General features: G+C 41.6%; 1 protein-coding gene and 2 long non-coding RNA genes across 5 annotated transcripts in view; 2 read left to right on the top strand and 1 right to left on the bottom strand.

Annotated features, from left to right (window-relative positions):
- The window catches only part of LOC115398951 (uncharacterized), a 16,618-nt gene extending 9,640 nt beyond the window's left edge, over nt 1–6,978 (top strand). Inside the window, exon 3 of the long non-coding RNA XR_003932621.1 lies at nt 6,847–6,978. This is a non-coding gene — a long non-coding RNA (uncharacterized LOC115398951). The remainder of the gene's footprint in view (nt 1–6,846) is intronic.
- Nucleotides 6,979–14,116: 7,138 nt separating this feature from the next.
- Nucleotides 14,117–62,384, bottom strand: ccser2a (coiled-coil serine-rich protein 2a). 3 transcript variants are annotated; one of them, XM_030106061.1, is made up of 11 exons: nt 61,815–62,384; nt 47,402–48,879; nt 47,115–47,314; nt 36,612–36,705; nt 33,802–33,910; nt 32,470–32,650; nt 30,801–30,866; nt 30,524–30,646; nt 27,269–27,415; nt 21,382–21,466; nt 16,949–17,178 (listed from the first exon to the last, which is right to left on the bottom strand). In XM_030106061.1, the coding sequence occupies exons 2-11, from the start codon at nt 48,834–48,836 to the stop codon at nt 17,087–17,089; spliced, it is 2,532 nt and encodes an 843-aa protein (XP_029961921.1). In that variant the 5' UTR covers nt 48,837–48,879; nt 61,815–62,384; the 3' UTR covers nt 16,949–17,086. The 3 variants fall into 3 exon arrangements, with proteins under 3 accessions (XP_029961919.1, XP_029961920.1, XP_029961921.1); XM_030106059.1 differs by lacking the exon at nt 21,382–21,466 and having other exon boundaries at nt 14,117–17,178; nt 61,815–62,383; XM_030106060.1 differs by lacking the exons at nt 21,382–21,466; nt 61,815–62,384 and adding an exon at nt 61,101–61,720 and having other exon boundaries at nt 14,117–17,178.
- Nucleotides 62,385–64,696: 2,312 nt separating this feature from the next.
- On the top strand, nt 64,697–65,933 carry LOC115399718 (uncharacterized). The gene is made up of 2 exons (XR_003932712.1): nt 64,697–64,883; nt 65,559–65,933. It is a non-coding gene; the product is annotated as an uncharacterized LOC115399718 (long non-coding RNA).
- Nucleotides 65,934–72,089: the final 6,156 nt, after the last annotated feature.

The following is a 72,089-nucleotide window of genomic DNA, read 5'->3' as shown; positions in this document are numbered from 1 at the left end:
TATGCAGTGAATGTCCAACGAAACTCTTCCTCTGCATGTAACCCATCCTTCGAATAGCGGCTTTGAAAACATTATCTAAGCTTCTACATATAACTTGGAGATTAGTTTTGTTTAGTGAAGTCAGGTTCATGCCCTCTTCATAAAAAAGTAGCCACATTTGCTTTGGACGCAACTCGGCGCCCTTTAAAACTTGCATCAAAAACGAGGAGACGGAGAGGTTCAGGCTGTGTCCCTGACTGCTTTGTTCAGCTGCGTTTTGTCTCTGTGTCCTTCCCAGTAGCAAAAGTCTAATACACGGTAGAATACACCACAAGCCTATTTCTGTGTCCTTCATCTCACCACCAAGAACCAGACACTAGACATGATTGCTGTACAATCAGCAAAATGAATTACAGACATAATCCTGATTTTTAAAAAGGGAAAAAAAAAACTAATATAATAAGAAAATTATCGTGCTCAGAAAGTAAAGCTCCACACTCTCAACTAAAGGCCAGACAGTGGCACTCCAGATAAGAAGGAAAAAAGGTTCTCTATGCAAAGCTTTTGTTAAGGATGAATGATTGAGTCCTTGAGTCCAACCATGTGAGCTAAGCTGTTTAATGAGCAGTCTGTTTATACATATTCTGTTATTGTGGCAATAACAAGACACACTGGGAGGAAGATAACCAAAAAAACTTCAAGGGAAAGGACTGTAAGTACTATCTGCTGAAATCAATATTTTTCCTCTGAGTAATTAAGGAGGAAAAACCAGAAACATCATGACTTTGAGTCCTCTCAGTTCCATCTTATACAGTTTCCACCTGGCATCTTTACATTGCAGACTTGCAGAAATAAAATAAAGAATAAAAAAAAAATACAGAAAGAAAAGATCATTTGGCATGAATGTAATAAGTAGTAGTGTTGTGAATACTACTGCTCTGCAAGATTTGAGCAGGTGTCAGGTCCTTCTGGAAGATTATATTAGCATCTCCAAAAAGCCTGTGAGCAGACAGAATCATTGAGTGCTGGAAAATAAACCAGAGTGGACCAACAGCACTGGAGAACTCTAAATCACCACTGACTGTGGACACTTCACACCATAAGCAGCTCGGACAGCAAGCCGCTTCGTTCTCCCTCCACATTCAGAGACCTCCAAATCTCACATGAAAGCTGGACTCTCGACCACTTCAACAGTGGTGCCGTTCTTTTCTCCTCGGCCTTGGTGAGATGTCCAGTCATCTCCTCCAGCTCAGGACTGGTTTGACACATGTGACACTAGCTGTCTAATTCGTGTTTACAGTATACGTGGTGGATTTTCATGCGTTGACCCAGTCATGATCTTGAAATGAGCCACGACCAATGCTATTGCTTGGACCCTCTTCCTTTTCCACTTTGGCTTTCAGTTGAAAAATCATTAGGTACAGTCACAACACTTTCTAAGTATTATTTTATCTATCACAATTCACAACAGTTATCTTAAAAGTCATAGGAGCATAGACCTCCAGAGACTCTCGGTGAGGAGAGACTTCCAGGAGCGCCCCGCAGCCCGCATGCAGTGCGCCTCCGCTGGGCATGCGCGCGGCCGCGGCGCGGCTGACGGGAGAGGCTCCAGCATCCGAGCTAATTGTGGCTAAGTTGGCACGGTTAGCACAGTGCGCCTCCGCTGGGCACCGGAGCTACACAGCCTCCCGGCGAGTCAGACGCCCGGGCGCCGTGACAGCCGAGGCCGACTCAGAGTGCCTTTCTGCTGGGGAGAGGAGCTCCGCGACTTTCCCGTCTGAGCTAATTGTGGCTAAGTTAGCGAAAACTGTCAGCTGACCCACCTGAAGACGGTAGACGAGCTGACTTTATGATAACACTGGCGATGGATGAAGAAATATAGCCGAAATGAGCGATTTTGCGGAGATTATGTCCCGCGCTGAAGCTCCCTTGCCGTGGCCCCCGCTAAATCGGTTGGATCTAAATAACTTCTGGAGGACTCCGAGCTGCACCATGTTTGTCTGAGTGACTATATGAGCATGCACACACCTATAAATAAGGTCCAGGTGTCAAAAAAAACGGAGTTGCCCTTTAAGTTATAATCACAAGAACATGACAAATGCTGCTATATATCCAAAACATGTGACCATATATTACTATTGCAACAAATACAGCACTGCAGCTGTCCTCTTGAGTATACCAAGTGTAAAAACACTGCTTCCTAAAGCCTTGCCACTGAGCACTTTGATTGGTTTTTGTCCTGTATAGGCTTCTGTTGTTAGGGCAGACCAGGTTGACCAAAGTAAGAATTTGATTCACGGCAGTTTGTACGGCTCACATTCAGATTTGCTCTCGCACCACTGACTACCGGGCATCTGAAGAGCGCCACGTTACCGAGGTTATTCCCAGCCGTGATTCTCCTCAGTAGTTAGTGCAGCTCATCCGACCACAGCAATATGTGCCCTCAACCATATCTCACCATTTTATTAAGTGCACACTTTGATATATTCATCACAAGATTTTGGGATTCCAGAGCAACTGAAGTTCTTTTTTAAAAGTCAGCACATGCATCAGTGTTTTATTGAGCTTTGATGGATTTTTGTGTGAATATTTTTTTTTAATGCTTTTTTTTTTTTTTTTTTGCTACTTCACATGGATAATCTATAGGTCATTTAAAGGGAATCTTCCAGTATATTTCTATCTCATGAATACAGCCTATCAATATCTACAAGTGTGTACGAGTGAATTGACGCATCAGATGGAGAGGGTCGTGTCCTAAAGGAGGTGGAAGTCAAACAACTGTCAGGGGATCCAATTATGGTCATGTTCATCTGCCATCCCACCATGTATACTAAAATGCTGCCCCACCCCCGTCCTCCGCCGCCACCACCACCACCAACAAACCTTTGCGTTACACCCAAGTTAAGCCCCCTCGCCTGCAGCATTTTTGAATATTTGAAAGTTTTGCCGGAGGAAAAGAACGAGGCTGGCATTTCTCCTTCAAGAGAAGTGGTGTGTGCCCGGGTGGGAGGAAGTGGCTGCCTGAAAAACATAATAAAAGTCAAATACAAAAAGGTCCTCTGTGCCTTTGTCACTGCTAGAGCGTTTAGGAAAGTCTGCGGCAGGTTGTCACACGATGATGAGCAACTGTGACGGAGACTGAGTGGGAAGAAGGAACCAAAAATACAAACACATCTTTAATTTGAAGATCAGCCGGTAAAGACATATGCTGTGTGTGTGTGTGTGTGTGTGTGTGTGTTTTTACTGACCCCGAAATCAAAACACATTAATCACCAGAGACAGCTCGGTGAAGCGGATGTCGACTCGTGACTTAATATTTTGCAGTGTGAAGACCAAGTCCAAAACAAAGGAGAGATAGTTACTTTGTGACATAACTATATTTATACAAGCAGTGAACTTTACTTTCTCACAAAAGCTGCCTCCCACACATCAGTCATCGCGGGAAGAATCTGCACCCAACATGTCAAGGCACTGATAATCAAATGTAACGGCTATTTGTCTTTAATAAATGGTTTAAATTAAAACTTCCCTGGCTTCTGAGCACTTCCTCTCTTCCACTTTGCCTTGCAATGCATTTCATAATCACTATAATCTAAATCAGCTCTATCATTACGACTTGATATGAAGGCAGTATACTGCATTATCATAACAGCCCCTTAAAAATGAGACCGAGATGCAAAACACCAGCTGTCAACGTCGGCCTCAGGAAAGACTTCCTGTAAAACAGTCATCTACACGGTGAAACCAGTCACCGAGCCGAGCCTCGTCCCTACATTAACACTGCTAAAACACACCAGTGACTGAAATCACACACTGTACTGTTACCGTTAACAGTGTCCTGCCAACACTCACAGCATTGCGTGCCGTAATAGATGCAAGTAAGAACACTTTATTCAGTACAGCAGCATCTGATGATTCTAATTAACTGCATTACAACCTGTAGACATTGTCACAATGAAATGTATTTAAAATGCATCAGTCGTCGAAGTTTTTATTGACTAGTTTTGCAGATTACTCCTCGTAGAAATCTGTTCTGCACCATGTAAGTGGCTGTTTATCAGCCTTCAGGCTGCACAGATTACCTGCTGGACAGGTCTACCTGTCAGAAGGAGATAGGGGACTTGTTTGTCCCAAAGCAAATCACCTATGATTTATCTGCTGTTGTACTCGAGCATCGTCTGGACGTTTAACATGTGTGTTTGTATATATCGTTATAAAGACTGCTTCACTATGCTCGCTCACAGCATGACAATCACTTTGTGAAATCTTTATAACGAGAGTTAAAAGCAGAAAGAGAATAAGAAAGGGAACAAGTATCAGTGACAAACAGCACTGATCACATCAGAGATTCATTACAATGGGGGGAAAAAAATGTGTTTCTCATGTTTTGAACTGAGGTCTGTCAGTTTCACATGATGGCATCAACCCTGTTTTTCATGACTCACATGTGGGATCATCACCCAGCGTGATCCCTCCATCCCTTTCTCTACCCCGATGCTTATCTGTTGCCAGGCAACCTAAGCCCAGAGAAGAAACGGGCAGATGAACCACGATTCTTCGCTGAAGTCGAAGTGCAGGTAACTCACAGAAAGAGGAAATACTGATTCAAATCCTCCCCGAGTAAAAAAAAAAAAAAAAAAAAAAAATCAGACCTTGACATGTAGTCAGAAATAATCATTTTGTCCTGTTCTTTGACTGGCCTCAATTTAAAAGTTTCAAGCTTTCAGTACATCTACCTGTTTTTTTTTTGTTGTTTTTTTTTTTTTAAATCTTAATTCTCAGTTGTATTGTCTTTTGTAAGTGTTCAAACTTTTTTTTTTTATCCACCATAAAGGTCATTCTCTTTGCCTACAAAAAGGAACAAATCCTCATTCTAAATGCAGACAAAACAAGGGAGATCATCACTGACCAGAGGAAGAAGGCCCCACCGATCCGTCCCCTTTCCATCAAAGGGACGGAACGGAGAAAGGTGGGCCGTGGCTCACATCACCCGGGTCACTCTCTTCTCAATGTGAGGAAAAAGAGAGCAGACAGCAGCAGAATCACACACAGGACACGTTTCCACAACAGCTTCCTCCGAGCCACAGTCCGCCTGACAGCAGATACAAGATAAGGAACTGAACTCAAACACAATTCTGCAGGACCTGTGGTTCTCATAGTACGTGTTTAATTATCATTTTAACTTTTTTATTGATTCACCTACTCTACTTATGCTACCTGTAACATTCATATTATTTATTAAGGTCTCAACCAAACTCACATCTATTCAGCTTAGCATGAGTCTTCTTGTTGTTCAGGTGACCAAAGAAAGAAAGAAAGAAAGACGGCATTTTTTTCTTGAAATAATGCTAAGAAAAAAAGTTATTGTTTGTAGAATTCACAGACAAAAAAACAAGTACTGCAATGTGAAAAATGTTCAGTCATGAGGTATTTGCTCAACTTCTGGCACAAAAAAAAAAGGTCTTGACAAGTAATCATGCAACTGGTCATGATGAAATGTGTTTTTTATACCTTTTATCAGTCAGGAAAATATTACCTATGAACCACCAACCTACATACATCAGAAAAATCCCTGTGAACTGTTGCCATGACACTCAAAGTCTTTTAATGTCGTAAGATCTATTAATTTGGAACTAAAGAAAATTCATTTAGCAGACCGGCGTGGCAGTTTTAAGCTGTACAGTGCCGCAAACAGACGGGGCCCGAGGGAACGGCGGCAGCAGCAGTAAACACTAATCAACTGAGGAAATTATATGAGGAACATCAAAGGAAGCTGGGACTGTGAACCTGTTGACATGAGCAGAAATATTGTGTCAGCCCTCTGAAGTATGTCTATCAAAGGCAAACGTGATCTGCTCTTCACACCATGGGCGTCATAAACAAAGTGTTCAGCCCACGACGGCGAGGAGACTGCAGGAGGAGACTCGGAGGGATGACACCAAGAGCGCAATTTGTGATAAAAGCAGAAGAAATGGTTTTGATGATGATGGTGAAGAAGCCAGATTGGGGCGGGGACACACATCAGATCAAAGAGTATCAGACATAAAGCTTTCCAACTTCCTGTTTCAGTAAAAACCAATATGATAAATGTTCTGCTACAATGCAGACAGAATGAAATGGAAACAACAATAAAAGTTACAGGTGCATTACATTTCACTTTCAGTAAAAGTCACGAAATACCACTTTTTATTGCCCGTGGCGCAGCAGGCTGCAACTATATAAATGTTCAATTTTGAAGACGCCGCAGAATCAGCCAAAATATATGAGTCAAATCAAAAGTCACAGCAAAAAAACACGCAGCTCAATAGTTTTTGCGTAGTTGCTCCAACTGGGAGACTGTATATAAAGCTGCATGTACAAACACAGCCAACATAAACACTCCTTACCCAACTTGGCAAAAAAAGAAAAACTACGATGGGCATGCAGTGTTACAGAACAGCACAGTACATCCAGTGCAACCAGTGATCACACAAACAGCAGGAACTCACCTTGAAGAAGAGAACCTGTGATTAAAGTCAATCCAACAGAGAGCTGCATTACGAGAGCCCTCCTTTCTCCAAAATCCCAGCAGACATTTAGGCATCAGTGGCAATGTAAACTGTTTCATCGGCACATAAAATGGAGCGGGTTTTTATATTTTGGTTGCTGAAAAAAAATGTAAATAGGATGAAACGATGGTCTAACTACTCATTGAACTTAATTAGTGAAACAAGTGATGTTCAAGGACCCACAGTGGTAAGAGGATCATCACATCATCCCTATGAACAGCGCCTTGGATTTATCAGTCAACAGCAACCTAATGTTAATCTGCACCACAACAGTCAATTGGCTATTTCAGCACCATGGACAGCGCTGTGGATTTATCAGTAAAGGTCCCATATTATGCATTTTTCACTTTGTGAAGAGTTTCTTACAGTAGTATGTGCTTCAGTAGCCTCATTATGAGATTCAAATTTGAAAACTGTCTGTTTGCTCCCTGTCTTGCCACACCTCATTTTGAAAATGCCTGCTCAAACGGTCCAGTTTGAGTTGGGTCCGCTTATCCTGAAATAAACAAATTCAACTCCTCCCCCTGAACAGTCAGATGACCCATAGCTTACGAGCCATAGCTTCACAGTCACCATCAGCGCGTAGTACCTCTAGCGAAAGACGTGTCCTCTCCCGGAGGGGGGAGGGGGAGTGGGCGTGGACAGACGCGTTCATCTGCATCCCTGGCAGCAGGCTCAGAAACGGCCTGTTCTGAGGGGGGCTTGTCAGAGCAACTTTTTGGACCGCTGAAACTCCGAACAAAGGATGAACTTGGGGCAAACTTAAATACTGTGTTGTTGGGCTTCTGAGACCTATATGACGTGACTGAAAAATAACATAGTATGGGAATTTTAAACAGCGGTCTACTGTTAATCTGCATCACAATGGTCGATTGTCTATTTCAGCACCATGGACAGCGCCTTGGATTTATCAGTTAACAGCAGCAACCTAATGTTAATCTGCATCACAACTGTCAATTAGCAGTTTCAGCACAGTGGACAGCGCTTTGGATTTATCAGTAACCGGCGACCTACTGATAATCTGCATCACAACTGTCAAATGGCTATTTCAGCACCATGGACAGCGCCTTGGATGTATCATTGTCCAGTAGGGCAACAACAACAAATGAAACAGTCCAACTCCATCCAGGCAAGTAATCAACCACTCCCAGTTCACTGTGGGTGGAGGCAGGCTAAAACCTGGACAGGTGGCTAGAAAGACATGAACTCACTCCCATTTACAGCTTCTGGCAATTTAGAATCACCAGTTACCCTCAAATGATTTGGATGGTTTGGAAAAAATGTTTTGTTCTCATTTTATGGGACAAAAGTTTTAGGTATTTGGGCACAAGATATGCACAACATGGCAGTCTAGTGTAAAGTTAGGCTTAGTATACAAACACATCACTTTGCAAAGCAAATATTGTAAGCTCTAGTGTTTTTTTTTACACTTTAATAATGTGAAAGCAAAAAATCCGTCCACAGAAAGTCCCTCAAAAAAATGTTTTGACTTGCTCCATCAAGAGCATGTAAAAGCATTAATTTCATTAGAGCAGTCTGCCCTTCAGTGAGCCTGCAGCAGAGTTTTCACCGTGCATGTGTTCTGGGCTTTATTCAGCAATGACCACTTCACTCGTAAATCCAGTCAGGGCTTGTCTAAAGCCAGCTGTGTGGAACAGATTAACATCTGTGTCGCACATCTGTAGAGTCGTGTTTGAAAAACCAGCAAGATTGTAGCTGAGTGCAACATGCTTCAGAAAAACAAAGACCAAAATCACTGTTCATCTACACGAGGGAAAGTATTGGGGACAAACAATCCACTAGCATACAGCACAATGAAATCTACATTATTTTAAGGTAATAAAGTAAAACAGATCAAAGATAATTAGCAGTCCTGCCAGATCAGTTCCTTGTCAAGTTGTCACCTTGTTTTTTCCATAGCTGTTGAATTTATCCGTTGCACATTTTGGATTGTTTACTAATTTTTTGTCATATGTACATTTTATCCCCTTTACGCATATGATGACCAACACATGAAGCAGGAAGGTGACGCCATTCACCTCACTTCCTTATTAAGTTACAGCCACGCCCCAAACATTTCACTTCACACAACACAAGATATTTTCTTTTGAGTTCATTTATTTTTTAGTCTTCCACTGTTCCAACGGAGTGCACTCATTCATACACTGAAAGACACCTACTATTACATTTTCTGTCTGTATTAATTGTGTTTTCTTTTGATTTACCTGCTGGTGGGAGGTTTCATCTTGGAGTGGTGAAAGGTGTGGCAGAGGACTGAAGACTCTTTATACCAGAGACCCTGATGAGCTGAATCACGTCAGAGGGGGGTTTGACTGGACTTGGTTTCGGCCACCAGTAGCCACGGACTCGGTTATTTCTTGTTTCCCTCTCTTCTTTTGCTTGGTTTAGCCCAGCCCGATATTCTGTTAGGACAGTTTGTTCCGTTAATGCTTCTGTTTTGTGAGTTATTTTTTAGTTATTTTTTTAGTTTGTTCTGTTGACCTCTTTTATTACTTGAGAACTGTTTGAATTTTGTTCTAGTTTTCTTGTAAATAAAACAAAAAGTTTTTTTTTTTTTTTTTTTTTTTTTTTTTTCAGCAAACTTTAGTTTTTCCTGTTTGTCCCCATTTCTGGACTGTTTGGCTCATGCCACCCTGTAACAGCAATTCTGGATTATTTACCAAAATCCTGCAGAAGGTTGTTAAAAGCAGGCCAATTTTTTTCTCAAAGCCCCCAATGTGACTTTTTTTTTTTTCTTTTTCCCAGCCCAACATGTTCCAAACAAGCCGGATTGGCTGAAATCCAATCTGGCAGCGCTGGCTGACACACCAGACCTGTTCAAGGGGTCAAACATAAGGTCCACTTCAGGGGTGCCTGGGAGTTAAAGAATAGATTATTTCTGGTGTCAGTACCTGAATATTGAAATACATAATCCAAATAAGAAATACAAATTTTTCCCAATATGGGAACATAAACATGGGATTAGATAAATTAATTGCCATTAATATTTCATTAAATCGAGACAGTGTACAATTTTTTTAAGCACCCTGTCATCCTTTTTGTTTTTGTTTTCAGATATGCAAAGTTAAAATGCTTTCTTTGAAAAAGGGTTATTATGTTGTTGGAAACCTGGTTGGGAAATGAACAGGGTTTATGCAATTTGTTATTTTCCTCATATTTTTATCCAGTTATTCTCTTTGTTTTTCTCAAGCCAGGTAACTAAAATGTGCTCCGTAATCTATTTAACTTTTCATAGATTAACCTCAGAGTGCAGTCTGTGCGGATTCGTTTTGCTTTCTGGGAAAAAAAAAGAGGTTTTCTTGGTAAACATTAACTTGTTTGGATCGACCATGTTATAAACTGCAGCAGCATCTTAATGCGGACTTAAACACATTTCTGTGTGAGCAGTTTGAAAAGAAAAAGAAGGGGAAAAAAAATCATCCTCTATACCAAAGGACCGCCGTTTATTGTGCTTTGTGGGTGATGTAAGTTCCAGACATTGAGAGTGAAGAACAATCAGTGACATAAATGAAATTTTCTTCTCCCTGGGCATTGATTTGATTTTATTTTTTTATCATTGCTGTCTGCAGTGACCACTGTGACTGCAGAAATGTATCGCTAATTCACTGACGCGCTTGTTTAAATCCATTTTCACCTTGAGTCATTCATTATTTAAACCCAAAACTCGGTACAATGAGCTTCTGGGGCCCTTTTTTTCTGCCTTTAATCCGAGATCACGTGGCAAATAACGGGGGCTGAGAGATGGGAAAAGATGGCAACAAAAACTCGGCGGCCTCTGGCTGACCTCAGCGCTCAGACACACTCCTAAATTCACAGTTGAAGGTTGAATTGCATAAGATTGTAAATATGTCAGGCTACATTTGGAGCAAATCTGGATAAAACTAAAAAATTGTCAGCATTATAACATTCCATTCAGTGTTGCAGAAAAAGAATCTTGTAGATTTGTGCTTAACTGCTCGATGCCGGGCTGTAACGTGTAGATGTGCTTAAGGAGACTTAAATGTGTTTTCACTGAATATTCTCCTTGTACATTTCCCCCTTTTTGAATGTTATTCTTAAAAATCTCTTCACTGAGCTCTGCAGCAACCTGCAGCACTCTGGAAATTACAGCGGGCGGCGTCTTCAACACGTGACAGTCCATGATGAAAGAGCTCGGCTTCCTTTCAGAAGGAAACCTTTTGCACTCCATCTTCCACTTTTCCCAAGTTCGAGAGTTTCCCAAGAGTCGCACTCCTCCCCGCGCACGGCTCACCTGTCGTCTCTGAAGCGCGTCACCTCATTATTAAGCGGACTGTATGCAGGGTGTGCAGAGGCTGCACGCTTTGCAGGGGCTAAAGACGAGTTATTTCTACTTAGTTTAATTTCACAAAGACGCCGTTCCTGTCAAGGATAGCGACAATAATGTTACATCCCGGTGAGTATGCCTCTCACTATTTCTTTTTTTATTTCCAAATGAATGTGTCTGTATTTATAGAGGACACCTCCAACCTTGGTTTCTATTATACTCGGGTTCCTTGAAGTCCGTAATAATAGATGTTGAATAATTCCTGCATTTTGAAATGTTGCCTCATGACTTTTTTTTTTTCAAATTGAAAGTATGCACAGCAACCCAAGTATTTTAAAGGAAAAAGCGCCAAAAAAAAAAGAAAAAACCTCCAAACGTGGCAAAAAATTTGTCACAAATATACTTTATTTCCACAGTAACACAACCAACAGACAGTGAAAAGAAGTGGAACATGAGAAGGAGGCTTCTCGTTCATCTTGCACTGGCACCAGCAGCATTAACTTCTCACTCTCACCTCGTCTCCTCAACATTTCTTTGCATTCCACCTCCGGTTTAAGGTGAACACTGGAACAAATTTGATTCACATGAAATTAACCCCAACGAAAAGTCGCTATTAAACAAACCGGATGTGAAAAACCTGCAACAGAAAATTTGCCTAAACACTTCTTTTTTTTGGTTCAACCTTTATTGCTGTCTCACATCGCCGCCTAGAAAAATACCATTTCTCAAACAAAGACGAGCAGAGCGATAAAAGCACCCATAAAAATCTGAATAGTTACTGTAACAACCAAATCAAATTCAAAGTAGCTTCTAAATCCAGTTTAAAGTCAGTTTAGCTTCAACAACTATTGTCATTTAAAGTGCTTCAGATTAGAATCCCTAAAAAGCTCTATTTGCTTTTTTTCTCATTTGCATAACAGGTTGCTGAAAACATAGCATGTAGCACTCCCTCGATATTGCACAGTATACTTGAGACGGCGCCGAACAGCTGATGGAAGAGATTATTCCGTGATAAATACGTTGATCCCGCGCGTTATGGAAAGCAGGAGCAGCTACACTGACGCTTTTATGTGCGAACGCTGTAAATTCCTCGGCGGTAAATCAGAGCTGATGAGCATGATGAGATAACACTTGGGTGATTAATTTGACGCGGCTGTAAAACCGAAATGACAGACAGTACGGCGCCGTGCCCCGTGGACAAACAGGTACACAAATCCACAAGATGAGCAGAACAATTGAGTCACTCAAGGAAAAGACAGGCGGCGTTTCTTCGTCTTCAAGCTTTAGGTTGTACTTTTACAACCATCATAAGGAAGCAGGAAACAGTGTTTTCTATCCTTCATTAGCTGAATTTTTAAGACAATAACTTGGCAAGAAAAACAATAAAACAGCTCGAGTAAAACAGGAACTTACACGATTTCGGGACCAAGTTAATGTCAGGTTTTTAAATCCAAAATGATTTCATTTAAGCCCAGTTTTTCTTTCGCACCAGGCTTCATGTTAATATTAATATTAATGCAGGAGTGTCAAACACATTTCAGATCAGGGGCCACATCCAGTCCAATTTCACCCGGAGTAGGCTGGAACGGTAACACGGTGCAAAATAACCTTTAAATTTAAACTTTAATGTCTATATTTTCGCAAAAACCAGTTACTTCAGAAAATGACTACAATCGCAGCATAAAGCCAGTTTGAATAAGTTCTAGTGCAAAATACAGAGAAAGGTACAAAAAGATCTTTTCCCTATTGCTGTTGCATTGTGTGTTTTTACAAAACTCAGCTGGACAGTTTGAATTTACGGAAAAAGTTTGCTCGCATTCAGGTTTATAACTGAGTGTTCCTTTGAGTCTGCTGCTATTGAGAAATTTGTTTGAAAAAAAAAAAAAAAGGTTTTCTCTCAAATTTTCACAATTTGTTGGTGGTTTGATCTGAGCCTCTTGTGGGCCACGGGCCTTATGTTTGATACCTCTACTGTAGAGTGTAGAAACTGATAATAGCTGCTTCATTCAGCTATCTCTATTTTGACTTTGTCCCTTATGGGTGGCCGTGTTTGAGATGATGCATTCAAACTGAAGCCAGGATGTCATAAGACTGTTTTGTGAGGGGAAACTGCATTAGGATGAAATCCCCACTGTGAGGGCCAGGCCGTGAAGAAATGCACATTCCTCTGTCCCGTAGCAAAAGAGATCTGAAATCAGACTCTCTCAAAAGAAATGTCTGGTATCTTAGATTTCACGAAAAGAGTCATTTTATCAACCCTTTTAATAATTGGGCCCCCGGACACCCCTGCATTAAGCAGTGTTTTTCTTCTTCTTCTTTCACTTCTGAAGGAAATTGGACATGAGCGGTCTGCGTTAACCAAAAGAGTGAAATCACAAACTGAAACCACAACAACGTACCGAACTCGTGCCGACGTGGCGGATGCAGCAGAGGCAGCGGTGGAAGTTAATTTTCAGTGGGTTCGTCGTTACAACTGACTGCTTTTCCATACACAGCCTTTTGATCCAGCATCAATACACTTATATTGATCACAGTGTAAAGCAGGGACTCAGTGAGACCAAATGCAGGAAAATGGGAAAAACGCCTTTGCTTTCCTCTCTAGTTTTGGCTGTCAGTGGGTTAGCTGTTTCCTCTAACACAGGTAAACATCTGCTTAAATAAAATGTACCAGGTGCGGTCTTCCGTCAGTCAGCGGTAGTAATGAAGAACAGACTTTATCGTTCCTGTCCTGTTGTGCAATTCAGCTCAATAATTTGTGGATTCTTCTCGCAAAATAACGGGAACCAAGTTCCTGCAATAGAATTGATCCAAGTTTTGCTGCAGAGTTTTCAGCTCAGTTGTGGTTTTGCTATAGCATCATGAGCAAGACGGATTGGCTTCACTGTTGAACCGAGCAGGGACATTGATTTGGAGAGGGGGGAACGCGGCGCGGCCAGAGAGGGATGGCAGTGCCCCGTTTTCCCTGGCAGAGGCTCCGCCGGGCAGACCCATCACTCTCTCTCCCACTCACACACACTCAAATACACACAGTGGGCAACATTGATTTCCTGTTTGGCATTACTTTGCATTGAGTGACACCACTGAGGAGAGTGGGCCATTCTCTGGACGACGCTGCAGACAAACATTCGGCGCATTCTTGTCTTTCTCATTCTCTCTCTCTCTCTCTCCTCCCGCATACACAGCCATCACACCACCTTCACAAACATTCCCGAACACTGAAGTCCGACTGAAGCAGCTTATCTTAATCACTCCTCCCCCTCCTGCACCTTTCCCCCTGCTTCGCTCCGTCGGCACATGTCTTGGTTTCATTAAAAGAAATGGGCTTTTCTTTCTTTTATTTTTTTTGGCTCCGGAGAGCGGCGTTGACTGCGCTGCTGGTTTGGCACCGTGTTTGAGCCTTCCACCAGGTAAACACGCTTTTTATCAGCCACGTGGATCCTGACGAACGGACACAAGCCTCCACACTCCCAGGGCAATCTAAAGACGGACACTGTACTTTCAGACAGATGGCTGCAGAGATACTTATATGCACTTTGTTATAAGTTACAAAGTGTGTGTGTGTTGGTGGGGTGGGGGGGGCTGCATGGGAGTGTGAATCAATGTGTGCGCTCCCCCCCGAGTGTCTCTTTGAGTTTTTGTCAGAGTTTCCTGTACATGCGCGCCTGTGTCTGGATGTGTGTGTGTCTCTCTCCGTCTATGTAGGGTGCGTTATTGGGCGCAGTAGACCGGACACTGCCACAGGCGTACACCGAGCGGTCACGCGGCGTGACAGAGAAGAGAGCAGAGCTGCTGTCAGAAGGCCTTTTTAACACACTGCTGCTCCCCGTTCGGGGACATTTTCGGGAGCGTTTGTCTGCAAACGGGCTCCGCAAAAGGAGCGATAAACACAATTCTCCAAAACTCCCACAGAAGCGCCGCTAAAGCCCCGAAGGCTCCCTACCTGAAAATACCGCACTAATACCTTTGATGTTCCCAAGAAGACATGCAGGCGAGCGAAGAGGAGGGGAGACGGCGAGGGGGAGGAATAAAAAAATAAATAAAACGACAACAGCGCCGACATTCGTTTCACACACACGCTCACACCAGGCAGCACATGTCTAATGAATCCCTGTTAGCTGGTGTGTTTGTGTGTGTCAGAGATTAACTGACAAGTCAGTTCAACAAAGTCAGCACACGTTGGAACATTTGTCTTCACGAGATATTCAATTTTTTTTTTTTGTCCCAAACCTCACTTTTTCTAAACCTGAGTTGCTCGATTTTCTTTTCGTCAATGTCTTAATTCAGACTGATGACCCACTAATCTGCCTCCTTTACCTCTAAACCACAAGCGATCCAGCTACGAACTGAAAAATAAACTCAGCAACAGCCTCTTTTTTTTTTTTTATGGAGTTGTTTTGGTCTCAAATAGATTTTACATCTAAGATATTAAAATAACTTTCAAACATCACGTTTCCTCTCTCTTGTCATACGTTCTTGAACACATCACAGCTTTTTTTTCCCCCCCTCTTCTTTCTACAACAGCCGGAAAGCAGCCCTGAAAACACCGACGCCTCGATGTGCTGCGTGCACATGAATCAGAGTGAGTTTCCATTGTACCTGAGCACTCATAAGTGTGTGAGTGCTTTATTATACCTCATCTTTCCACTCCATTATGAAAGCTAATTCCTCACTTGCACAAGCTTTCTCCTAATTACATCTCCAGCACCAGCTTGGTGTTATTTTTTATGGGGCTATATTTCCATCATCGATGCATTCAGACAAAAGGTCCGCAGCCCCCTTTAGCTAATTTGTGCGGCGCTTGCGGATTCACTCCGGATGCAGGCAAAGTGAGCTCGACTGAAATGATGCTTGGATTTCCAGGAGCTGCTTTTGCCACTCACTACCACTCTCTTTCCTTTTTTTTTTTTTTTTTTTTAAAGAAAGACACGTGTCTGGACTCGCACATCTGCGTTAAACCCCATCTTTTTCCTCTGAAGTAGCCCTGATGTGCTTTGACAAATTTACTGATCAGTCCGAGCCACTCTTCATCCTTTTTTTTTTTCTTTTCCTTCCCACTTGTTATTTTTGCCTCTCCTTTCCTCCGGGCCTTTGATCACAAAGCAAAGGTCACAATCATGCCAACGTTATGTTTAAAATAAAATGCACCTGTGTGTCAGAGGCCACAGCTGAGTGAGAACAAGTGAACTTAGACTTCAAAATGTGACATCGGCCTGCGGGCGTCTCAAAAGAATTCATAAAGCTGGCGGGTTGGTTTTTTTTTTCAGATTGTAACTCTTTTCTTCCATCTGCAGCATTTATGTGCAAAGTCAAAAAAAAAAAAAAAAAAGAAAAAAAACACCCTTCATCTGAAAACTGACGTCACTGTGCGTTGTTGCAAAGATCCTGCTACATATTACAATTGTGATAGTTCTATATAGGCTAAATTAAAACAGTCACCACTGTCACAGACACAGGCAGTCCCTGAATGGTCTGGGAGGGGAGTGATCAGCTCAGTGTCGGCTTTTCGACACTCAAAAAGTAAAATAGTCACAATTTTTCTGGCCGGGAGGAGAAGGGGCTGAGTGGCAGAGTGAGAGTGACTCCAGTTTGATGTGTTGATGGGCAGATCTACGCTCCTCAGGGAATCTTTGGCTTGGGGAGGCATGAGCGGCTGAAAGGATTCGGGGTCTTGGCTGACCCCGTGCCTCTGAGCGTTCCCTGGTCGGGTTCCTCCGGGGCGGAGCTGTGGGACTGAGGATCCCTGCAAGGCTGTGATAGTCTGCGAGGCTGAAGCAGTGAAGTACGACACAGACTTGGAGACTGCACCTGGGGCCCCGGATTAAAGCAGGGGAGGCCTCTGGACGGGGGCGGCAGCTGCTCGCTCTGGTTAGCCAGAGGCCGGAAGAGACACCCGGGCTTCAGAGAGGCGAAGCCACCAGTGCCCCCTGGCTTGAGAGCGGGGAGGGACACGCGCTTGTGAAGGCGGGGAGGCAGCAGCGCGCGAGGGCAGGTCGTACCGGCTGATCCGGGAGTGATGGAGCCGCGCGGCGTCTGGGCTCTCTGCTCATGCTGCGCCGCAGGCTGAGCCGCTGACGCCGGACCCTCTCTGGCAGTTATCCCCCGTGGAGCCCCGGGATCCAGACAGTGCAGGTTGCTGCGTGGGGGATGACTCAGCTCGTCAGGACTTGCCGGCCCAGACGCGTCCGCCACCAGAGCTTCAGGAGGACGGTCAGCTTCTGAATGAGCTGCTTCCCCTGATCCGCTTCTTGTGGGGTTACTGGGGCCCGCGGTGCGGGGAGTTCTTACTAGTCTTTCCTTGTGGAGGTGCTCGCTGAGACAAGGGTTGAAAGGCTGTAGTATTCGAGGCTGCAGGAAAAAAAGAAAAACATATCAATCATTACACACTGGAAGTGTCAGAAGCAACAGCTTAATGTTTCAAAATTACTGCTCTTGTTTCTTTATAACCATGTATTTTGATTATTTTCCACTTTTCTAAAAAATCCTAATTTTCATTGACTTGATTTCTTCCCTTTTTCACATCACAGCCTGTTTACCCTGCCAGTCACTGAAGTATTCTCAGGACAGGAGAGACGAAGGCACAGAAGAAGCCCTGATTCAGCACTCAAAAAAAAAAAAAAAACACAAGCGGCGCACAATAACCTTGCCACGCGAGCGTCTGAAATCCACTGAAGTCTTTGAATCATTTTGCGATCGCTGCGGCAGCGAGGCTTCAAAACATTCGAACTGAAGGCTACAATGCCTGCTGCATGTGTGGGAACGTGCTGAGCCGCTGAACCGCATGAAAGCAGGACCCACTGATGTCCTCCACTCGGGGACGCGCGGTTTATAGGCGACACCTGAATAGCACGGCAATCTTTTACAGAACTGCATCTATTGCTGTGAAGCTTATCGTGACTACTATTTCACATGTTGGACAAAAAAAAAACTATTTATCCTGCAGCAACAGAACTCAACAGCAACTCTTCTGATTTTGAGGAGTCACTGCTTGCTTCAACACTCCTGCAGGGAACAAGTGTTGGAGACATAGCTTCCTTTTCCTTGTTTTGTCTTTTTTAGTGTAGCTAAAAAAACAAACAGATCGCAGAGTTCATTCTGAGTGACTCAAGCACGATTTGAAGAAATGCAGATAGTCCTGCTCTTACAGGAGAATGCAAAGAGCCAGAAGATCATTTTAACCCATTTACAACAAGCTTTTTCAGATAAGCAGCCGATTACAAGACCAGAGAGACAGTGATTACATTTATCAAACCGGCAGCAGCAGCAAGAGCCGAGTTGCTCACATCGGGAAAGTCAATATTCTGCTCCTGCAATATGAATATCACACCCAGTGTGCGAGGACATTTTAAAAACAGCTTACGATGACAACATCTCCACAAACGGCTCACTGAGATTTCCACACAACAGCTGTTTGCTTACTGGCTCCGTTAGTCTGTACAGAAAGTCAGAAAGCTGGTCTCTAAAGATCCCTGACCTCTGATAAAGGGCCTGCAGGATCTGATTTCATCCTTTACCACCTAAGCCCGCTAAAAACTCTGAATTGGGTTTGGGCCGTGCTGAGTGGGAAGTGAAGGGATCTCAGAGGACGTGAATATATAGCCGTGCCGGCCGGGCTGTGGTGTCTGCTTTCACCATCACTCATTTATCTTGTGAGTGTCAGTGGATGTCCGGGGCCACAGCTCCATCTCCTGGTCCCACATCAAAGTGCATCCGCCACACTGTTATAAAATCCTTCATCCACCTCTGTATTATTACATTTTCTTTGCACTGTCTCAAAATTTGTCGCAAAAAATCAAATAAATTGTTCCACACCAAAAAAAAAAAAAAAAAAAAAAAAACGTGGAACGTATTTTAAATTACATTTGTGATTTCAGGCCAAAACATCAGAAATCTTCAGTTGCGAGGCTGGTAATTAGCAGATATATTAATAGCTGCCCCAGCTGGGAGAAGGCAGTCAGTGATCGTGACATGTCGGATCTATAAGGGCCACAGCAGGCAATTATTTGCATCTGCAACAGGCACTAATAATTAGCAGTGATCATTCTGAGTTCTTCTTAGCGCTGTCAAGAATTAAATATCCCAGCCACTAATGATAGCTGTCGTTTTAGCAGAGAATCAACAGTCTAACCTAAGAAACGAGCCAATTTGTGACACCTGGAAGACGTCACGGCCCAATGTAATTAATCTCGTCTCCTGTTCTCTCGCCGTGAGAAATGGTTTGTAATTAGAAAAGCAACATGCCAGGATGTGAATGGATGGATTGAAAGGATGTAAATAATCTCCATTTAGTTTGCTGGGAGTCTTTGATTGCAGCACCAATGCAGACCCGATTGTCAAAAACAGTGGCGTGCATTTCCAAAGAGTGAACTTCATGTCACTGAAGGTGCTGGATCTGGTCCAAATGTGAGCTGTGAGAAGACTGAGAAAATGTGAGATTACTTCCATTCGTCCTGCACCTGCAGCGGTAAACTGATCTGATTGGCTGCATGGAAGGAGGGCGATCGCTCAGGACAGCACTAATATCCATTCAGGGGCAAAAACACACAGTGAGTCTGACATGTTACAACCTTTTGCTAACAAAAAAACCCCACAATCTCTCAAAGTGAACCCCTAAAACAGTAAAGCACCTGTTGATTCAATAAAATACTGAAAAACAAATTCACACAGGATTTACCAAAGCATGCAGTTGTATAAGAAATGAAATAAAAAAAAACTTAATTGAGGCACACAGAAAACAAATGACATTACGCAACTCAAAAAAAAATAATAAGAAGCAAGAAAAAGATTAAATCAACAGAAATGAAATATAAAATGGAATCACTGTGATCACAATATGAAGAGTGTAACAAAGTTCAAATGAGTAACACAACGGGTTAAAATCCAAAATCCATTGGATGTCATGCAGACGTGGAAGAGGGCGAGCATGCCGGCGTCATGCCACATGCCGCCAGACCACAGGCTGAGGTCTGAGCGGGCAGCATGTGCATCTCATGTTAAAGAAAAGGGTTACTGTACCACGCCGTGTCAGTGAAGTACTGCACAAGGTGTTCCACTCCTTGCCATTGGTTATTATGCGAGAGAAGGCAGAGGCAGAGGTGAGACAATGTGGGAGATTCATTTTCAGATTTTCCAGAGACAGCTTACAGGACAGAGCGAGACGCACGGGGGAGAGAGAGTGAGAGAACAAGAGCGCTGCAGACATGTAAGACGGGCGCTTCCTGGGCTTCATACATTATGAATGCAGACTTCAGATGAAGCTCATGCTTGGAGGAAAAGGTCAAACATTAGCTCCACAAACAACCCAATTTAATGAAAAATATAATGGCTGCAACTCCATTCATTTGGGCATCATGTCTATTTTCTACCCATAAGACTTTCATTACGAGCAAGAACTGTTTTTCTGGCTTATTTACAGCCGGGGCTCCCGGTGGGGGGTCAGAGCATTACAGGTTTGTCCTGTGGAACACACACACACTTGTTTTTCTTCCAATCAATGTTTTTCGTCTTATCAGAATATGAAAGCATTATTTTTGCTGGTTTAAGAGTCATTGCCACTTTGGTCCGGCTCTATTTTTCCTCTTGTCTTCTTCACAGCGCAGACTTTCTTTTGATACTGGGTGTTTTTGTTAATTAACCACATTGCAATTTGCTGCGAGGAGGAAACGCACTTTGACACTTCCGAGTGTTGTGCTGCACATTTGTGTCAAAAAAGTACAAAAAACATTGGATTTTAAAATAACTTGAAATATACCTATAAAAGGACCACATTTTATCACCTTGAGCCTTGACACGAACCCGAGCCCCACTGGGACAGATCAGAGGAGCACAGCATGCTCTCCCTTCTTTGTTTGGGATTTGTTTTGTGCTCCTCACTCTATCATATGTGCTTTTTCTGTCTATTTACCCACTGTCACTCTTTTCACCTGCCTGGCACCATGTCTCACGGCATTATACAAGAAGCGAGGCTGTGGTGACTGTTTTGTCACTGCGTCGACAATTCCTGTCTTTTTTTATTTAAGTCAAACTTTTCACTTATTAAAGCAAAGCCGGTGCAATACTTGTTTCACTTCTTACAACAGACTACATACTTGATCAGACAGAAAGGATATTTCGTCATTTGGGCATTAAAAATCAAATACTATCCAAATGTCAGTTAAGAGTATGACAAGAACACTTTGAAAAAATAAAATCTGCCAAACCCTGACTGAAAATACATAGGTGATAACAGAACTGAAACCCAAGATGGGCAAAATGAAAATGAACACTACTGCTGAAAGACAAGCAGTCAGATTATATTTACTTGTAAAAACAAAGAAGCAAACTAGTTTGCATGTTCGCAATCTTGTTCCAAATTAATCAGAGTCGACGTAGACCACAAATCACCCAGGTAGAGAGCACTCTTACTCATTGCAACTAAGATGTTCCATGATTAATGGCTTTGTTTAGAGACAAACTGCTCTGGCTATTTACAAACCTCTGAATATGCTGTTATGGAAAGATAGAGAGGGGAAAAAAAATAAATAAAAGCTGCAGAGGGTGTTAGTGACTCACTCTGTCTGCGCTGGGGCATGCTGGTACGGGTCAAGCCCTGGTGCTGTGCCTGCCACGGGGACAGCAGAGGGGTGGGCAGCACACCCTACGCAGAGAAAAACACAAAGGACAAAAGGCATGACATACCAGAACACACGCGCGCACACACTTAGACACACAGTTAACGAGTATGGATCGTTCAATTAACACAACACTGACAAGCGCACACACACCAGCACAAACACACGCCGATGCACCATACTCATGTTAAATGCATTATTAATGGGACTTGAATGCAAAAAACAAACAAAAAAAAGCTTTAGCATTAATAGAAAGACTTCAGCCTGTTGACAAAATGTGATTCAACTGAACCAGCATGACGTGTATCTACTGAAGCTAAATGACAATGAAGCTGAATCAAATATTTACTCCCAGCATCAACATTATTTGGGTTTCAGGTTCAACTCGCATGAGACGTCACTGAAATGCTGATTTTCCACTAAAAAAAGACATGAAACATCATCTGTCTGTTTATGACTGCAGGATTCAGATATTCTTTCAGCTACGCTTGATCTGGTGAATTGTATTTCTAATAATCAGTGATCAATGGATCAGTGGAGATTTTAGCAGTAGCACCCCAAAAACATAAAATCTTATCTCCTGATTGCAATCATTATTCAGTGGACGTTCACTACCGAGATGCGCCTGGTGATCTTCACGTTGTTCTTCCTGGCTCCAGTCTGAACAAATCAATTTTGCCTCCGACTGTATGATTGTTTAGTTCTGTTAACAACCACAAATTGGACAACATTTCCTTGCCAACTTCGTCACGCTGCTTCCTGAAAATGCTGCTGCAATTCTGCGCACCAACCTGAAAGAATACCAGCCGTCCATTGTTTACGCCACAGTGATCTGTGGGTTAAACAACCCTGGGATCTTTTGTCTCCCGCTGGGAGAAGCGAAGTGAAGGGGCAATGCGGTCATCGTGTGTGGGAGACCGACAGATTGAAACTGTATCAAAACCTGCTCCTCGCGTAGCCAAGAGGAGAGCTACCTCTCAAATATGTCTCTGTTACTGGGGAAAAAAAAAAAAAAAAAAAAAAAAAAACCCGCCACATCCGTCAAAGAGGGACGTGAAATGGAGAGAGTAAGAGAGAAGGAGGGAGACTGATGGCAAGAAGGCGGAGGCTGCTGCACGTTCTTCGCAGGTCCGGCCCGGACTATTTCCCAGGCCTCCTACTGCGACCGCTGAAAGGGGGAGGAATGAGCTTCCCTGATCTACCCCGGCCCGTGTTCTTCCCTGAGCACCAGCAACCGCGACGGCAGGAGGCCTCGGCCCAAGTCTCCCGTCGAGGCTTCATTTGCAGACTGGAAAAACCTTGGGCGATGACAACGAGGATGTACGTTGGAGGGCTCTCCGACGGTCCTGACAGCATCCGGCAGCTTTATTAGAACGCCGCCGCAGCTCAGCCTGTCAGGTTTTATTTTAGAAACATTTTTCTTTCACTGTTAAGGCTCTCCAATGAAGGGCTGACATATCTTCACAAGGGCAGTGAGACTCAAGCTGAGGAAAAAAAATGTTTTATTTTCTATATTCTATTCATCAATTTCATCAAAACTTGTTTTATTTCTCACAAACCAGAGGCCAATGAGTTGGAGAACAATAGTTCAAGTTTAATCCCTTCCATCAAACACAACTGTCACTAAAAAGCCAGTAAAACTTCTCTCCCTTTTTTTTCCCCTGCACTTTCTGTTCGGCCAAGCATTTACGGTGGCGCTGAACTATGACACCTTCACTGGAGGAGATCGTCTCAAAAGCAAAGGTGTTATTCACCGATTTCCTCGCACATCGCGTTGAAGGAAAAACACTGATATCAGGTCAAAACAACACATATTAGTGTCGTACCACACGTTAACCAAGGGGAACAAAACGTGACAAATCACTAGATAACAATGTGCAAAAGGTTTAAAGATGTGTTTTTAACCTAGTTTCATTGTGATGATTGTTTTCATGTACATGTAGAACAAAAGAAAAACTATTGTAGTTGAAAATCTAAAAGTAAATGTAAGATATGGTGAATAAGGGCTCGAAAGATTAATGCAATTGTATTGTTCCATTCATTTTACTGAGAATACACAGAGAACTGAAGGGACGGAGCAGTCACAGATCATTCTGTGACAATAGTGTCTATCCAAAACAGAAATAACTTCCATATCAACACTGGTGATGGCAGTCTTTTCACTAGAGGCCCATCTCGCTCTGAAACGTACTCCCAGGATTTGTTAATCTACTTCTTCAGTGTGGAGTCCCGAAAGCAGATGGTGGAACTTGGCAAAGTAGGACAAGCATTTAAAAGTCAAGTAAAAGTTATTCTTTGTGATCCAACAACCCTTTCATTAAATAACAACAGCGTTTAGAAGACATTGTGACGCTCATGAAACGCCTTCAGTCCCCTCCGATCCCATAATCCACTGCAAAGAGCCCCGCGGAGCCGGCTCCCGCTAATACCTCAGGTCTGACCACTATGTCTCACATCACTGCCTCTGGCAATTAAATCCTCACCTGTCCAAGATTACTCCGCCACACGGGTGTGTAGCAGCGAGTGTGCATTTGCGGTGTGGTGTGTCTGTGATGGACGGGAGCGGATGGAGGCGGAGAGATAACGTCGGGATCTGCGAGGGGAAAACTTTCAACCTCCAGCTTGAACGCTGATCACTAACCCGCTCCTCTGTCTTCTGTCTTTCAGTGACGGCAAATTGATCTAATTACAACCGGGGTGGCAGAGTCCAGAGCGGTACTGATGTCAAGGAATGATTGACAGACAGAAAATGACGAGTGTAAAGGTGTAAAAAAAAAAAAAAAAAAAAAAAAATCAGTGAAGCAGGACGGAAAGACTGAGGGTAACAGAGAGAGCAGGGATGATAAAAAGCACATAAAAGGAGGTGTGAGAAAAGAGAACGGTAAAGAGAGAGGGAGTAGGAGGATAGCTGCAATTATCCTCTCTGTCTTCCACTGATGAAACACGGCCTATTGTGTTGCCATTGTTCCACTGCTGCTGTTCATCTGCACGTTTGTTTATCTGGGTTATTAACAAGGTCGGCTCCCCGGTCCTCAGTCGGCTGAACTCATTGTTCAGTCACACCGAGCGTGCCCGGCACTTGAGCATAGGAGATGCATGTGGCTCATCCCACTCACACACACACACACACACACACACACACACACACACACACACACACATAAATAAGCTTGGACAATCGGGGTCTCTCCGTCGCACGCATACAAAACAAAAACCGCAAACAGACAAACACAAAGCTCCGCGGCTCTCAATTGTGCTACATACATCTGAAATGACTAAACTCATACTGCTCGTGTTTTATTTGCTACAACAGGAAAGAGGAGGCAGAGAAAACAGCGCCGCTGCCGCGATTGCTCCGGGGGAGCTTTTCGCGGCGATTATTTCCCTACAAGTGACATTTAGGGAGTTTTTTTTAATGTCACACTACATGTGCGTCTTGCTGCGAGAAACATGTCCAATACTTTGTACGATGACAAACACAAACTGGCCTCACAATGCAAGATGATTTTTTTTTCCCCCTCAGCATGCTTTTGTACAAAATTGGATTGGAAGCAGATTAAAATGAGACACCGCAGGAACGTGTGCCTGAAGCAGTTGGTTGGAAAACGTAGCCAAAGACTTCCTACAGACTGCGGAGAAGTTGGGAGATGGGCTAAAGCTGCCTTTAGAGCAACAAACCCACGTTTTGGTTCATTTGAACCAAATAAAGTAGAATATATTCATGCATAATAAGCTGTAAATAAAACAGTAGAAGTTTCAGATAATCATATCCACAGGTCACACTGGTTAAACTGAAGACCATGTTCACCATGTTGGCAGGAACTTGCAAGGGACTCCCGATCTCCCAGCATCAGGGGGGCACATTTTACCCATCGAGACGCCGATAAGCTAACATTAAAGTATTAACACTATTATAACTTGTGGCTTTTGACATCAAAATTAATCCCGGCTGCTCCGTTCAGCCGAGTTTTCAGAAACACCATCAGAGGGTGAGAGCTACTCCGCAGCAGCACTTTAAATGTCAGAGGAAGAGAAAATCAACAGAAAAGGGCATTTCAGAGAGCAAAAATGAAGAGAGAAAAAAAAACAACAACAAGCAAAAAGGATGACACTGGATTATGAATTTGCGAGTGTGTATGTGTGTGTTAGAGAAGGACTGCTCAACAGTCTGGATGAATGTGTGACTGGGGAAAAACAAAACAATATGCACAGAATACGGTAAGTACTTTCTTTTTTTTTTTTTTTTTAAAAAAAGACCATTCGTAATAAACTCAAGCTTTACAGAAGGTGTAAGATCAGTACTAAACTAAACACCACAGTTTTAATACTAAACACAAACTATTAAAGACAGAAACAAACACCTTTTTGTCCTCTCTTATTTGAACACTGATTTCTTTTCTTTTTGCTACTCGAAAACTGCAAAAAGTTAACTGTCTGCTAACCTCCAAAAGCGACTGCACGCCCCACACAATAAATCATCCAAATAAAATCGGTTTATCGCAACAAAAGCTAAAAGGTGGGGAAGGAGGTGCAGGAAATATTCTCTGCTTCTGCAACGACACTGGAATGTAGACTAAAGAACGACACAGCGGAGAACAGAAGAGCGAAAGAAGTGAAGAACACAGACAGTAAAAAACAAAACAAAACAAAACAAAACAAAAAAAAACAAAAAACAAAAAAACAGCCCGACTGTGTTTTTGTGGTTGAGTGCGCCATTATGCATCAGGTGCTACAGGTCACAGATAGATGTTCCCACTATGGAGATGATTCCCATCGAGTACAGCCAGCCCTGCTTTGATGGTTGCCATAGAAACTGTTAAACCATATGCTGTTGTGGAGAGCAGGGGGCTTGCAGCAGATTGTCGGCTTGCTTATTTTGTTCTTTGTTTTGTTTTTCTTTTTTTTGTGTGTGTTTTTTACTTGTAGCTTGTGTACGACATAAAAAAAATAGATCCATCTACAGTGGATAGGATGATATTGACAAAGCCATTTTTTTTTTGTATAAGACCAACGTTCAGCCCTCTTTTCTCTGTGCTTATGCTTCTTATGTCTACCTCTGTGGCTGGAAAAGTGTGTCACCCTTTTAGCTCAGAGCAGGTCAATTATGAGAGTGTTTACTAGGCACCCTGCCTGTGGCACTGCTGATATTGAATCGATACTTGGCTGCCACGCTGCGCGCTACCGTGGCATGATACTGAAGACATCGAGCACGTATCTATCCATCTCATATCTCTCTCACTACCGGTGCAATTCCTCTCTTTTATAAATCCCTCTCTCCCACACTCCAAAATTAACCACAGCCTGCTCACCGAGGTCTGGATATGAGGAGAGGAGGGCGGTGTGACGAGCACACAAACAACCTAATATACCGCGGTCCATGGGAAGGACATGGTGCAGTCATTCATCCTCGTGGGTTGTCTCCAAGATATGAAAATCGCTCGACTCACATCTTTTTGTGATCTGATATTTGAATGAAAAAAAAAAACAAAACCTTTAATCCTGACAACTCAGCACTGCTCCTAGTCGTCCACACATCATCATCGTCATCGATTCTCCCTGTTCAATATTTGTGCGCAATCCCTATTTTTAACCTTCATGCAACATAACTGTTCACACCTGCATCTATTTCTTCAGCACCCCCATGTGATTGTCCTCTGTGCTGCTGTGACACTGCAATTTCCCACTTGTGTGACTAATAAAGGTTTATCTTATCTTAAACCACCGCTGTGTGTTTATGATGCACATAGGAGAGGTCATTGACGGTCACTGGTTAAATTGTTCTTCTTTTTCATTTGAAGTGACAAATTAAAGACAACGTGTGAACTTACGGCGTGGTTGGGCGGTCTCCAGTACGTCTGAGTGGCCTTGTCGTGATGGTGCAGTGTCCGTTTGTCCATCTGCCTGTCACTGTGTCGCATTGAGGAGGGCGCCCTCTGGTGGTGGCACTGGCATCTCACTGGCTTTCCTTGGGCAGGCTGCAGGGACAAGAACAGAAAAGGAAACGTAAGGGAGAAAGAAGAGGGGAAAAATATCACTGAATGTTGGTTTTCACCTTTGTACTTTTTGGAAAAAAAAAAAAAACTTTCTGAGAGGGACATAAAGCAGGATGTTCTGAAAAACAAAGGTAAACAAAGGATTTCCTACAACAAGAACTAAAAAACTGAAAGTGGAAAGAATGTGCATCAATAAGAGAACTCAACTCAATCAGTTAAATTCAGAGCTACAACTTGTGGAGCTTCGATATTTGCTGGACGTTTTCCCACACTGAGCAATGACTCAGTGCCTTGAAGGTAGGTTAAATCAAACCAGGGTTGGAAATGACTAGTACTACCTTCACATCAAAAATGCAACAAATTGAACCGGCTGACATTTACCTTAGGCACATGTTCATCCGATAGTACTTCCTTTTTCCATCAGTCAAAATGTTCTGACAAACCACTCTGACTGACCTTTTTATAAACCCAAACGATTAGCTCAATCCATTATTGGAACAGAATGTCAAAGCCGCTAATTATGTGCAGTGAATCATTTTGTAAGTCAGAACTCAGCGTGACGTCTCACACTTTCCACTCGTACATGTGAATAGAGAGCAGAGTCTCTCCTGCCTGTTTGCAGGGGAACAGACGGAACTTGAGGGGTTTTGGTGAAACTTCAATGCAGCTCAAACACAAGACTGGTGCATAATCAGGAGAAGTCTGCCTCCGCCTCGGCGAAGGCAGCATCTGAAGCTGCATTCTGTCAAGGAGGACTCAGAAATCAGTCTTCTATCTTTGATAGCTCCACGTTTCTCTCTCCCATTGTTGCATTTTTCTCTCTTTTAAACTCTGTAAACACACACATACACACACACACACACACACACACACACACACGTTTCACACTGCAATACACTTTCTCCCTGCTGCACACAGCTCCTCCACTGTTTTCTCATTACTCCATTATGTTCGGTTCAGTCTACTGTCGCCCACTTGTGTCTCTCAGCAGTTTCTCTGTAACACTTTGCCTTTTGTCTGCTTACCTGATTCCTCATCAACTTTAATCCCATCTATTAATCCAGTCGCCTCTGACTGTCTAATTCTTGATATAATACAAACCCAATGGCCGGCAGTCTCTACGGACTCAGAACCAATTTCATCTGATTGCTTTGTGTGCTTGTTTTTAGCTTGATTGTTCTTTCAGGCACTGCCAGGATGTCAAAGTGAGAGACGTATTTTATATTCCCCAAACCTCTACAGTGCAGAGTCACAGAAATATCCCAAATGCTCCAATATTGTAAGACCCTCCAGAAAAGTAATCAGACTGGCTCTCTTAAATGCAATAAAGTCAATAACCTGATAACTTTTCATTAATGTAATGAAACAGGGTGTCTCCTCAATGAATGATTACGATTACAATGTACGCCACTATACCTGTTACTGATTAGAAAAACTCACAAAAACTAAATAAATCTTTTATTTTCAAGAAATTCAGGAGAGGATTGTTTGTTTTTTTAAATTAACATAATTCAAAAACTTATGAAATTGGCTAAATCTTACTGTGATATCTGCTCAAATATTTTGCTGTACTATTGCCAAGTTAGTAAAGTACTGGTTTAATGATTTAAATGGGCCAAAATCAGTATATTACCGGTAGTTATTATTAGTATTATTATGGCCATTAATGCACTATTGGTTGCTGCACTCTATTATTTTCCTGTGACTTCCCAGGCGATGCAGCCATGAAAGCTCACCACAGATGTGTAAACATGCTGCTACTAGTTCTCTTCGGGTGCTGAGGGTGTAACAACATTGTGCTGACTGAAGAACCCGCTGTGCTAATTCTAATTGGATGGATGGTGCGTGGCAGTGAGGCTGGCGGACAGGCCCCGCTTTGACATTTTGGTATTTCTCGACATGGCCGGGATTTGAATAATGTTACTCTGGCATATGGTTGTTCGGCTAACAAGGAAGCTCAGTCAATACACTAATGAATGTTAGGAGGGAAGATGGAGCCAGCTGAAGGCAAACAAAATGGAAGTTGTTGGAAGGCAGAAGTAGCACGTTGGGAGTGTATGTAGGAGTCGAGAAGCATGCCCGGCAGAAACTGAACTCCCACATACAATGAAGCGCATTACAGCGTTTCTTCTCCGACCACTGGTGGACTGAGCGGCAGGCTGTGTTTCTACCAATACCCTCTCACACTGTGTGCTGCTATCAATCCATCTTTGTATTTCCACCGTGTCCGTTAGCAAAATCTGATAATGCTGGAAGTGGTGTAAATAAAAGATAATGAAAGGCAGTCACAGCGCCTGGAGAAGCTCAACTATCTTGGATCTATGAAGAGCGCTGGAGTCAAGGAGGTAACCGTATCTGACGAGAAGCTACATGCCAGGAAAGCAACATGAAAGCAATAAGAGGCCTGAACAGTGGGGCTGTTAGAGCTCGGTTTGTACACGCTCAAAGAACACCCCCCCCCCCCCCCCCCCCCCCCCCCCCCCAGATCTTATAATGCCTGACAGAAGATGGGCCTCAGTTGATATTCCTCATCTGGCACTGACATTCACAGGGTATGAGCCCTGATCAACTGCTGAGAGTCTGAGGAGGCACCGTAAAGCATGTCTGTCTGCCCGTTGTGGAAGAGCTGCCTTTCTTTTAATGAAATGGCGAGGAGTCGTTCTAATTGTAATTCAAAAAGCACTTTTGTGAAAACCTGCTTTCTTCAGATTAAGCAGCTTCGAGGAAGCCTCTCTGTCAACGGCAGCGTTTCTGCCAATAGCATCGAGCGGTGTTAATTTGACACCAGCCTCTTAGTGCTTTGCTGAAATGCCTAAAAGGCATTTTGCCACATAAATAAATTCCATCGCTGAAGCTGGAACACATTAAAGTATTTACCTCAACCTGCAGTTAACCCCAGTATTTGGTAATACGTGGGAAAGAAAAGATCAAAAAAGCAAGATTTTCTCTGACAAAATCAGGAGTTAATGGCCAGACGATAAAGTATTCCCCACCTTGAATAATTCATATGATAAATATACCCTCCTCATGTATTATGCAATCCAGTTATTAAACATTTCACTTGTATCAATGCCGTTTGCACCAACACACCGTCTGCTCCCTCTGATGCTGCTGCTGTAGCTGTTGACACTGAATCGTGAGCTGAGCAATTGTCTTGTCTCGACTCCTCAGCTCCTCTCGGAGCACCTGGACCTCTTTAATCAGTGCATCCACCTGAAAACACACACACACACACACACATATATACAGCGTGGAGTCAGTCAGACGCTACCTCGAGAAGCTGGAGGAAAACCAACCTTTATATATGGTGTATACACAGTGTATCCACTCAGTCAGCGCTGTAAATCCAAGGTAACGCAGTTTTTACCTGTGAAGCAGTGGTACTCTCTTCAATCTCCTCAGGAACATCTGCTGGAGACTCGGTATCCTCAAGCTACAGTCGAAGAAAACACACACGCAGGAGGCAACACACACACGCACACACACACACACACACACACACACACACACACACACACACACAGAGCTGAATCAATGACAATCGCCTTAGGCATGCCTCAAGACCAATATCTCACTGTGGTGGAATAATTTTACTCTTTAGCACATACACTCTGCTGACCCTGAACTGTCAGCCACCAGCGTCAGACACCTGAGGCAGAGTGTGTCTCTAAACATTCAATCCCTCCATTTTCTGCAATTCAGAAAAATGTCCTAACTTGTGTGGCTCTTTAAGTACAGCATTTTTTTTTTCTTAATGTTAAAGTAGGTTTATCTTTCATGTTAACCTATACACAACAAAGGAACGGTTGGATGAGTGAATATACTGTCAAGGAAACATGAAAGATGTCAGACAAGTCTTGAAACTGCATATTTGATCTGACAGTCACATAAAGACATACATTATTTAATGGAAACTCCATCAGTATGAAATATATTGCAATTTATTCTCATCAGAAAGGTCTGAAACTAGAATATAAATAGAGTTATGCTGGGTGTTTAACAAGTAGCCAATGAAGTGAAGATCGATTAGGACTCGGGTTACAGCCTCACGTTGCACAGTCACTGTCTGAAGCTCAGTCAATGAATATGCAGCCGATGGAGTTGTGTAATTTCAGCGAATACATCTGAAGGAGACGTTTGATAGAAATGCTCATGCAAATATTACTTTTCATGCTGTACCGACTAAATCGAGACAAGTGTTCAAGAAAATTATGTTTCATGGTGTGAGCACAGTGAAGTGCTTGTGCACGGTGCATATCTCTGTTTGAGTAGGCTGAGCTCTGTTTGTTTACATTTTTATGTTTGCATCTTACAGCTAAGTGCTCATTTCTATAACCAGTATATTTTATGTCTCTCTTGTCCATCCAAGTCATCCCACCTTTTTTTCACCCCGTAAATGGAATTCTCAGAAAGTAATCAGAGTAAATGATGGATGTCCCTTTACAGTCTGTATACACAGGTACAGATAGTATTGAATAAACCAAGTGCTGAGATGAATACGCTACACAAAAGCCACCTGCTTATCAACCTTTGCTAACAAATGTTTAGTTTATGTGCATTATCTATCTACTGGAGAGCAGCACGGCGAGACGTCGGGATTTATTAAGCCAATGTAACGAGACATAAAAAGGCATAAAGTTGAGCCACAACAAGCGAAATGTGCTCAGTCGGGTTAGTTAGAAAATATTTTTCATGTAGCTCTCGCTGAACACCTGTGCACGGTGATATAATGCACTCCCGGCAAACGTAAGAAGATTATTCAGACTAAACCTCCGAGCAAACTGATACAAAGCTCTATTTAATAGACAGAACAGCAGCTGAAATCAGGCACTAAATCCTGACAGTAAACAGTATGTGGCTGCTTTATAGCCTCCAAAAGAAAAGCCTGCTAAAGGTGACATGGTAAGTCTGGGTGACATATTTGCAATGTAATGCCAACAGTATTAGAGGAATAACAAACATGGATGTTTCCGTCTGGAACAAATATTAACATATACTCTTTTGTTGGTTCATGTTTCTGTAAAACCGGGTCTGACCTGCAGTAACATTTTCAGCCTGAGCAGCTGGTTCTTCAGCAAACTGCAGTCCTGAGTCATGTGTTCCAGGGTCAGTTCATCCAAAATCGGTGTGTAGCCATGCGGCCTGCCTTCGGACGGGGTGGGCCGCGAGGCGGTCCTTGAAGCTTTGAGGCCATCGTAGTGCTGGAAGACGTGAGACCTGGAAAAGAAATCCAGCAAGTCAGGCAGAGAAGAAGCCCAATCGGCCAGATAAAAATATTGAATGATAACAGCTTTACAGGGCAAAAGGGCAATCATTGGACCAGCGGGCAGTCTGTTTTCAAAGCCCTATGCTCGGTTGTGAGGGATTTTACTTTAAAACAAAGTTTACAGAGTTCTTGCCACAATAAAACAAATAAACTGACCAAATATTTATCACAGAATAATAATAATTAAAAAAATGTGAATGGTATAAACGATTTATGCAAATGCAAGGATGAAAGAAAAATCCCGAATCCCCTCTTCCTAATGTGACAGTGCACCTGTGTGAATTGACAGGAAAGTGCACAAAAGCATGTGCTTTCAATTCTTGACTGATCCTACAGTCATGTTGGAGAACAAAGGATGGTTTCATTGCGTCTATGCATGAAAATGTGCACAGTTCCACTCTGAAGACGTAACGATGTTGCAAGTGGCGACGGCTAAAGGCTCAAAATGAAACGCCACCCTCTGATGATGTTTACATTTAAAGCAAGTATTCACGTGTGGGGCTGTGAATGTATGTGTGCACAGTGCTTTGCATTTGAACACACACACAAACACACACACACATTTTTTTTGCGTTTGTTTTACAGCCTGCAAGCTTGTTACCCTAAACTTTTGATTTCATAGGTAATGGAGAACAGAAGGCCATTCTAAGCACATCTGAGCCTGAAATCAATTATAATTAATCATAAATGTTTCAAAAGTTAATTCTCAAATGTTTTCTTGCTCAAACTTAAATTTGAAGATTTGTATCCGTTTTCTCAATAAATCATTGGAACAACTCCCTTCCTTGTGTTAGAAAGTGTTGAGCCAGAATTTGTCCGTCTGGTCAGCGGGATGACTTCTTTTTTTTTTTTTTGTGACCCTCACAATGAGCACAGTTGCCCTTTTCTCGATCTGAAATCTGGTTGCAGTTAATTTGCGATGGCCTGCCATTATTACTTCAACAAGTGACACCAGTGAACCTGATCACTTTTCATTTCACGATCAATTTGCCCAGAGGGGCACGGATTTGCTCTGCAAGCAGCATGTACTTTAGTCTGAAACTTTTACAGACGCTTTGCGTCAAAGGCACCGAGGTTTTTACAGCGTTAATCTCTGACCGACCTGCCATCATGGTGAAGGCGCTCCGGCCCACTCCAGCGATGGTGTTTTCTCCGTTGCCCATGGCGACTGCCTCGTTCTGATCTCTCAATGTGTGACATCCTGTCAACATCTACATGAAAAGATTGGGGAGAGTAAGTTATTTCTGAACACAAGAGAAGGCAAGTGAGCAACCAAAAGTAATAGAAACTGTCAAATAGGTTTATGAAAAATTAAGAAGTAGTTATTGAAACGTTCTTAATACAAATCCATATTTGAAAACTGAATGATCATTTAAAGTACAGGCAAAAAAATTCCTGAGGTATTACAGAGCTTTAAATGTGTCTGTCTTTATTTTGAGGCATGCAGAAACATCATTTGAAGTTCAACAATTCCATCGCTTCGTAAAAGAAATAGTTGGTGGTGCAGAGCAGCGATAATGATGTGTGTGCACAGAAATATATCTTAAACCTTTGTATTTGTACACAGTGTCTGTGTAGACAATATAAAACCAGGTTCTGAAGCACATATAATGCATGACGACGAATACCTGGTGGGAATGATTCCTACTGAGTTTATTTCAAAGGCCGGGTAACATCTGCATAAAAATCAACATCTCATCCATCTCATTCTCCGTATCATTTTCTCCATCGCACACAGACACAAAGTCATAGTTCATTTCATTTTCAAGGAGGTAAAAGGACAGTATTTGGCAACACTCGATGGTATATAGCTGTGAAATGAACCATGACTGCAACAAAATTGACAGCTAACAGAGCGCGACCCCCAGGAAATCAAAAGGACCCTTCATTATTTATATGCCAGATACTTCTCAGACTGAAAGAGAAGAGAGAGAGAGAGAGAAAAGCAGATACAGCGGGGGAAAGGAAATGTATAAGGTACCGGCTAATTCAAAGACCAACACAAACTAATTCAGTGGCGGTGGTAAAAATACTTAACCCAGAGTATCTCCGCATCGCACAGGAGCAAGCACTCAGCTTTATACCGAGGTGTTAAGTTCCAGGAAAGTAGAAAAACTACCGATGACTCCGTTTGTGTCAGGAAGTCAGTCAAAAAGTAGAACAATATGTTCCAAGTGGGGGGGAAAGTCCATGAAGAAACTTAGACGATGAGCGTCGAGAAATTCCCTCCGCTTGAGTCAGCTGGTGAGCTGTTAAAGGGCCAGAGAGAGAGAGAGAGTCCACCCGGCTCCCGCCCGGCCTGCCTCTGTCTCTGTTGACAGCCTTGTTTTTCTGGGAACTCCCTGGGAACTGGAGCTGGAGCCGGAGCCAGAGAGGACTGCTGTGGCGGCAGAGCAGCTGAGGTGACTGCTTTGTATCCAAGCTTCAGAGTCACCAGCTGAGACAGGCATAGGGCCTTTCTTCTATTAAGGGACCGGACGATCGCTTTCAAAACCCTCCTCAATCCTTTTTTTCCAGGCCTCTTCCTTTTTGTTTTTGGTCCCTCTTCCTGTTTTGTGGCAGACTCGGGGTGTCTCTCTCTGTTCCACGTCTCAGGGCCTGCCCTGTGGGCCGGGTCTAACTGGACTCTCAAGCCCATCTTGCTTTCACTCTGCCTCTCATGACAGAGTGAGCTATAAATATGGCTGCTGCTTCCCGAATAGGAGTAGGAAAGGACGACATTCCTATTCACATTCCTCCAGAGCGAACATTCCTCTCCCTCTAGGTCTCTCTTTAAAACAAGGACAAGTGTTTACAGACCAAGCATACCTAGTTGCAAGGTTTGCAGGCAGACTAAAACAACAATGCCTGCTGTATATTCTACCGCCACAATTTATGAGATTTTATTTTGAATCCACTGTTGCCTCGGACCCATTCATTTTGGAAAATGCGTGAAAACATCTGCATGAATGTGTGAGCACAAGAAAGCATGCATATCTGCAAGTTTCATTTCATTTTCTGGCGCTGATTCCAGCAGCCTTCTCTTGACTATTATATAGATATGGTCAACTGTAAGATTGCCGTGGTAAAATTTCATTTCCAAGCCCATACCTGAACCCTTCCTTTCTTCCTCCCACTGCTGTCATATATGTGGCAATACTCTCTGAAGAACCCCTAATAACACTGTCAATTCTGCCGTCACATGGCGCAGATGTCATCGGCTTAATGTCAACACCTACAAAGAAGCTATTTTCTTTATGGTTAATAAGCTTGGGCCTCGATTAGATCTGTTAAGTGAGAAACCCCTGACACCACAACAGATAACAACACAGAAGTTAGGGGATGATAAAGGAGTAAACTAATCATGCAAATGCCGCATGGCTATTGTGAAGGAAAACAAATCCAGTATACGCACTGTGGGTGGTGTTGATTCCATCGACAAACCTGAGCACATCTGTTCATGAAAACAGAGACAGGCAGCTGGCGGAACACTCCTCCAGGTTAGCTGAATAGCTCGTATTCAAAGCCAATTGTGTGCCAGGTATGGATTCATAATGTAACTATTCAACTACCAAATATTAAAAGACAAACGGCACATAACAGACAACAAGGTAGCGATTCATACGGCTTAATGGATGTTGCAGAGGAAAATTTTCACCCAAGGCCAGGCATAATTCAAATTATTCAAGCCAATATTCGGCATGGAGGGACACAGCTACAAATAGAAAGCTAAGACCTTGATAATGCATTAATTTACAACTGCAATCATTCTTTGCTGGAGGTATCTGCTCATACATGAAATAACAGAACACCTCCAGCCAATGACCCTGAAAGACTTGTTATCATGACCACGGGATAACCTCACATATGTAAATCCGTCAATTACATTAAGAGCCGAGTGTTCATGTGGGTGAACGTAATGTGGCTGCTGACCATGCAAGCCGTCTTCTGGGAGATCAACATCCAGCATGAGGTCGTCGTCGTCCAACTCCCCGCTTCCCGGAGGGTCCAGGTTGTTCAGGATATCCTGGGGGTCGCAGAAAGGGCAGGTAATGCACAACAGTTCAATTGAAACTAAAAAACGGCTCGTAATTACGTTCATTTTCATAACCGCAAGTCAGCCAAAAATAAAAATTCACTTGTTAAATAATAAATTGACATTACTTAGGATCCTCCTACTCTTGAGTTTAGCATGAAGAATGCACCAGCATGCACACATGAATAATTACAGCTTTGTTTAATGCAGAGCTGATTTTAGCTCAGAGACCACTTGCTGTAAATCTGATCTCTGTTGGACTGATCCGTTAAACAAAACCTGCTGTAAGTGATACTGGAAATTTATTGGAAACATAATATATCGTTTTGTCTCTTATTTTTTTTAAAAATCAACCTTCATTGTTTCCATGGCCTTTTTATTTTGTTTCCAATAAGCTATACTTTTATCTGTTGCATTACTGCGGGCATTGCTGTGATCTTAGTCCATTGTTAGCTCTCCTTAGTAAAATAATGCAACAAATAGGATATAAACTAAGAATAACAGTTACTTCTTTTGGTAAAAGTGCACTTATTTGCGGTCCATCTTCTATACTGAATTATCCATCCAGGGTTGCAAGTTTGTGTAACTAATATTGTTGTTGTTGTTGTTTTTTTTATACAATTCTTAAGAGTAGCAGACGTAACACAACAATGAGACCCAAGCTGAGGTACCAGTGATGCTACCATGACATACATCTACGTCATTACTAGTAAACTAGCATTAGCCTTAAAGCCATCCGGGTAAGTGTATAAAAACATGCATAATGCCACAGCTGTAGGAGAAGATTGTGTTTTTTCCTCCCCCACACTCCACTGTATTTTGCACAAGAAGGAATCATTAAAATAAGCTTCATGTTGAGGTTGTTGTCATTATCCATGGTAATTGTTTGGTTCTGTGAAAATATACAAATTTTGAATGAAAATGTGTTTAACGTCTGGTTTACAGGATGCCATGTTAGATTTTCCCTAAAGTGGATTAAATCATTCGCTCTCATCTGTGTTTATCTTTATTTCCTAATGATTAAATTATGCACATCAAGCAAAGATTAATTTTTTTGTTTTAGGGCTTTTTTTTAAAGATCATGTTTCAGCTTATCCTCTCACTTCATCTCCAGATCAAGGAAGAAACCATTCTTATTCCATACATTACAATACAGAAACCGTGACAGGAGTTTAGAGAAATGCGACCCAATTATGAAGAGCAAAGCCGAGCGTCAGGAAATCCCAGCAAAAACACTTCACACCTCAAAATATGGAGCTACTCCGAGTGCCGTCTTGCTGTCTACCAAATATTTCAAAGCATACCCAACAGCAGAGAAAAGAATCGATAGTTCAAAGCTTTATTTTTCAAGGCAATTTTGTGCTTTACGGAACTAAATTGACAGGGCTTTGACTAGAAGACACAGGCGTAAAATTACTCATTATTGAATATCTCATGTGCCGCACAATAAGTGACTGGTACTCAGTGTTTTCAGACTTAATGAGGAAGGAATAATGAAGGAAAGAGAATAAACAAAACATACATCTGCAGTCTTCCAGACATTATCAGCCAAGACGTGGGAGGAATCTTTGTTGTTTGAAGAGTCTGCGTACAAATCAACCTGTCTCCTCTCCTTTATGCTATCACATCCTCTGATTTCTGTCTGCGGTTTTATCCTCCGCCCTGTTGCTCTCTTTTCTCGAACGTCATGACACTCATCTTCTGAATACAAAGTTTATTTGTCTTCCTTGCAAGAAGTAAGACAAACATTTGATGAAACAAATCAAGATACATTTGAAAAAAACATCATTTAATCTTCTAAGAGATGCTTTCTTCTCACGACTGCTCTAGAAAGCAGTACTGATGTGGGTTTATTGTAAGATGCTGACGCTGAAGTTGGGATGCATAGATCCAGGATAGAGGTATCTATGTCTGCCCCTGGGTTCAGATAACTACAGCAACTTAACTGTCTCACAGTGCCCTTGTGTGTTGTTTTAAAAAAAAGGTTCAGAACCTATTAAAAGTACACAAAACACAAAACAAAAGCCGGTACTTAAAAGTTACGACTCAGTGCAGAAACTTACACAAGAAAAAAAAGAAAAATGTGAGGCAAACTCCTGAATATTAATCACAAGGAACTCTGCTGCCTGTGAAAATACAGCTGATACCTTACAGTATATTACACCTTTTACTGTCATAAACGGCACCTAAATACATTCAGTATATACATTATGTCAAACTCCGAGCAGTGATGCCCGTAATTATATCCCATTTGTCCAAAAAATTCACTTAACACGAAAACAAAAGCCAGTAAACGATAGCCATTTCAGGGATGATTTTAACACACGTTGACAATAATGATGGTAACTACTAGAAATTGCCAGTCTTTTCTTCCACAAACACATCGTCATAGCATCTTCTTTTGAGTATTCAAGGTTCTATGTCCTTGAGTAATGGTGTTTCATTGTTATGGCTTGTTTCTTTGTTTCGTTTTGATGTTTTTTCCTACATCCATCACATAATAAAACACATTTCCCCCTGATATACTGAACAAACCACAATAGTGAACCGTGGATCAGCGCTTGGCAAAGGACAATTCAACATGTAAACATGAGGGACTGGGAGCTGAGCCTCAGCCATTATTTATCTTTTTCAATATTGCAATACAGTGCTGCACCCTGCAGTGCACCACTTCTATAAAATTGGCATGAAATCACTTAATAATATGTGTTTTTGCTCTATTCATAACTGGGTTTTTGTCTCTGGCTCTCCCCTTTATTGACTGTCCTTACGTTGCTGCGTGAGAGCTTCCACAGGAAATTATGTTCCACACTGGCTCCCGACAACAGCTTAGAGCCTCTACAAATTCAGCTTTGTTTCGCGGAAGATTTGAGAGTGAGGACGTCAAGGTAAAAGCGTATTTCCGCTGAAGTCCTTCATAAAGCCGGTCCATCTCTGGGGAAGGGAAAAAAAAAAAGTTGGCGCACAAAACGTTGAATGCAACATGTTAGAGAATGTGTGCAGATCCACCTCTGCATTATTATTCACGGTGAAAAACTCTGTTTTACAGCTGACCCTGAACGACCCGGCTGGCTTTACAACAGGCGCGCGCAACTCAGCAAAAGCTCATTACAGAAACCTTCATCATCGCCACTGCATTCATCTGGAAACGTCAAGTTCTCACGGGTGGAATGCAAATGAGCCTCATTGCACGCCGTCAGACAAAAAGTTGGCGCAACTTTCAGAAGCACAAACTTGATCTTGAGATGAGAGTCTAAAATCAATACATGCCAGGAAGAAGTTTCTATGCTGACTGTACTTGCTAAGAGATGTTTTGCTGCCTTCTCTTCCAGCTCCAACAGAACGAGAATTTCTTTTCAACTCAGGATGTCACTGCTTGTTTCCAATGAAATCTTCCTTTGATTTCATTTTGAATACACATTTTCTGGAGGGATCACTGGATTTTGAAAACCAAATACTTTTTCGAATGATATTCTGCATACAAAATGTCCAAAGCTTAGATGCCACATTATTACTATGCGTGAAAGTGAGAAAGAGACGGCGATGCTGAGCAGTGACTATGGATCTCCTGTGTGACATTAACAATCCCACGTCGCAGCGTAATTCCTTCTCCTCTATATCTTGGGACTCGCTGGTGGTTTTGATGGAGGAAATGTCCTCTACTCTGATCATCCACGAGCCACTGTGATCCACTCGTCCATCTCATTCGCAGCTTCTCAACTGAGGTGAGTCCACTCAGGATAAACTGTAGGATGTGTGAAATGTAGGACAGTCTCCATCTGGTACGCCCACTCCGAGCCTTCTTGGTCTTACCGAGTTTTAAATGAATCATCAGGAAGGTGCCGCAAATGTCCTTTCATAATGTTTAGAAGAAACTCAAATGAGTTCCAATTAATCAGTCAGAGTTAATTGAACTGAATATTATGAAAATAAACTTACAAATGTGATTGTTGCGGCAGGCACGAATATTTTAGATTTGGGTTTTTCACATTTGTCAAGGAAGTGAGGGTTTTGCTAAAAATAGCATTGCGCTTTATGTAAATGTCTGCGGTTTATTCCTGTTGTATTGTGCTACGCACAGGCAAACATTCAGAGGCAGAAAGCAGGCGCTGCGGAAGAGGAATGTGCACGGTGAAATTGTTTAATGGGTGATGGCAGCAGCGGAAACGAGTGAAATAAAGTTAGAGAATCCTTGAATCAGCGGTATGTTATTTTTTTCCCGAGAATTATCTATTTGCTATTTCATTAGGCGCTCGCGACGCCGACACTGCTGACTCAAAAGCAATGAGTTGTACGTGCCTTAACGTATAAACTGTATCTGCATATAAAGAGACGTTATAAAAACTCACCTGAGTCGCCACTTTTATGGATTCGCTGTGCATGGATGGAATTTTTAGTGGGAAGCCTGTAGCTTTGGAAGACCGTTTAAAAATTCAGTTTTAAATTTATCATCTTTACTCTGTTTCTTGTCGTTTCCTTCTTTCAGCCATTCAAACTCAAAACTCATTGGAAAAAAAAAAAATGAACTGCTGCCAAATTTTTGTTAGGTATCTGCAACACCCCGATTCCAAGAAAGTTGGAATATTATTGATACAGAATAGTCAAATATTTAACAAATTTACAACAGAACGTGCACTATATTGCCAGAAGTACTTGCTCAGCTATCTAAATCATTGAATCCAGGAGTTTTAATCTCCTCCATGGCCACAGGTGTATGAAATCAAGCCATGCAGACTATTTCTTCAGATATTAGTGAAAGAATGGATCGAAAGAATCTTATGGTTTGTATGCATGTAGTTGCTAAAAGATGATAACATACAGAATAAAGTTTTTTGTTTGTTTGTTTTTAGGGGAGCGCCTCTAAGGGAGCGCCTCTCAAAACAAAAGTGTGAAGAAAAGAAAACGACCAAAATGTCAAACCAATTAGGCTAACTGAAGGCATGAGGTTGGATGGAAACATTTTCGAGAGGTTAAGAGTCTCAGGAGCAACCATCAGAGAAAGAAAGAAAAAATCTCTCAAAATCAATGAACAGGTCAAGAAAAATATCCGAAAATATCAAGTTGGAAATATTCTGATCACTCCATTGCTGTTTTTTCTAATGTTCTTCTTGCACGCAGAGAAACTGCATGAAGAGCAGGCGTGATTGTAAAATGTAAATGATCCATGTCTTAGCAGCAGAAAGAGGCCAGGTCCTGAATAATATAATAGTGAAAACTAAATAAAAAGATCCCGGGCATCCTGTGAACAATCTCGAAAAGAAGATTCGAGTATTAAGCTGCTGGAATCCTGCACCTTAAAAAGAGGAACATTACTGAACCTTAAATACATGTTTTTGGACTGTGGGAAGAAACCAGACGACCTATTAAAAAAAAAAAAGAGCTGCACATGCATAAGGAATCCATGCAAACTCCACACAGAAAGTCTCCCCACTCACAACAGGGACATCTGTGCTCTGAGGTGACGACTGCTAACCACTTCACAACCTGTTTATTTCCCTCATGCCTCAGTATTAAAAAAACATGACGATGAAACTGAAAATATCTTATATTTATAAAATAATCTATTATTCAAAATCAGCCAGTTCTGAGTGTCATTTAGATTGCAGAGAAATAAAATATAGTGACGGCTTTTTCATTCTGAAAAGCAAATCTGAAATAAAGCTGAAAAGATAAGACGTGAATATAAAAAACTTGACTTGAATATGTGAATGAGTCATTTTAAACGTCTCTCTTCCCTGATTAATTACGTGGAAACGCTGTCAAACTCTAATAAACTTTTAGGAACTGTGAGGCTGCACGATCAAAATATCAAAATAACGCTTCGGTCAATTTTGTGATAAACTCAGACTGCTTGCCATAAGGGAAAATCTTATATTACTGTGTGACACAACAAAAAAATCAAGCAAAATGTCTTTTTGTAGATTCATCTTTCTGGATCAAGAGTAGGTTGAGCTTTGCAGCGTTTCTGTGAGGAGTTTGATGTGACAGTTTTGAGCTTAATACTAATGAACGAATTCATATGGGAGATTTATTTTATTTATTTATGTATTTATTTTACAAAGTGATGGGTCACACTTGTGCTCAGAAACTTATAGAGCCGCTGATGATAAGGAAAAGCACAGAAAGTAATTTGGAAATGGCTCAGATGACTATAATCATAAGCAGAAATGTATGTTAAGTGTTCAGAGGTCTCCTAAGAAATACACAAAAGGACAATAAACAGCGAAGTGTTCACTTGAAGGGCTCCTGCTGTCAATTTAAAGTCAAAACAAACAGGCCGATGAGCTGTAAGCCTCACAGACGCAGAAGCAAACCATAAATGGCTGTTCACTCTGCAGACAAAAGGCTTAAGCACCTCACCTATTTAAACACTAATGAATTGACCTCTCTCAACAAAAGTAAAAGACCTCAAATTAGAGGCAAAATAAACAAATCAGGGATAAGAGAGAGGTAACTCCACTGCTTCGAGGAAGCAAAGGGAAAAACCGGAGGATTACAGAACCGCCAAGAGTTTCCTCTAAAAACATGAAGACAAACTAGGGAGAGAAAGGAGGTGAGAGAATCTTTAAAAGAGAAAGAAAATAATAAAAAAGAGAAATGAACAGGACTGCAAACATGAGCATACCCAATAGAGGAAGGACTGCAAATGTACAAATTATAAGAGGCAAAAAGGCAAACAGCTAAGGCATTTTTTGTCGGCGACTTTGTGCCCTGTGAAGAAGTATTTGGCTGCAATCTCGAGTGAGAGAAAAGCTGGTTTTTTTTCTATCAGATGAAATAAATTCCAAGGCTCATGGTTAATGGAATCAGCTGAACTTCAGACAAACAAATGGACTAATTTACTTATTCATTTAAATGTGACCGCAAAGTTCATGCAAATATGAATTAAACCAAATCACATCTCAGTAAATTATAATGAATATACAGTCTAATAACTCTGCCGTGCAAGACACATCTGCAAAGGTTAACGCGTTAATAACTGATATGAAATGTAACTCGGCATATATGAGGGCTTTGTTTTTGTTTTGTTGTTCGGCGTATCTATATAACTTACATCAGGTCTGTGTTGAGTTCTTGCGCGGAGAGGCAAAGACAAGAGATAAATAAGACGAGTGGTAAAACAAAAACAAAAGCCGAGCGAGGCATTTCTCATCTTGACACAGCTGCAACAAAGAATATTTTGAGCTTCACAGAGGTTTAAAGTATTGGGGAGATATTACGCTGCACAGGTGTTGCTACTATTGTGTCCAGCGTCATGTAAATAGCGAAAATCATCTCTCAGCATGAATGCCTTCTATTTCAGCTCCGATCGTTGCGCCGTCTACTGCATTCATGATTGTTTGTGAGAAAATCTAAAAAAAAAAAAAATACTCAAAAAATAAAAATCGTCCCAGGGTCGACTGAGGCTGTTGCTCTATATGCTACATTGAGCTGGGGCCAGGAAAAAAGCGAAATAAATGTCTGTGAGAAGTGGCCTTCCATTTCACCATGCCAGTTTTCTAAAGCTGGTACTGTACTGAGCTGCACGCTGCATCATGGGAATGTCATTATGAGCTCAGGTAGCCCACTCCCTGATTCTGCACACAAGCATATGAATGCAGCGAGAGCCACATATAGCCAGAAAAATACTGGCACACACAAGCAGGTGGGTGTTGCAAGCGCACCCACATTGCATTGTGTGAAGGATGCACAGTGCCACCAAGTGGACTGAGGCTGTTACTGCAGCGCTAAACCTAAACCTGATGAGAGCCGAACAGCAAAAAAATAAACAGCTGTTTCTTAAGAAACTATGACTGAATTTTTTATCTGTCATTAAGGCTGAGTTTAATTACCTTGACTTACCAGAGAGCTGCTTTACTTTATGAGGCAAAACCAAGATAAAAGCTTTTCTAACAAAGTCCTGCTGCAAATGACGACTGTTTTCAAGCAAACTGTCGTACACAATGTTTGATGTTGCTATAAGCCACACAGATTATGTACGATGATTCTCCAAGAACAACTAATCGTTTTGGAAACGGACACTGCTTTGTGACAGGATTAGATCTGTGGTTTTCTTGTGCGGCATTACGGGGAACTCGGAAAGAAGGAGAGAAGAATTAGTAGTGAGAGACAAACAGATGGAGAGGAAACAGCAGAAAAAAGAGTGGGAGAGAGGGAGCTCAGTGTGTCCAATTACAGTAAGTGGGCTCATTTCCTCTAATCAAATAGCTCGGTTAAATATCTCAAAGGCAGATTCCCCATGGAGCTAATCTTCACACATCAGCAATCAGCCACTGAGTCTCTAACCTTCTCCCCTTTTTAGCTCTGTCCTTTCCCTTTTACTCTGCAGTCCAAGAGAGAGCTGCTTTGGAGATTTAGTGGAGGCCACAGGGCAAAAACAGAGGGGCTGAGTCTGATTCCCTTTTTTCTAACCAGATATGTCACTGCGTTAAATACTTCCATCAGTTTTTCACACTGCTGAGCTTCAGTGCACCAATCAAGGGGGAACATGAAAGTGCACACGAGGAATAACCTCTTCTGACACACAGAGGCAATCTGGACCAACCAATTACACAACAAACATGTTCTTGCATTGTGGGATGGTGTCATATTACACTGGCACAGAGAGAACATGCAAACTTCACATATAATCTGGCTTCAACCAGGAGCCGCCAACATTTGATACACAACAAGATGCATTCATGCTTTCATCAGACTAACACTAAATATAGAGTTTTCTACAATTATTTACTCTAGATTTCCATGGAGTATCAAGAAGGTCATGGGGTAGAATGTGGCCTCTCTGTGTGGAGTTTAGATGTTCTTCCTGTGCACTCGTCACACACTCCACACATTTCTTGTTCAAGGGCTGTTTAAGAGGTTTTCATCAATATTTAACACATGCATTTATTTTAATAAAATTTTATGTAAATGATGTAAACAAACCTACGTTTGAGAAGGTGACATGCTGGCAAAATATAAAAGCAGTTATTTGACAGTATGTACTGTATATTTTTTCAAAACCTCAGGTAAATCCCCCACATGACCGGCGTTAATCCACTATACAGACACAGCGTTCGCGCACACACACACACACTGAGACATACTGAATGTCTCCTAATGAGATGCACATGCCTAAAGCACACATGCTAGAACAGATCACTGCACTGAACAAATACTAACACGCTGTACTCTTAATGTTCTGCTTTAGTATTTGCAACAAATTCATTACTGCATGATAAACACATTGCATCCTCAATGTCTCAAAACCTGCATCAACAACACACAATGAAAGCAGTAAACACACACATCTTATGATATGATTTCTAATCCAGCTTATTCTAAGCTCTTTATGCATTCCTGAAATCAGGTGCCCTGGTGAATACACTACCAAAGCAAGGACAGTGATACTATTAGCGCAGTTGGTGGGCAGGCCAGCATTCCTTTAGAGGAGAGAAAGAGGCCTTGGCATCGCACTGACACTGAGACCAGGCTGGGAAAAAAAGCAGACAATGTTTCTTTTTGTACAGCTTTTGTTCTTCTTGTTCAAACACTAATCACAAAAGGAGGAATTACTTGAAAGTGGCGCTGATTAATAGACTGAGGGTCGCCTGAAGCCTACAAGTGTAGCAGCATTGTCAAGATCACAAGAACTGGATATGACAAAACTCAGACAAAGCTCTTTTATATCCACAATGACATCTTGACACAAGACACATTCTATATTTATATAGCATTGTACGGTTTTTCAGCAGAAGTATAAACATTTTGGCTTTTCAATTGAACATGAAGCATATCGAGCACCTTTACGTGTACTATCGGCGTGTGTTCAGCAGTACATGTTTGACTCGAGCTGCTCATATCTCAAACCTCATAACCTTGGCATCTTTTAATCCTCCCCTGCTCAAAAACAGCAATTCTTGGAAATGAACCCAGTTTTCAGTCAACACAAAGTTCATACTCTGCCAACTTTCAATCAGCTGAAGCTTCGGCAGTTTGAACTGTTCTCTGAGGTTTTTAGCCTTGGTAAAGGAGGGCCGAAGGGCTTTGGCTTCTCTCCACCACTTTCATTTTCGAAAAACACTTCTGAGCACAGCTGACATAAAGAAAACAGTGTTATGAGTATGAATGTTTGTTGGCAGAAGCAACATCTTCGGGTCTTCTGTAAAGGTCTGCTCACTGCAGACAATTCATATTTTTTTTTTTTTTTTTTTTTAATAAAAATGTATGAACTAGTGCTCTTGTTGTCTTTATTATTAATACATCAACAGATTTTGAAGATTGATTCAAACTGGGTCACTTTATTTCATTTGCAGCATTTTCTTCTCAGAGGTGAATATAAGATAGGAATTGTTTTTAGGAATCTTTTTTTTTTTTTTTTTGTTATAAATGTTGAGGTCAAAATGCATGAAAACACTCACCATGCTGTTCAGCTCAGAGTCATCATAGCTGTCCAATGGATGGGTTCCAGGACCCCCAAGGGGCTCCAGACCCTCTTCATCCCACATATAGGTTCCTCCAGAGCTGTTGGATGGTGAGAGTTCCACAGATGAGACCTGGGGGGCGTCATCATGGACCAGTGGCCCCTGGGAGTCCTGCATCGGGCTTTCATCTTTATTTTCTGTAGGAGAAATACATAAACAAGACTTAGCTACAGTCACAAATTTTAAGTATAAACCAAGCTTATTTTAGGTTTTGTTTTTCTTACCATCTACATCCACACAGTCCCAGTCAATGGTCTCTTTAAAAAAATCCTCTAAAGGTAATTGGTTAACACCGCCAGTTTTCCTGTTATCAGGCAGGTCTCCGTCACTCAGGACATCGCCAACACTGTCAAAGTCGTCGAGGAACTCCTCACTGGTGTCGCCTCTGTCCAACGACGAGGCCGAAGATAAGGACATGTCCTCCAGCGTCTCGCCTGCCGCCTGGCTAGAGCTTGGCTTGAATGTACCACTTCCTCCTCCTCCTTTTCCACCTCTACCTCCAGAGCTTCCATCACTGTCACTGTGAGGGTCTGCTTTTCCAGTCTCACTGGCTGTCTCAACGTCTGCTGCTGTCTTTAATAGCCCTCCACATTCAGACGCAGCTGAGGATCTCGCATCCTCCTTGGCAATACCACCTGGGAAAAGGAGCTTCTGCTGCTTGGTCGGTCCAGGTCGAGCTAGCTTGCAGCCCAATGATCCCACACTGCCAACCAGTGATTTGGCCAGCACACAATTAGGGAGAAGAGGTTTCTTCAGAGCCCGAGGAGTGTTCGGTGCAGGAGGGATCGAAGAGCTGGCTGGAGGAGTTCTGCTGAGCTGAAGTCCTCCACTGAGACTACCTGAGCCTGCAAGGCTGCCATTCAGTCCCAAACCCATTCTCCCATTGCTCATCTGAGGGGGTTTGAGGAAACTACTCCGAGGAGCCTGAAGCTGAGTGTTGGCTAAAGGCTTGGCGAGCTCCACCGCCCGATTAAAGGAGAAAGACCGCGTCATGGGCTCATTGGTGGGCGAAGGAATTTGTTTGAAATGGGTGAAGCTGTTTGAACGAACCATGTTGTCCAGGGCTAACATCTTCAGGCTCTCACTGGACTGAGACAGACTGTCCTGCGAACTGCTCCTGGGAGAAATGGAGCTTAACTTGGGACGTGTAAGGCGGGACTCTGATGCTGTTCGGATCGACAGAATCGAGCCATTGGGGCTCATTTTAGACCCTCCATTTAGTGGGCTTTGGCCAAGTTTGGTCCCTGCTTTGGGACTCATTTTTAAAGACTGCTTGGGAATGGCTTTGGGGCTGGAGACAGCCACCGCCAAAGGGCCTGACCTACGCATTTTAGGCGTTCCTGGAGAGCCATTTTTCACCTCCTTTGTTAGCGAGGGAAGTGTCTGGACCTTGTCTTCACTTCCATCTACAGGACTGGTTGGAGTTGTGGGGCTGGATGGAGTCACTCCCGCATCTCTCTTCCACTTCAGGGAGAAGGGAGAAGCCCGGAGAACGCCATTTGGCCGTGTTCCTGGAGGCGTGGTTTTACCATCCTGTGAAGGAGCGGCTGACTGTGAGGATCCGTTGGTCAGGGGGCTAGTGCCACTACTTGTGGAGCGTCCACCAAATTTAGGCAGTCTTGACACCATGGCAGACTTGATAGGTGCTTTTTCTTCCATTAGATGCCGACAAAGGCATGGAGGAGCATGGAATTATTCACAACTGGGGAAAGAACAGAAAACATAGACATAATTAAATATCAGATTCAAATGAGGGCATTGACAAGCATGTTTTTGAAAATTCTGTAATTTCAACAAAGAAAAACAATGTGGAACTTATTAAGAGCATAAACCCAAGCAATTCACTTTCTTTCATTTTCAGTGATTAGTATGGTGTAATACAGTGTAACAGCTTGCAACATGAGCACACCAGAAATTCATTAGGCCAGGGGAAGTCTAAATGTTTAAAAATCACAAACATGTGAACACATGTTCCCCTCAAGAATGGCACTGTAATTATCTGCAATCAAAAAGAATAACGGTAATAAAACCGGATAGTCCTGTCCTCCTGCTGCAGCAGTTGCACGTCTGTCTCCTCAAACACTGGTGACCCTGTGCAGCAGTAAGGATTAATCTGGCGGGCTCAAAGCTTTCACAGTATGACTTGGGCCTTTGTCACGGCAAGATTTCCTTGATCCTTTAATGTGGTCACATGAGAGACATAAACGCTAAATTATAAAGTCCACACTTCCTTCTTGTTCCTAATAGAAGCGAGTTTAATCACACACGATGCCCATTTGTCAATCCCAATTAGGAGTAATTAGAACTACAAACAAGTGAAAACAATCACAACCACATGCTATTTCTCAATTATTTTTTAGCAAGGAAACTCTTGTACCTAAAGTTACAAAGACTTACAATAAAGCATGAAATACATTTTAGGAAAAGTCAGTTAACAATAAGCCTTTATTATTAAAGCGTTCCATGCATGACATGACCTGTTGCTGGCACAGATTTCAGAGGACTCGGTGCCAACAGACCTCGCCAACGATAAACGTGGGCACACAGATAGACAGGGCCTGGGAGACAAAGGAAAACCAGAGCTGGGAAAGTGGCCAGCGCTGTGTGATCAGTGAATGGGGGACGTACAGCATGTAAAGCCAATGGAGGGAGAACACACTGCTGTTTACCCTCAGTCATTGTTAGATTTATTCAATTCCAATCAACCATGTGACAAGCGTACATGTGTTAGTGGGGCACCTGCATGTTTCATCCATCTGGCTACCGTTAGAATATTATGAATTGAAAAGTTGCTGATATCCAGATGGCTAGCGAGGTGAGCAGAAAACCCATCTGCTTAGGGAGGCAAAGCAATTACAGAACCTTTGCACTGGAAATTGTCCACTTGTCCCAATAGAAACCTACTGCAAAGAACATTATTTATAAATAAATTCATTCTTGTACAAAACAAAAAAAAAAAACAGTTGCATCATTGAATTGTGTTGAAAATTAACAATACAGATATTGTTATCATGCGCTATAATGTGGGTCTCTTATACTGAGAGAGAAAAACAAAACAAAACCGACTACTACAATTGCCCCACATTCCCACACACACACACACACACACACACACACACACACACACACACACACACACACACACACACACACACGTGTCTACATTGAAACAGAATTGCTCACCACTGCCACACAACTGTCTGGCCATGCCACCGTCCTAATCTCTTTCATAAACACACATGGGCTTAAAACACAAAAACACACACTTACAGACTCAAAACGAGGTCAGCGTGCACAGGCAGGGCCTGAAAAGCCTCTTTGCCCTGGGGAGGAGGGAGTCACTGTGTGTCTCTCCGTGTCTAATGGGAAGCAATTACACAAGGAGTTTTCACTACTGTCGGTGGCCCCAGACCCTTTCGGATTTCATTCATAACCAAAGTGACAGATTACTATTACATAGTTACACACACTGGAGCAGCATGTTGACTCACGTGGGTCACTGACCGATATCCGTCAGCTGCACCGCTGCTTTATTTGACCTAGCTTCTTTCACTTTCATGTCACCGTCCAAAACTCGCAGTGAATGACCTCCGTTATGTGTGTGATTTCTGGACTGGTGTACACACAGAAGCAGCTAATGAAACACATCAGCATCATTTATGACAACGGTTCCTTCTCAAGAGCTAATCCCAGCGCCATTTCTAAAGGAAAAGGTCAGGGCAGTGCAGCGCAGCCACATATAAACAACGAGATCCTGACTGACACACATTCAGAGGTGGAGCCGTAAACTGTGCAGACCATCTGTCATACACTCATATCGAACGGCCGGCCCATCCCCCCACGGTCAAGTGGTATAAATAAATATCCCAAAGCTTCACTGACATCAAGAATGAGGCTTGCGTCACAGATCGAGATTTTGCAGAAAAAAAAAAAAAAAAAACATCATCCACAGTCAAGATGATCATAATCCAGGAAAAAAATAAAAACTTGACAGCCTCTAATGAGAACCTCTAGTTAATATAAATTTTAAAAAAAACTGACTATATTGCAAAAAATGTCTGTTCATAAACATCTAATATCATCCAGTTAATCTCTTCTTCACTTCCAGTCAAGGAAGAAACAGTAGAAAATATGGTGGATGACCAAATAGACAGAGGGATGCTGTGAAAGTTAAGATGCAAGCGACGTGACTCCTGGCAGACATTTCCCCCCACTCCTGTTAGAACTGCACCTTCACATCCCTGCAGAGCTGCCCGTGTGTGAAACGAACGGTGAAACGCAGGGACACCTTTTCCTACTCTCTGTCATACAGGCTAACGGAGCTTTATTCCTGTCTGACAGTGAGGTTATCTGGACTTTCTTTCATTTCCGACTCAGAGGACATGCAGTCAGAAAGCACCTGGCAGCGTAACAGGAATACCGGGAAGTGAGGTTTTTAACATCTCTTCAGGCATAGCTTTCACTTTCGAGTAGCACATGCAGACAGAGCACAGAGATGCATTCTTCAGGAGTAACGGGATGGATGCAGATAGGATGCGACAGCCGGAGGGCTGTGATCTATTGGGTCATTCGAACTACGCATGAATGGAGGTGCTCCACTATACACAGTAAATCCTCACTCCTCCCTTTTATAACCACCGTAGGCCTGTCTGCGGCCAACTCCACGTCCTTATAGCTCCCCATCACTGCCTCAGCGCTACCTCTTTATAATGCAGTGGAGTGGACGTCCATCTGTCCTCTTGAAAAGGATACAGCGTGAGAAACGCTTTGGAGAATTTCCAGGTGGCACTTTTAGATTTTTATGTATAAATTAAAAATGGCTTGCAAAAATATTCATACAAATTAAATGTTTCCACATTTTGTCACATTATGACCAAGATACAAATGTACTGTATTGGTGATAGACCAACACAACATGTGACATATTTATGAAAAATGATAAATGTTTTGGTTTTTTACAGATAAAAAACAGAAAAGTGTGCCTCCTCCATTTACTCTGATCCCCTTAAAAAAATCCATTAAAATCAAGTGCTTTCAGAAGTTCACAAATTAGCAAATACAGTCAACCTGTCTGCAATCTAATCTCAGTATTAATCCAGCTGTTCTGTCAAGGCCTTCGACATTCACTGGAGGACATTTGTGAACAAACGTCATAATGAAGACAAAGAAACACTCCAGACAGGTCCGGGATAAAGTCGTGTGGAAGTTTAAAACAGGGATTAATTATTTTTTAAACAAGTATCCCAAGCTTTGGACGTCTCACCGAGCATCCTGGAATCCATCAATCGAAATGGAAAGAGTATGGCAAAACTATAAACCTAACAAGACATTTCTGTCCACCTAACTTGACAGGCCGGGCAGGGAGAGTATTGATCAGAGAAGCAGCCAAGAGGCCTTTTGGAGGAGCTGCAGAGATCCACAACTTTAGGTGAGACAATCTGTCCACAAAACGGGTCTTTGTTGAAACAAAGCTACAAGAAGTCCCATTTTCAGTTTGCCACAAGCCATGCTGGAGACACAACAAACATGTGGAGGTCAGAAGAGACTAAAACTGAACTTTTCAGACTAAATACAAAACTGTGTGCGTGACGAAAAAACAGCACTGCGCATTACAGCATCTGTTGGAGAGTCATTGTCTTTCCATTTCACAATAATGCAGCACATGGTCTTGGTCTATCCCATAAAATCTCAATAAAATACATTTAGATATGCGGTTGCAATGTGACATAATGTGAAAAAGTTCAAGGGGGATGAATACTTCTACAAGTTACATCGACAGAAGAGGAGGCAGCTGATGCCGTATAGTAAATGTAGAAGGTCTGTATATAAAAGAAAGGTCAATCAATTTCATACAGTAGTTTTTGGGGAAAAAAAAACTAAATAAAATGTTTAAAGTAAAAACATTTTATTATATAGACTTCTAAATTCTGAGGTAAACTTTATGCATGGCATTTAACATGAGTGGAAACAGACAAAGGTTTCCAAACATGGCAAAAATGTATCATAACTTAACACAATCAGGGAAAACCCAGAGGCTCCAATGCGCTGCAAGTTAACCAGTATGTGTACACTATTTTGACTCTAAATATATGAGTTAATGGGTGGTTTTAAAGTCATACATACAGTCCCTGACATGGCTGGTCTTTATAATCTCTGCAATAAACTACACTGATTGCAGCTGAACTTTTTAGTAGCCTACTTTTGTATTTCTGAGATTGCTCCTTGTGCAGAGGTAATGTGAGCATTGTACTTGCAAAGTGGCTCATTTCTAAGTCAGCATCTGATGCAGCTTCTGGAGGCCACCAAGAGATATTTACTTCATTTGTAAAAAAAAAAAAAAAAAACACTAGAATAGCCCAAACCGAAGTAATTACCATGTGCACAGAAACTATTATGAGGCAATTTTTCTCAAGGCCGGTACCTGTGCATATCTGGATATCTTCCAGCACAATATCAGGATTTATAACTGCAGAAATTAAAAATGCAAACCGGTGTCTTCAGTAAAACTTAATAAGCAAAGCGCCTTCTCTTTTCAATAAAAAATGGCATATCTGAGTAACTAAAGTCCACACAGGCTGTGAGCTTCATCACGGAGAACTGCAGGAGGAAAGCAATGGAGGGGAAACATGGAGAAGGCAGGAAAAACAGATAGTGAGAGAAAGAAGGAAGTATGAAAGCTGTTTTCTGGTGCTTGTTTGTTCTTGGCATGATGCGGAAGACAGCTGCTCCTCTGCATATCCCCCTTCGTTCTGATACATTCATCTATCTTGGTAAATCTGACTTAAGATAAATATAGCTACTCATAACCACGATTTCAAAACAAATGTATTTTCTTCAGTCAAAGTTGTCAAACTTAATGATTGGTGCATGGTAACCACAAAACTGATGAAGTTTAAATAGGAACGTATTTAAAACATATGGCTAATATTAGGGCTGAACGATATGGGCAAAGTTTCATATCTCGATATCCATGCGAGATATCTCAATATCGATGCGATATATTACAATGGATTCAGTGAAAGTTAAGCATTTTTCAGAAAAATAAAAACATCATAATACAAAAGGATGTAAAGAAAATGCAGTTTTATTTATGAGAACTCACTGCCACTACCACCAAACTCGTTTGTGCAGATTCTGCAACCGCCCTCTGCCATCAGCTGTCAACCAGTAAACGAGGTTTGTGGTTAGCTGGCCTTACCTGTGCATGGGCGAGCTTACATGCAGGGCAAGCAGGGGAAATCCTTGATATCGTTGATTTTGAGATACTAATGTCCTGAATGTTCATATCCCGATATCGATATGATAACGATCTATCGTTCAGCCCTAGCTAATATACTGGAGAGATTGATCTGAGAATAATGATGAAGGGGATAATAAAGATAAGCTCAAAATCGAATTCAATCCAAGTGACTTTTTCACCTCTAACTGAATCAAAAGCAAAGCGCCGCCTCATTTACATGTATTGACGACTTCATTTTCTCTGTGGACTAATAACTAGGCCGGTCATCTGGACAGGGCAGTTGTGGGCCGTAGCGCTCTCCCTGAAGAGATTAACAGAGTGCCATTAGAGCGGGCTAATAGAATGAGACAGGGATGAAGGCAATACTGACGCTAGACTAATGTGTATTGAGTGAAAGCGATACTGGGAAGGGCTGCGCCGATGCTAAAAGATGCTGATCCAATAAGACAGCCAACGGGGCTCAGTAATGCTGTGGACTGACTGTGATGGATCAAATGACAGAGAAAAACAAAGGAAGGCAGTGAGTCGACAAAAACTCGAGAAAGTTCAGGGTGCGGCAGCCTGCTATTTTTCAAACTACAGCATGTAAACATTGCATATGCCATTACACCGGGAAGCCAAAACAAACACATCAAATAACATCTTGTAGCTAAATCTGTTGCTTTTGCCCCCTAAAGTAAGAACAGTAAATTAGAAAATGTTACCTTAACTCAGTGACCTTATCTTGACCTGTGCGACCATTCTGATCCAAAAAAACAATCATTGCGGTGAGAGTTGAACCTCGTGTAGTCACTCTGCACTTGGTTTCCTCCATCATCTAAACTGAAAGTGAGGTCGCGCCCAAGAGCGCCGACAGCACAGGAAAAAGGAAGACACTCTCACAGAGGTTGAGCTGTGTGCTGTCTGGGTCGTCCTCGCATGTGTGTGTTGTGTGCTGTGCCAGTGGGCGTGTGGGCGGAGAGAACGGTCTTCTTGAGAGCGTTAATATTTGATGGGGTATCTTTCAGCAACCCCACCCATTGTGCAGGGAGAGGAGAGGAGAGGAGAGGAGAGGAGAGGAGAGGAGAGGAGAGGAGAGGAAGATCATGAAAAATCCAGATAAAAGACATAGTCATGTATTCTTAATTTGTTGCAGGAATCTAACATTTCATCCAAAATATGGCACACACTAACAACTGGACTACAAAACCCCCCCAACTCAGGAAGTTTTATCTACAAAGTGATGTACAGCTTTCCTGTGAGCAGTCCTGTCATGAGATCACTGCAGCTAATAATCTAGGAAACCAATTCCGGCTTTAGGGAGGGAAAAAAAGTAAACTCTGAAAAGAAAAATACGGTGTCTCTCATAAAAATCCACTGTAAATTTAATTTTCTCCTGCTCATTTCATGCTTGACAGCACACTAATTCCACTCCGTCGACCGTGTTCCGTTAAGAGCCGGCAGTAAAAAGCACATGTTTCTTATGATGGCACGCGTGTTAATTCATCACAGCATGAAGTCTGAAGCAACAGTCATATTATTAGCAGAAGTTAAAATCAAAGCAAAGGGGTATCTTAAAACTAATTAGGCTTTTATGTTTTTTTTTTCTTTCACATGGACTGTTTTTAATAAAGTCTTGATCGAGATTAGATTTGGAACTTTTACACTTGTGCTAAGAAATGGGAACAGGGGGAAATCTTCGATCACGTGACTTGAGAAGCCAGGCTTTTGTGGCGTGACATTATTCTAAGACGCGCTGGATGTATATGCTCTTGACACAAACCCAAAATGAGTCATGCTTTTGAATAGTCACGACACAGCAACACCCTTAAAAAGTTAACGTATTTCATCTCTGACTCATCCATAGCTCGGCCGTGCTGTTCCTGAGGTGTGATCAAGAGTGTAGAAAGTTTCAGCAGCACTTTTATAAATCTAATTATGCTCACTCACAGCGGCCCAGATGTCTGCTCTCCCGCTGACTGTACACAGTATGCAACGTTCGACTTTCATTGGCACGCCTGTCCCTGTCTGCTCTCTCAGTAACACATGACCTTCACATGAACCACACTGCGAGAGGACTGCAGTGCATTTGACAGCCCCATTTAATTCTCACCTTCTGATTGGTCACAGGGGATAGAAAGGCTGACAAATGTCACCAGGCAGCAGCACAGGTGTCAATCATTGTCAGCAGGGTCATTATAGATGTGTGAGGAATAGAGGACAGCGGGCCAAGGCCTCGTTTTTTTTTCTTGAAGAGTAATCTAACTTCAACTCAACACAAGTGGGATACCAGCTAATAGCCAAATGACAAAACATGAACAGAGTACAAACAGAACACGATGCAACTAAGCAAGTTGCATAAGACACTCACAATACATTGCATTTTCATGAAGAGACAGTGCAGTATTTCTAGAGGAAAATGAGTTAAAACTGCTTTGAATCAACTACAAATACAATAAAAGTTAACATTTGAGGGTTGATCTCAGTAAAGAAACAGAGGACCTTTATTGGCTATGGACCTGACTTGTGCAGGCGTCGTGAAATGAGATAGACAAAAACAGTGAGTGTCCTAAGTGGCGTCCCAAGCAGATTGCCTCTGACAGATGGAGGAGGCAGGTGGAGGAGCGTCAAAAACCCGTGGATAGATTCAAAGTCAACGGACAAGCCTGATTTAAAATATGAACATTGTGATATTTGGATATTGAAGGTGGCGAATGTTGCAGTGAGCTGATCATGAATATGGTGGGATAGGCTCATAGGATCAAAAACTTTATCATGAAGCAAATTAATCTTATTTTTTATTATATTTTAATTTATAGAGCACATCCAGTCTGAATTGCTTCATTTTGGATCAAAGAAATTCCAAAAACTTTGAAGAACAGTCATGAATACACTATGAAGCAAGATTCGATGTATAATGCCTTCAACACAGATCATTCCTGTGATAAACATCAGCTTTTTACCAGAGAATCCTTGCACGTGTAAGGTGAATTAACTATTCATTGGGAGAATCAGTGGACAGATCATTAACTGCAGCACTAAATTCACAGCACTGTTGTTCGTCAGTGTGTTTATATCAGCGTGAATCATATCAGCCTATTGGGGAAGCGTAACATTATATTAAACTGTTTCAATCAAAGAATGTACAGAGACAAGATTCTGCATTCAAAGAAAAATATCTCACATGACTCACACACACAAAAACATCTTCTAAGTCACATGCAGGTTACGCAGTTATGAGTCTATCAGCAGCCAACAAGCTCAACATCTCCTCACAGCACTGAGGCTTCACTGGGAGCATGCTGCTTATCTTAACACTGTCTTGTTTTATTGAGAATTCTCTTCTGAACTCTTCACACAGCCACGTGGTACAAGACCACAGAGGTGAGGTGAAACTGTGCAATCTATAAGTCGAGCTAAAAATAATCCATTTCCTGACACAGATGTTCTGGGCAAAGACAATGAATATGAATCATCAGCTCAAATATGATGCTTTCATTCGACTGGTCCTGGTAGCTTCATCCTCTGTGAATGGACAATAATACGTTGCTATTAGGTCAACTTCCTCTATACCTCACTTCCTTGTTTTCTGTGTCTCTTTCTTTTCCACTCAGTTATCAGTCTTCTTAAACAAATATTTCCCCTGACTTAACTATTTCCTTAGGCAGCACTTTTTTTTATACAAGAGTTAGCAAATACTACTATGGGAGGCCAGGGAGGACAAGACTTCATATCAGGCCACAGTAGGGGGTAAACAGTTATCGAATGACATTCCTTTGTGTCCATTTTTAAGAGATAAACTGATGACACCAGAGGGAAAAATATCCAGGAAAGTGATGGGGAAGATGAAACTACTGACTTCACCCACAAGAAACTTCCCACCCGATAAGAATCCCTCCTACTGTGTGGAATGAACACCTGAAGGCGTCATAACAAACTCTGAAATCTACTGTGTGCTGCTGGCATTAGATGAAGCAGCTGTTGAGAATATCATGAAAACACGGTGTCTGAAATTCACATTCATATCAATGCAGGTCACGATAGTTATAATCCGAATAAATATTATCATGAAATTGTTCCAGAGTAGTCAGCGCATTATACAAAGAATGTAGAAATAGGTGATGACATTTGCAATCCTGAGTTCTCAAACAACAACTTTTTTTTTAATCAATCCAATTCAGGGTCGTGGAGATCTGGAAGTGAACTATGCTGACTATGTTTGAAAACAGAATACATCCCTGGACAGGTTGCCAAAATTCACATTCAGGCTATTTAGATCAGTTAACCTCAAATGCATGTTTTTGGAGTGTGGGAGGAAAACTGAGAATCTGAGACAGCCAACACAGTAAGAACATAGAACATTCTTAAAGAGCGCCAACAGGACTCTGATAAAAAGCTATGGAGTATGAACTGCCACTCCACCAGACAATCCTGTTTAATAGTTTAAAATTTCCTTGTCTGAGCATGAATGTGTGTCGGCGAGGAGTGTTTTTCATAACACACGTAGAAGCAATTACTTGTAACTGCTCAATTACGGGTTTGTTCATAAATCAGATCTTAACACTAATTATGCATGTTACCAAACAGCCGAGCTTAGGATCCGGTAAGGTAGGCTACTTTCTGAAACACAACCCCTCGGTGCAATCTTTCTGAATGAGACAAAGGAAGCAGTCAATGAGAAAGGGTTTCAGAAAGCTTTCCTGGGTGAAACTGGAGAAGCTGGATGGGCTGAGTGACCAAAAAGAGGCATTGTGTCAGATGAAACTAACTTGTTAACAATGTGAGTACAAAGGCAGTCGGCCATCTTTCATTAACTGGGAACAGCTCTGGAAACCAGACATAATGTGTGAGGCTAGCACTTATTTTTCAACAGATGCTTGGAAATAACAGTGGAGTCCAAATGGAGACTGGGAATGAGTCAGCAGTGTTTGTGCAGACAAGCTGAAAGAAAACTTTCAACCTCTTAGCAGAGAACACAAGTTCAATATCTGATCCTGAGGACTTAAAGACTGTAATATCACATGATGCAAAGCTTCCATGGATTACTGAACCAGACTTAACGGTTTTGAGACGGCTGGCCCCAGCAAGTTTCAAACACTTTAATGAACAGGAAGTAGCACTTGAGTGAATGAGAGTGGTTTTTACAAAAGGACGTTATTCACTTATGTCCAATAAAAAACTGCCATATCACATCACCATAATAGGAAGAATCCATCATTGTTATTCTTTGTGTGCTGTGCTATATAAATATGGCCACATAAAACGAATCCTTCATGCATCTTGACAATAAATCCAACCATCCAGACATACAGCTGCTGCCAAAAGCCCATATAACACCTGAGTAAACAAACTATGATGAGTAAAAGAACAAAGAGGGTAGATCCTCAACTGGCACCCTATTATAGCTTTATAAACTCACACAATGTAAAGCATAAGCCTGTGTCCACCAGAGTGAAAGAGCAGGACATCTGTAAAGTAGGGGGATCACATTTGTTTATAATACAATAAAATAAATGATGGTTTTGCTGCCTGTATGGTTCCAGGGCAAGCCTTGATGTGGGACATTATGTTTTCATTACATAACAACAAAAACATGTTAGCATAAATGCTATCTTCTTTCAATTCTACAATTTTGTGTTACTTTGTTTTAGACTCAAATCTTGACCAAAATATGCCAAAAATCACATACCATAATTAATGTTTATTAAATAGATCGGAGACAATGTACAGAAACGTGTAGTGATATTTCTAGATTCTGGAGGGCAGTTTAGCTCCAAGCACCAACCATTTTTTGACCGACTGAGTGTGTATCGGAGATCCTGTGTCTACGCTCCCAGCTATTCCAAGCTTTTAAACATCTGTGGTCTTACTGAGGGAATGACAGAACTGATAAGCGTGCCTAAGTTTAGCTCTAATGATAGGCCACATACAGAGAGAGAGAGAGAGAGAGAGAGAGAGGAGGGCAAGAAGGATCAGAGAAAAGTCAAATCAAGCCGCTTGGCTTTGAGCACGACTCGCACATGAAGACAGGCACAAAAGCCACAACAAAGAATACTGAAGGACCTGGTGCCCAAGGTTTTAGTGATACAGCTTTCTGTTGATTTTTCTCACTGGGAGTAGCACGTACAAGCAGAAGTCTGTTACACTTGAGTAAATGAGATCAGCTCGACAAAAGAAAACAGGTAGTGAGTAACACACACAGCAGAAAAGATGACAGCTCGTGTCTGAGGAAGCATTTAAAACTCACCTTGCACTATGCTGCCTACTTTAGTCTGTGTTTCTCACAAATGACTCAACATTTCTATGTCTTTTAAATTCCAAGTTGAATTGAATCTTAGCCTGTTTTATCTGACTCGAGATTGCCATTCATGGCAGTGCAGTGACATGGAACAGGGTTGAAGGGTTAAATGTGTGTTTTCACACATGACCACATAAGTCACTGACAGAGACACACAGTCTGACAAAAACCTAAAGATACAGAACTGCAGTTTGGGTGGTCCTTTACAGGCAGGTGTACAGTACAGGCATTCAGCTGTTGTTGGGAGGAATCAGATTGTAAACACACCCTCAGCCAAGGTGGCGCTCCAGGACCCATGTCAACAGGTGCCTGAGGATCACACACATGGATCTGCATGCATGTGTGTGTGTGTGTTGCAACCCCACCCGAACACTGGGGAAACCAGAGGAGAGTCCATCTCACTTACACTGAGGGCAATCGGTCATGCCTTATCCTAATGTGCATTGGTGCTCTGATGCCATGGCGCTTTACACCGTCTGGGCTGTAATAGATCACCGCCTAAAATGGTGCACACATGCACATGCAGACATCATGGTAAAGACTTGACTGACAGCAGCTTTAGTCGTGGTATAAAAATATGGATGAGCGCGGCGGCGCTGCACGGTATAAAAACCTTGGTTAAATTTGAACTCTACTCTTCTGAGCCTAACTTTACAGCTACATGTGAGTCATCTTCAGTTACCCTTTAATCCTGACACGTGCAAGTGTAAAACATCTCGAGCAAGCATTTCCCTCCAACCAACTGAAGCACATGTCAACAGCACTGCAAGATTGCCTCACTGTGACATCAGTGTGTATCATTTCTGGGCTGATTTGTTATATAATAGGCATAACTTTAGATGAGTATTACATAAAGGAATGGTCATTTTCATTCATGGTACACTGACTCTTTCAGGGCTTGCAATGACTGTGGGGGGTGGCATTGAGAAAACATGGCTTCTTCTCCCTCACTGGGCTGAGGAAGACGACTGACAGCTTCATCAAAAGCTGCTTTCGGATTGATTGTTGCCATTCAGTATAAGTGTGGCTATCATCTACAGCTAACCGCAAAACATTACAATGTGTTTCCACTGTGTTTGCATCATGTGACATGCATAACAGTGTAGTGAATGGCACTTACCTGAATTCTGCTCATAAAAGGAGGATTTACAGAGTTAATGTTGGATCAGCAGGAAGTCCTCTTCTTCGCTGTGTGGTGAATAGCATCATGTTGCAAAGTGAAGCTAAGTCGATGTAGCCATTCCTTGCATTCCTGGTTTTTAAACACACTTTGAGTTGCACTGATTGAAGTTGAGGGCAGCTCGTTTGAATGGCAGCCCTAATGTGCCATTCAGTGAGCCTCGGAACAAACAAACACAAGCTCGACGACGCGATCTGCTGTCTTCCAAACTCGCAAAAAATAACTTGATTCACACTAATTGTTATCTGCTTAAGATTTAAAAGCAGCCCGGAGCGACTGTATCTCGAAGCTCGGAGTTAAACTGTGGATGTCAACAACAGCCAACTGATGATACGGAGCGGAGTAAGGAGCGAGTAGGGCGGTCCGTGAAGGCGGCAGGCGAGCGGCGTTCAGCACAGCGCAGAGTAAACGAAGCCAAATCCTCACGCGAAACGAAAACAACCCGCTTCGACGGAATAAACTCACACACGGCGACGGACACCGCACGGTAACGGAGTGCACACAGACTTCCAGCGGCCGAGGCTCGTCATACCGACATCCTCCTCCTCCTCCTCCTCTCGGCTGCTTCCAGCAGGGGCGGAGCGAGCGGAGCGCGCGGACGTCACCTGCCTCTCGTGGGCTGACTCCGCGCGCTAATCTAATCTAATCTCATCCTGCATGACCACCATTCACCTCTGTGCTTCTGTGCGTGCGCTTTATTTAGCGTCTTTTCAAGATATCGGGCTGTCAGATGCAGCCCATATGCCAGTGGTTCTCAAAATCCTAATCCACATTCAGATTACAGAATAAATTTTAGTGCAGTAATTTACAAAGTGTATGATGACCTAACAAATATCCAGTGAAAGGCCTTTCAAGTGTTTGAGTGCAGTTGTGGTTATTTTTATCACTCAGCTTTTGACAACAATATTTCATAATGCATGAATTCCTACATTCCCTTTTAGCATAAAACAAAATTACAATTGGCCAGCCTGCTGAAAACAAATACATGAAAGTTTATCTCAATCTCATTCAGTCAGAGATCTTTTAATTCTTGAAATAGTTTTGAGATGGTTGTTAGATTATTTGGTTCCCACTGAGCAATAGACGGCTAGTAGACGTCTAGTATTTTTTTAGACCTCATTTCAACCGTCTAGATTCCGTCTGTTTTTAGACGGAATTTAGACGTTGCAGTTTAATCAATTATTCTATAATTATTTATTAAAAAAAACAACTGTAAGGTGCATAGCTAATCTCCAAATACTGAACTAATATAATTATGAAAGCCGTTGAGCGATATACAGTATGGTATAAATATAGCCGAGATTTAGACGTCTAAATCTCTACCGCATTTCAACGTCTAGATATAGACCGAATCTAGACAACTGAATTTAATCCATCATTCAGTACTTTAAACAATAACTACAAGTTGCAAAACTGATCTCTAAATATTGGATTGAGATCATTTTAATAGCCATACTCGTTATAAGGTATAGTTTAGATGTAGACGTCTAAAATCCCTCATTTCAGCGTCGATAATTACACCATTCAATTTATTTTACATCTTTAGAATACTGGAAAACAAAAATCTGATGGAAGAGCCAACTCTTTGAAGTGCACAGCTTTCACAGTAGAGTGATCGGTGTTTTCGCGTTATTCTGTCAAAACGTATGAAACCTCCACAAAACCTTCGGTAAATCTGAAAGCCCAGATCCTGCTGAGCACTCGACAACGAAGTTTGTGGCTGAAATTCCCTTAGATTATTAGATGTCGGTTGTGTTTTCTCAGCCTCTGTAACGCTGACTGCCGCCATGTTGCTTTCGTTGTTGACAAAAACCTCTTTGGTGTACTACAGTCATGTGACGCACCGTGCAACCACTTCTGGGAAAACGCTATTCTGCTCAAAGAGAAGTAGTCCGTGATAAAACTTAACTACTTTACAGTCTTGTGGAGATTGTACGACCATAACCTGAAAACGCCTTCAACTTGTGCCTGTGGACTGCGCTACTTCCAACTGTGAAATCCTTGTGCTCATGTGCTCCACTGTACTGAAACAACCGCGGAAAAGTTGGTCGAAGAAGTGCTGTTTCAGGCATACAGAAGTGGGTGTCGAAGCAACTACTACAGAAATTTTTTTATTTTTGCAATGTTTGGTCCTTTTACCGTCATTCATTAATTTAGCATTTGCTTATTTTAATTAAGGGCCTGCTCTCTCTGTAGGAATTGAGGTTAAAAGCTTCTGCTTCGGCTATTTTCAAAACATTTTACTGTTTAACTTCGAAGACGAGATATATTCAGATGCCAATACTTGACCATAATACACATAATTCACCATAATTCATAATACAATAGGCAGCCACATTTGCAGTTTTTCTTCATTTGTTCTATTGCTTTGTTTGCAGAAGCAATTCGGAAGAATTTTAAGGAGGCTACAGACGACCAAATCCGCTTGGCCATGGGATTCTATTCCAAACAGGCCCCAGCTCGGACTGGTGGAGGGGGTCCAGGAGACCAGGACACCAGTGGTGTAGTTTTCTTTTAAAGGCTTGGTTTGCAGCAATAAAACAAACAAACAAAAAAAAAATATATAAAAAAATGTTGTTGTTGTTATTGTTATGGTTTTAATTTTGTATTTACAAGTTGTTCTATTTTTTCAGTGCAATGTTTATGTAACCCAGCTCCAGAAGGGTTAATAAATAAAATCAATTAATTTGCAGTCATTATTTAATTATTTCCTTATGTTTATAAGTGTTTTGTATTTTACTTTGAAAAACCTGAAGTTTATTTTGAAGACCGGAAGTAGTAGGCCGCGCTAGTGAAGCAGTTTAACCTCACTAATGCACAGATGGAGCACGCCACTTCACTTCCGCGTGAGAGAGAAAAACGGGAAAAAAGGTATGAAAACTGTACAATTTCGCAGTCAAACTGAGAAATGAAGTAGTTGTTGATACCATGCTCCGAAAACTCCGTTTCAGAGAGGAAAAACCGTCGTTGAAGCACTTTCCGGCCGCGTTTCTCCTGAAAAAACCATTGGTAAGCTTGCCGCTGCGTGTTGCAATGTGTGTGTGTGTGTGGAGATGTGAGGCGACCATGCTGTTTCAATTAAGGGTGTTTTGTACATCTTAAGTTGTTTTTGATTCATGTTTTGCACTTAAAAACATTTATATTAATGGATTGATGGTGAAATTTGACTGGAATGAGCACATTATGAGAGTTTCACTGTGTGAAATGCCTCATCTTTTGCACATGTGATGCGAAGTTAAAATGTGTTCAGGAGTACAAGAAGTCATTTTAAGTTCATTTAAGTTGCTTAGAAGCAGCAAAGCTGTAATTTAAGTTAGTTAGGTTATGAGAATGGATGTATTTCAGTGAAAATCTCTTCTCTGATGTTAAAAAAAAAACTAGAAAATGAGAAACACATGAGGAAGCACATGTTACGCCTTCATGTAGAAGTAAGAATTTCTTGGTTGAATGAAATCTTTAAAACATTATTCCTTTGAATTTGAATTGATTAAAATACATTTTGACATGATAAACTCTTAATTGTTAAGATTAATTATGGTTTTCAGCATGTAACCCATAGTATTTTGATTCCTGTTTCATAAAGATTATCAGTGTTGTACAACCACCTTGAACTGAACATTTAGGTGATCATTTGAAGATGTTCTATGCATTGAATTGGATTGTAAACCTGTTTTCTAAATACAGGTCAGGTTCTATTGTGATGCTTGGAAAGAGCGAAGCTTCAGCTTTCATGTCTGACGAAGCTGATGAGCGATCCAACTGATGGCGAGCTCCCAGTCCACCTTCGGTGCTTCAAGCAGAACTTTTAATTCCGCCACACCACTTAACGGATTCAGTGGTAGGATTTGTGTCAGTCCAACTGACCAGCACCAACGAAAGCCTTCCTTGGATATCCTGGAATCTTGACTTTTGACTTTTGGATCCAAACCACCGAGGAACACTCCCATTTGGACATTTATTTATTTTATTTTATTTCTTAGTTTATGGGCCCAAGGTTGTAATGTTATTGTGTTTAGTATTGTTAAGATCTTTGTGGAACTAAAGAGTTTCAAATCATTCTGCCTCTGTGTCCAGTGGTTATTGTTTCACTCGGCTCCTACGAACCTAGTATGTGACGTGTACATACCCTGAAGTGGGTTACATTAAAAAAAAAGAAATGTTTCTTATATTTTATGTCGGTAGTTTGTATTAGAGTTTGTGCTTCTCTTTTCAAGTGGTGTAAAGAAATTAAAAATATTTTTTGGACATTCATATTTTTGAATTTTATTTAAAAGGTGTTGGTTTTGATTACAGTACTAATGGTTAAAAAAGGAGCTCAGATTAAAAAAAATGTTAAAATACAGGTTTCTGGTGAATAATAACAAAATTGCAATGGCTGCATTTTTATTAGAATATCAATGCGTTCAATAGACGTCTATAAGACGAGTAGTTTTTGTAAGGGGTTTAGATCTGGTACAAAAGTAAATGTCTAGCAAACGTCTAAATTTATACGTCTATAAATAGACGTTCATTAGCGGTTATTTAAACGTCTAAGATCAGAAGAGGTGTACGAATTTGGTATATAAATGAACGTCTAATAAACGTCTAAGTTTAGACGTCTACAAATAGACGTATATTAGTGGTTATTTAAACGTCTAAGATGAGACGAGGCATACAGACGTAGACGGCTAAAAGACGGCTAATAGACGGCTAAAAGACGGCTAATGCTTAGACGTCTAAAAGACGTCTAGCTTAGACCGCTAAAAAACTTTCATTTTTAGACCACTGGTAGACCAATTTTAGACTAGACGTCGAAGAACAATTAGACGTCATTTAGACGTCATTTAGACCGAAAAATGCTCGGTGGGTTATTGTCTTAATGTGGTTGCTGAATTTCAGGTCTGAGATTTCTGGCTTGATTTGATGTCCTGAGTGACATGGAGTCAAGATGAATGCTGACCTTTAACCTTTCCTTTTTGACACCGAAAACAATTTCCTCTGTTCTTTCAGTGTAAAGTTATAAAAAGTTCTGGTTATTTCACCCCAGTGACAGTAATGTGAATTAGAATCCAGGACTGAAGCTTCTTTGGCGTTTGCATTTTCTCTTTGCTTTTCTCCCAGAGTATTTGTCATTAGTGTTCCGATAAAAAGAAATGTAACTATTAATTCCTGATAGAGAGGAAAAACTGTGAATGTTAATCAAACTTCTTCACTGCTACTTCCAACTTGGATCACAGGAATCAAATCCTGCTTAATTTAGTTACATTATTATTGTGCTGAGCAAAAAAAAAAAAAAATCCAAAGACAAAATGTGTCTGTGGTGTAACGATTATGAGAACTGATCCTGCATGACTGTTTACAGTCAAAAAATCAATCCCCATTTTTGCCTGATCTTTGTTTTTGGTCATTGTTGTCTATATGTGCTGCGGCAAATGAAAAAGCATCAGCGGTGGTCTATTTCTATGTAATTTCAACTGGAATCAACCCCTAACATTCCAAATTGGATCAAACTATATTAACTGTATGGAAAGATATTTTTCTAAAATGAAGTGTGTTTTGAATATGTGTATTAGTGGATTAAATTTGGTAATACAGGAAATTAGGAGACACTGGTAAGAAAGCTGTGCGGGAAGTGAAGGTATGGGAAATTAAACCTTAGTAAATTCTATATTCTCAGTGTGAAAAGTTCTAATATTCCAACTTTGAATCTGATAATATTTTAACTTATCCTATTTACCTTTTACCAGTGACAGTGAATATATGTTTTGGTCACACGACAGAGGAATAAGACAGTGAATATTATTTGATCTTGTTCAATGTCAGTACTTTATTGATTGTTTAATCTTACAGATATGGATTTCATCATTATATATACACAAGATACTTTTGTATTTTTGTTCATATACAGTAACTACTTGGCATGCATGAGAATATAAAGAAGCACTTCCTCAAACTGATTTTGTACTATAATTATATCACTGTTATCGACTGATTGTATCATAATAGTAAAAGTGCCTCCACTTCAGTAGAGCATCACATTGCTTTTGAAGCAACATGATTATTAGTGCATGCAAATTGAGAGTTGTGCATATCTTTGTCCTTTTAACTATATATATTTTTTTATTATTATCTGCAAGTTTTTCAGCTGAATGACTATCTGTCTCCCTTCTGCATTCCTTTCAAAGGTGTAAATCCTGAGTTGCAGAGCTAAACTTTGGTCAGTGGAGGGTGACATTTCTCTGCTATTGGAAGGTTTTTGTTCAATCAAATGTTTAAAAACTTTGCTGTCAAGCTCTTTATTGATCAAACTTCTTACTAAATAGACATGCACAAAAGTGAACTTTTTTTCTAACTTTTTTATTATTATTAAGAAAACAGCTGTGATATACAAAGTATGGATTACAGGTGGTTAGAACTGTCACCTTGAATCCATTGTTGGGTCTCTGTGTGAAATTTGCATGTTTTTTGACTGTGCATACAGAGTGTTTTCTCAGGTGCTCTAGCTTCTTATTTTATTCACGTGGTGTGCTTTGTAAGTTTATATTTCCCTATATGTGTCCTCTGGCAATTAATTGGTTTCAAATATATATGCGATGGGATTAATTACTAAGTAACAAAACACCTCTATGTAGTGTATTCCTTTCACATACTTTATATTGTTTTAAACAAGCATTGCTTTATTTTGCTCATCATACTAAATTAACACTGAAGACAAAATATTGTCAAACTGAAAGTCAGTCCTGGAGAACATCACCACCCATGGACACCTCAATCACAAACATATCGGACTGTCATATTTCTGATATTTGCAACACAATCTGAAAGAGTTTGTATTGGTTTGAAACAGGGTTCTAAAATCATGACATTATCGATAAGCTCAATCTAATAGCAGCTGCTGTAGCATGAATAGTCCTATTCTATCTACAGATGGAATCAATGACATGGAACAGTCCATATTTTGAAGGAGAGCTGATCAAGGAAGGCAATAGAAAAATGGCATATATTAAACAGGTTATTTGCTTGCAGTTGATTGTTTTATGCTTTTATTTATAAATCCAAATGAAACAGAATCACTCATTTTATTAACACGTTACTTTCAGTGTTGCACACTGTCTACTATTTAGGGTCGAAAATGACAGCCTTCATCAGTTAAGATGTGATTTCAGTGTTAAAATAACTGTATTTTAGTCCAGGATGTAACCTGCCCTCACCTGCAGTGCCTCCTTCAACCTTGAATATGGCTGGATGCAGGGCCGGCCCGGGCTTCAGAGGCGCCCTAGGCGAGCCCGAGACGAGCGCCCCTTGGGAGCGTGTTTTTCGAGCGGTCCCGACATTTGTTGAGCGGGGGGGGGGGGGGGGGGGGGGGGGGGGCGGGGGGTGCGCCGAGGAGCGATGCCGAACAATACCGATCAGTGCCGGGCAGCGCCGAGGAAGAGGAGCGCAGTGCGTCGGACCGCTGCACAGCGGGGCACACGGAACACAGAGCGTCGTGGCGCCCCTTGTACGACCGCGGCGCCCCCCTCGGGAGCCGGCCCTGGCTGGATGAATGGATGAATGAATGGATCCATATGTTGAGTTTCATCCTTGTCGCCACTAGAGAGCAGACTTTGTTCTCATGTAGCTCCTGTTTTCAGAGGTGTGTGTGTGTGTGTGTGTGTGTGTGTGTGTGTGTGTGTGTGTGTGTGTGTGTGTGTGTGTGGACGTCTGACCATATGTTCTCTCTGTCCTGTACAATCTTTCTGTGGACGGCTTCCAGCCTCAGTGAAAAAGTACTCCACCTCCTAAAAAGCTCATCCTCTCTCTCCTCACCTCTGCCTGATCTTCTTCTGTACAACATTCGGCTGCATCCTAGCCTGAGTTGAGATGCCAGTCCAGTCAGCTACAATCAGCAGGGACCTTTTGTGAAAGAAAAGAAAAAAGGCATTATTTGAAAGAAAAAGATATATTGATGGATCGTATAAATAGAAAAAGTCAAGACTCCCTAAGCCTGAACTGAAAAATACACACTCAGTGGAAGGAAAAGTTTAGCACTAACAAGGGAAAAGAGTGTCTCGATCCCAGGTAAGTTTTTTTTTTTCCTTTCATTCTGTTAGAGGGGTATGTAGAAAAATGACCTGAGAGATTGTATTGACTTCAACTGAGAGCTGCATTTTCTCTCAGTGTAATCTAACCCACTGTTTCCTCTCTCTTGGAAATGTGTTTTCTTTGAGCTTTCTAGACTCAACGAGCTGCTTTGTTTCCTGCTACAGTAATGGAAGGACTTGAAACTGAATATCAGTAATAATCTGTAAAATACACCACAGCAGTGAGAGTGACAAAGGAAACTGAATCATTTGGCCAATAATTACTAGAGCTGGGTGGATTTACTGGATTTAGACTTTTCTGCACTTTGTTTTTATTTTCCATTGATTGTCACTGAAATTTGAGTGGAGGATGATTCTGCTGGAAACAGGTTTCTCACTGAGTGAAACTCAGAATCGATTGATCTTGCTGTTGTGTCAGTTTCTTCTTGAAGTTCCGTGGATATCATGAACATGAACCAGGTCTTGATGGCTGCCTTGTTTTTCCTCCCAAGTCTTCAAATTCATACAGCCATGGTAAGTCGAAGTTTCCCACATGGTTTAATTGTGAGGCAGTGATTTTAAACACACAGTAGAAACTGGGTTTGATTCTACTTTGAGACTGTTTTAAGCTGTGAGAATTTACAATGTCTGAACCTCAACTTTTGCTCTTCCAGTCATAGGTTTATCTGGTCCTCGGTGTTAATAAAGCGGTTCCTCTGTTATAGACATGTGGCTCCACTGTTTGGCTTCACCTGTTTCACATTTGATCTGGGAGGACTTCTGGGGGCAGATGTGGATTTGGCAGGGACTACAAAGTTTCTAGGAAATTTAAGATTGGATTTGAGGCAATAAGAGGAGATAAATGTGAAGCAGAATGCACATCATTTTTTACTGTGGCTTCAGATTATGCTTTTCATTAGAGACAGTTCTCTCACTTCAAGATGCTGTGATTTTTTTTTTGATGATCTAGATAAGAGCCAGTAGGTTTAGCACGAAGGAGGGGTTTTTTTGTACATGAGTTCTGTGCATTCCTTAGATGCCGCTGGAGTGACATAAAAACACACAATCCTTTCATCTGCTGTCAAAGTGTAATAGTAAAGTCAAACTCTTCCCTGTGTGTGTGGTTCAGGGAGGCAGAGCCCAGCGCAGACAGAGGAAAGCAGAGGAGAGCCTGAGACCATACGTCGGCAGAGTAGACCCAGGTAAGTCTATGCAGAATGGAGACATTTCTTTTAGCTGCATGCAAGTTAAATGAGTCATTTTGGCTGTCAGAAAACAGCATTTATGCCATCAGTCATGGAATCACCCACGACTACAAGAGCATCCTCAAAATAAAAAAAAAAGAACAGGCAACAATATTGCAGTAACTTAAGATCATGACAAAACCTAAAAAATACTGCAGCAAAATGGCTTTTCCTATATTATTATGAAGATCTCAACGGGATGTTAAATGGTTAAATTGCAAGCATGGTTTGTGTCAAAAATATGATTTATGTCTTTAAAAAAATTAAAGATGTTCTTCTCTGCACACCCCTTTCCATTTTGAAGCACATGCACATTAAGATCATTTCAGACATGATTATAAAACACTTTGCACTCACTCATTCATTTTTTTGTCCAGGCCCTTCATGTATTTACTTTACACCCCTGTCAACATGTCTATGACAGTTCATCATCTTAAATAAAGCCCTGTGTGAGCCAATTTATATGAATGTGTCTTTAAAAACACCTTTCATTAGTTCAAAAGCTCCTGTAATCACAGAAGGAAAACACAGACGTAAAGGTGGAAAATTGAAAAGGATTTTGTTTTCCTTGTTTCAGAAAAACTTTGTGAGCTGCTGAAATGCCGGAATCCAAAAGGCTCTTGGTGCCAGGTTGTTCAACAAAACGGAGTCTCCATCCCAAAGTGTGTCTGCCCTCAGTCCTGTCCTCGGTAAAAACCTCAGAGCATCTAACCTGCCCTTATATGTAGAAACATACAAATCGCATGCAAACATTTGCGGATAAATATTATTCAAAGTCACCTATTAACTTTAGAAAGTGTCTCTGGATAAAAGCTACAGTCAGATCTGAACTGCTGGAGTGCTTATACCTACACAGCCATCACATCCTCTGCTCAAAGCATTCATCATCATTGAAGGCTGATTTTTTTTTTTTATATTGGCATTTTAAA

The sequence above is a fragment of the Salarias fasciatus genome, chromosome 13 (genome assembly GCF_902148845.1).
Source record: "Salarias fasciatus chromosome 13, fSalaFa1.1, whole genome shotgun sequence".
Classification (NCBI taxonomy): Eukaryota; Metazoa; Chordata; class Actinopteri; order Blenniiformes; family Blenniidae; genus Salarias; species Salarias fasciatus.
This window is presented reverse-complemented; position numbering and strand designations above follow the sequence as displayed.

What these genes read in the sequence shown, in the direction of transcription:
- ccser2a (XM_030106059.1), bottom strand. Translation starts at nt 48,836, where the DNA reads ATGGAAGAAAAAGCACCTATCAAGTCTGCCATGGTGTCAAGACTGCCT. An exon ending in GGCTGAAAATGTTACTGCAG is followed by an intron (nt 30,867 to 32,469) that starts GTCAGACCCGGT and finishes CTTCGACTGTAG; the next exon opens with CTTGAGGATACCGAGTCTCC. An exon ending in GGAGACCGCCCAACCACGCC is followed by an intron (nt 17,179 to 27,268) that starts GTAAGTTCACAC and finishes TTTTTCCTGCAG; the next exon opens with CCTCGAATACTACAGCCTTT.